Raw genomic sequence first — 72,089 nt, 5'->3', positions numbered from 1 at the left:
TGTGCCCACTCACACACACACACACACACACACGTTTGCAAAGCTATTCTCCTGAGGACACCGCATTCACTTGCATTCATTTGAACCAGCCTATCATCTCTAACCTTAACCGTAACCACAATTTAAATCTTAGCCCCTAAAACGTAACCAGTTCCTCAGAAAAAAGAGGTCCTAAAGAGGCCACACAAACAAACGTGGACTCACAAACACACTGATGCATTCAATGTGCAGAGGCTTTTGATTCTTTCAAGGGCACACCTGAGCATGTGCCCACTCACTCACACACACACAATATATGCTATCTGTTTTAAATACCCCGCACACTGAAACACATCTCTCTCTCTCTCCCTCCCTCCCTCACTGTTCTCTCTCTGTTCTCTCTCTGTTCTCTCTCTCTCTCTCAGGCCAGAGGAGCGGCTCAGCTCTGTCTAGTCTTGGCCTGACAGTGTAGGGAGGGCCACAGAGGTGAGTGGGAGTTGATTGAGTTTGCTCAGCTACAGCCCATGGGACTGCAGACAATATTACAGGACTTACACTCTTGCTCACACACACACACACACACACACACACCGTCGCACCTGAAGAGCAGCCAAGCTACTACACACTCAATTTAATCACGGCTTATGTCTATGGAAGTGAGCATATGTGACCTCCTCTGTTCCTGCACCCTCCTCTCTCTCTCTCTCTCTATCTGTCTGTCTATTTATGTATTATTCTGTCCGTTTCATGGGTTCCTGCTTCACTCGCCGCCCGTCGCCTCGGATACATTTGATATTTCGCCTCCATATCCATCACTCCCGCGTTTGTCTGGCATATTTTTTACGAGTTGACAGTTTCTGCGAGAGAGCGATGATTTTATTAGTTGTTGAGATAAGATTTAAACGTGACGGGGGAATTAGTATAGAGACTGGAACAGGTGTAGGTGTAGGTGTAGGTGAGTGTACGTCAGGGGGGGGGTCACCGCCTCGATTGTAAATACCGATCGAAGCGACGCCACGACCTGCGAAAGCAAAGGTGTCATCGACGATGTAACCTTCAGGGTTTGTGGTTGTAGAAGCTGTAGCACGACTACGTGTTACACCGCCACCCGCTAACCTGAAGCTGCTGCCATCTAATACAGCAGTAACCACGGCAACTGCTGATTTGGGCGACACACAGACCAAACTCCTGCTTCGAGTTTTGTCAACAAACGTTTGCGTTGTCGACATTAAGTTTTCCTTAACCTGCAGTTGTGTGTCTTGAACCACAGAACGCCCTGCAGGTCACCTTTTCCTACAAAGGTGTTTCCTTGCATGTATGATCATGTTATTGGAGGTCAGAGGTCAGATTTAGTGGCCTAAACAACAGACTGCTGGACCTTCAGAGCAACATAGATCGACATGACTCTCTAAGACTTGTCGTCTTTTACAGTTATTCTACACATTCAGTTATATTGTTTATAAATGATGTTACTTTGACAATAACACTGACGTCATATCACTAAATTAAGTGACTTATCATGACATAAAACCAATGAATCATAGACAAAACTAAACAAGTCTAAAAATGTCAGAACCATCTACGCTGAAGAAAGATTGAAAATCGAATGGAATGAAGGATTTGGAGACTGGTGACATGCTCGTGTGGAGGATATGAGCAATAGGGAGGGAAAACACAAACTAAGTAAAATGAATAGATTAAATCACTCAGATTAGACTGAACACTGGAGGAAGGTTAAATGCATCATTCTTTGGCCCGAGATAAAAAGAACTCTTCACATCGTGGTTTTTTTTTTTAAAGTGGGTTCAGTTTGTCGAGAAATCTGCAGCGAAAACTTTCGTCAATCTAAATCGAATTTTGTGAAACTTTGGCTGAAAGGAAGAAAGAAAGGAAAGAAAAAAATACCTTGGCTCAAAGTCTGCCAGCAGTGAATGTGAAAAGACGACCTTCAGTTTTTTTTACAGGGAATTTATGACCAATCCACGCATAACATGTGTCACTAAGATTAAAAAATGTACATGCTGCAACATTAACCTGTGCAGTGTGTGTGTGTGGAACAGGTATTCCTTATGTTGTGGGGACATAAATATGTTATGGGGGACTTGTCTTCCTTATGGGGACAAAAAAGCAAGTCCTGACTCTGTGTGTGTGTGTGTACATGTTTTTCTCTCCCCGTGGGGACCAAAACCTACAAATCTATCTTCATGGGGACATTTTGACATTGTTAAAGGGCTATTTTCAGGTTTAAAACCTGGTTTTAGGGTACGGGTTAGGATTAGGCAGTTATGGCGCTTTTCCACTACACAGTTCCAGCACGGCTCGACTCTACTCTGTTATTATTTTGCTTTTCCATCAGTGGAAGTACCTGGTACCTGGTACTTTTTTAGTACCAGGTACCAGGTATACTAAAATGTGACGTCGGCAGACTGTCGGCCACTGATTGCTCAGAGAGTGTCGTCACTGGAAGAGTCATTAGAATCAAACCGCACAATGGCTAACTGTAGATCAGTTAAAAAGACTTGAAAATCACTGAGAACATTAACGTTAATCTCCAACATAAAGGAGCTGTCTAAAATCTCAGTATGTAACAGAGGAGTCTGGTGTATTTAGCGACAGCACTGCTGAAAGTCAGCGATCGTGAGCCGAATTGAAACCGTGTGAAAAAATCTTTTTAATCGACTGATTCTAATGATTCACTTACACCCAAAACAACGGCTTTACAAGTCACTAGTTTGTGTCGCATGTAAACAACGTCACGGCAGGAGGAACTTCTATAGTGATGGAAAACGATATCAAAACTGAGTCGAGCTGAACCGTGTCAAGTCGTGCTGGAACTGTGTCGTGGAAAAGCGCTATTAGATGTGATGGTTAAGGTACGGAGCTTGGGAATGTCTATGATGTGTCCTCACGGAGATAGACAAGCAAGTTTGTGTGTGTGTGTAAACACATGCATGAAAATGACGTGTGGAAGTATAATTGCAGCATTCAGGTCGTTTTTCTCAAGAGCCTCCACTTAACAGAATCAGAGAGCTGTCCTCTCCTTGTCTCCTTGTCTCCTCCTCTCCTCCTCTCATCGTCCCTGATCACATTTTCCTCACAGCTCTGCCTCTCTTCTCCTCTCCTCTCCTCTCCTCTCTGCTCCTCCTTGTCTCTACACAGCCCACGTCAAGGATCACCGTTAATGACTGAGGCATGAATGCAGCAGCAGCACCAAGGCTTTCAAAGCGGGAGGAAACTATAGAGAAGATCAGAGGGGTTTGCATGTGTCTGTATGTCTCTGTGTGTCCGTAGACTCAGCCCGTGAGTCCTCATCTTATGGCGAGATATAAAATATTGGACAATAACACAAATGGTGATGGTTCCAATTCGTGTTTCACCTCCTCCAACCCTGAATGGAGCCTCTTTCACTCTCACTGTTCACCTGAATCCCAGTTCTTGTGAAAACTAAGTGAGATAGTGGTTCAAACTGCCAGAACCAGGTCCAGCAAGGACATCGAGGACAATTCTTAAAATCAGTGAAGGAAAACACGTAGAAGTCATCATGTTCTTCTACGATATTAAGTGTGCTCAATGTGAAGTCACTCCGTTTTATTTTGGTGCCTTTGTTAACAGTTTACAGCGTTCACACGCCACGCGGGAGACACACGCGCACACACGCACTGCGTCTCAGACGCTCCAGTGTCTCATCACCTATTCTCCACGTGTGACACACGCAGTTCCCTCCGCGAAAAATAGACAGAGAGAAGAAGCGGCTGATAATTACGTTGACATCTATTGTATCTACCTGACTTCAGAAAACTGACACCTCTCACTGTCGTTTGAGCGTCTGCGCTGGATCTGAACTCGTGAAAAATTACATTTCCAGCGACTGATCAACTTCTTCACTGACTTTATTCAAAGCTTTTCTTTTTTTAAACGGTCTGTAGATAAAAAAAAAAAGAGTGTCATAGAGCTGAGAGTCCGCTGATTGGTTTTCACCGAAGTTGAAATTGTTCTACGTGACGCTTAGAGAACTTCTGGTCAGGAAGTTGTCAAGTCCGTTCATTGTTTTTCGTTTTCCGTGATTTACCTGATTGGATTCAGAGCTTTACAGATTTTACAGCGACTGAATAATCACGGCTACTTGTAAAAGGGAAATGGAGAAAAAAGAACACACCTGAAGACATTTGGAGTGCTGGATCAAGATAATATCACAGAAAGATGACCATGTTTTTTATTTGTGTAGCCCTGTGGAAAATCTAGAAGACAAAAGTTCGTAACGTTTATAAAAAAAAGGTTAACAAATAATATAGTACAATCCTACATGGTATAGATGGGAGTTAAAAAAAACAGTACTACTTGAGTATTAAAACTACTCAAATGTTAAATGTAATTTCATGTTGAATTTGTATTGTGTTACTGGATTTAAAATGTATATTTTTTGTTTCTTTTATATGAAGCTTATTATGCTGGAAGTTATTGTGAGAAAGAAATTCACATTTCTATTTGTTTATTTTCTGAGCCAATGAGAAGCGAGTTGTAGGTCATGTGTCAAAGGGAACGACACAGAGGAGGCGGAGTTGACGTGACGTGACACAGCTTACAGGTGCTGCGGTGCTAAAGTGCTACATAATAGAAGTTATCAGTGGAAATACGTAACCCACATATTTCCTGAACTTGGTTCCTGTATTATTGGAGAACACAGAACGTGAACTCTGTATTTTCAGTGGAGCGACTGTTGTGAACAATGTCATCCGACGAGGAGTCTATGTTCGGACAGTTAGCCATCTGCGTTAGCCTAGCTCTACGGTGAGCGAGAAGCTACCACTCTAGGATGCTAAGGGACGTACGTTCGCCGACACGCGGAGCGCGACACACCGGAGTAACTTAGATGAAGCTGGAGCACCATCGAGATCTGCTGTGAGGAGCTTTGTGGACACTTTCTGCTCAGGAAACTGTGAGTTACCATCGGGGTTTTGTCTTCTTCTAACTCGGGAGAGTGACGCAGCTGCATGTTGGGTTAGCTACTACGTACGCAAGCTGCACGTCAGGCCTGCGACAAACTAAAATTGGTATTTATAACTATATTTATAACTATCTTCGTTTTAATTTAATTTAATGAGGTTTAAATGAACCATTATTAGAGTTGGGAATTAAATGTGCACTTGAATTGTTTTTTTTGGTGTTGGTTAATCCAATAAGAGTACTGTTTCCTTTTAATTTGACCATTTGAAACTGAAGAACATTGATTTGATTATTTGAATTGTGTGATTTAAATGTTAATAATAGTAAATTGGTATGTTCTTATGGTAAGTTGGTTTGGGGAAGTGTGTAAAGGTGTGTTGATCATAATCTAAAGTGGTTATACTGTTCTATTGCTATTGATCACAGTGAAAAAGCCTAAACCAGACACATGTTTATAGTTAGATATAACACTTTATTTAAAGAACCCAAGGTAGTCATTTCTACTTATACCCAAAGTGGCAAAGGGGGTGCTACCTTTGTTTTTATCAGGTTCAATCATTTTTCTTATTTCGGTTCTCGTCGTCCGAACAAATGTGCGTTTAAATGTTATTTTTTTTCTTTTAAACCACTAAGATGATGAGGGGTACCTCACGATATGATACTATAATATATGATATGCGATACATGGTCCACAATACCAATAATGTCAATGCTCTTGTGGAAACATCTGCAGAGAAGAACACATAGCGGCGGTTTCTTCTCTGCAGATGTTTTCACGACAGAGAGTGTAGCAATGTTTTGGTTGATGGTGAAAATAAATGCCTGTTACTTCTGTAACACGGCGACACAAGAAAATAAATCACATTAAATAGCATTAACGTAGCTTTCTCCACCATAACCCTCTTCTTCGGCCAGTTAACTTCTACCCAAGTTTCCCCTTCATTCATTTGAGCAGCGATGCCCAGTGAGTGGTATTGCATGAGGAAGGACGACGATATACCACCAAATATATTTTGACCCCACCCCTACAGACGACCGGAAAAATGAACCAAGCTTCCCTTCTCCTCCTCCTTTCACACCAGCACAACTTCTTCCTTTCTGGCACAGCGCTGGCACTCGCCCTCAGCACGAATGCTCTCCATCTCTAAAAGTCCGCAGTAACCGTCACCTTTTCTCTCACCCCCTTTTTTTGCCACACACACACACTCTTTCACACTCTCACTCACTCTGTATGTGTGTCTTTCTCCATCTAAAGGTGAATGTTAGCGGTCAGTGTCGGCAGATTTGCCCAGAAAATTGAATCAGCCAGCAGGTTGGGGGCCAGAAAGGCACGGGTGCCAGCTCTACACTGATTTAATTCTCTGTGTGTGTATACGTGTATGTACTGCATATGCAGCATTGTGTACATGAGTGTGTACAGTATCTATGCAGTGAAATACTGTAGTAAATGTGACTCACTACATCCCACTCTATTTTATTGTATCTAATAAATACAGGTGTGTAATTATCTTCACCGTGGATCTAGCAGTAGTAATATTGTCATTATGATTATTATGCTATGATTAAAGTTGATATCAGTATAATGTTATCTAATCAACGATCTCTGCTGCTGCTTGTATAAATGACATTGTAGTCGTATAAACATGTCATAACTGATTCTAAACTTCTAACAACATACAAGTGTTGTATTTCTGCTCCTGATCTAATCTCTGCTCTGTCCCCCTTATTTCCTTTCACCACAACCTGTCTGGGCAGATGGCCGCACATCTTTGAGCCTGGTTCTGTCAGAGATTACTCTCCACTGTTGCCTTTAGTGTTTGCTCATTGTGTGAACGTTCTCTCTATGATGTTGTAAAGGTTTTTGCCTGACGATGTACAGTGCCTTGAGATAATGTATGTTGTGATTTGGTGCCATACAAATAAAACTGAATTGAATTGAATTTTCTCATCGCTGTGGGTTTATCTGTAGGTTTGCAACTTCCTGTGTACAGATGTTTTTTGGGATTGGTAGGAGGATTTGGTAGGAATCTACCCACTGATGACTTCACAAAAAATATGAAAAAAAAAGTATTTTTTTGTGAAATTCCCATCGATTAAAATCATGGTCAGTGGGGACACACATTTAGTACAAGTCCTTCATAATGTACTTTGACTAAGGGCCTTGCTTTACAGAGGCAACAATGTTTCTACAACAGCCATTGTGTCCATGTGGGGTTCGTACTCAGTTTACTTATTTTAGTATTTTCTTTACTGTACATTTAGTGTTTATATACTATTACTTGACTTACTCAGATGTTTTTTTTATTGTACATCAACTCTTAGTATACTTAGTTTGTTTCTCTCAAGAAGAGACAAACAAAACAGACGTGTGTATATATATTCTCTTTTGTTATGAGGACGATAAAACGAGGCAGCAGTCAGAGAAACGGGGAGGCGACAGAAGCCAAGGAAAAAGAAAAAGTGTCACAAGAGACGTAATGACAGCAGGAAACAGAGAGAGATAAAGAGAGGTGCCTGTGGCTGTCAGGTATAGACCAAAACAAACACTGGGTGCCATGTCGCCAAAGGGCCTGTTTCACTCAGACTGACACTAAATTAAACCCTCTACTGTTAAGATCAAGGCAGCAAAACACTGACACAAGATCAAGTGTGAATCACAGCCTGTGTGTGTTGAGGATATTTCTTCTTTTTTTTGAGCTTTCTTTACCATTCTTCCTTTGTTTGATCGTCTTTCTGTTCCTTTGTTTTGGCCTTTCTTCACCCCGTCGTCTTTGCGCCCTCTCTGCCACCGATAGTGTTGCTGCCTTCACCCCATCCCACCCCATCCTTCTCATTCATAATTGAACAGCATTAACTGCTGCTGAGGCCAAGCAGTCATTTAATTAGCTGACCAGCCTGCAGAGACTTTTTTTTTTTTACTCCACTGCAGAACATACAATGCAGCTCAGTTCAGAAAAGTCACAACACAAAGAAACAGGAGAATGTCACAATGACAGAAGAGCATTAGGATCAATTGTGAGATTTAACCTCATAATCCTGACTTTAAACTCAAGAAATCAGACTTTTTCCCCTGAATTCAGACTTTAACCTCATAATCCTGACTTTTGAACTCATAAGTCTGAGTTTTTTCCACATTCTTGAAAAAAAGGAAGAATTCTGACATTAAAGTCAGATTCCAGTGAAATATTAGAGTTCAGAGGGGAAAAAAGTCATAATTCAGAGAAAAAAAAGTCTGAGTAATGCAATTCTTCCAGGGCCTAATTCTCTACCATAGGTTAACCTTTTTTTTACACATTGTGGAAAATTGAAATAAAGACAGAAATTACAAAATACAAAATACAAAACAACAACCATTTAAATAGACAGAACACCTTACAAACAGTCACATTTAGTACAATAATTTCATAATTTAATTGCATGTAGTACAAATGCAAAGCATCTGCATGATTTCAGTGTAGATCTTCAAAGTTTGTGTTGGTAGTAGATGTTTGAGAGCATTTATCCTCTTTTTCTATTATTAATTTCTGTTTTTCTAATTCTGACGCACATAAGAGGATATTTGAATCTTAAAATGTGTGCGATCACATCTCAGAGCAGCAGTCTCAGAGATGTCAAAGAAACTCGGAATGAAAACAAACATAGAGGCAGCTAAAAGCTAGCAGCTAGCATCTCTCATGTATGTTGTTGTGGACTAAAAAAAGAAAAAGAAAGTAATGGAAGAAAATGTGGAATAAATCTTGACTTAAACATGTTGTGTATCTAACAGGAGGTGAAATGGAGGTCTCAAACAGAGCTGGTGCTAGCTACTGCTAAAAGCTAACCGGCCGCTTGCTGTCATGGATTCTCTCTGGTCAACGCATTTGATACCTATATTTAAAATAATTGTAAATATTATCTTTTAATATCTCCTGTGATTAAAAAAATACAGTTTGTATCATTGTTTATTATACACTTTTTTCTTTTTTAGCATGTTACCGTTATGATACTTGAGAATTAATCAAGAATACACTTTTCTCAAAGACGGTTCATGTTATTTTCGTTTGGTAAATAAGTATAAGTAATTACAAAAACAAATTTACTGGATGAAATATTTGTAATATTTCAGCTTTTCACACTGCACTGAGAGGCTTTAACGATAAAAGCACATTGCACACCAAATATGCCGTTTATTTTAGCATTAGCATTCCTGACGAACAGAACACAAAACAGTTTTGTCCTTGAGAACGAAAACAACTTTGGGTCTCAAAACTCTTTTAAATCAGAGATATGACTAATACAGATAAGACCCGCTAAAGTCAAATAAATTAACCTTTCTGCTCACATTGCCATGAAACCTGATTAAAAACGGGTTTATTTCTGCTCTAAGCCACGTACAATTAGATCACACATTGACTTTTTCTTTTCTTTTTTTCACTGTAGAAGCGAGAGTCCAGATCTCTCTTGATTTCCACACCTGTGCCGAGCTTTGGTTGGACACGGTTCAGGCTTTTATTGAGCTGTTGCTTTAAATACTCAGTTTAATAAGTGAAACGGTGTGAGAACACACACTTGAATGGATGTGTTGTCTTAGGTTTATTGCGCTCGGGGGCGAAAAGGGCAGTTTAGTCAGTTTTGAAATGGACCCTACACTCACTGGTCACTTTATTAGGTACACAGGACAGCCTAAAATAGTGTCAGGAGTGACACCTGGTGTCTGTAAAGATGTTCCCACCAAAGTGAGACGTTAAACAGAGGAGCCACAGGGGGCGCCCTTCCTCTAACTAATTGGTCTTCTGTCATGGGCCAGATTTCTCCTCTACAAGAGGTGCAAAAGTCTCAGATCACTTGAGGAATAGTGTGTTCCATTGACATCAGAAGTCCAATCACTGTTCAGTCGTAAATATCAAACATGTTTAATACGAAGACATTAAAATCACGTTGTTAACCTCTCACACTACAGGATCGTTTTGCCACATAATCTGTTCAAATCAGCCTTAAATCGGAAGAAATGTCGGAAAGGAATATCGGAAGGACCAGATCTGGACCAGAATCTGGCTAATTATCGTCTAGTGTGTGTGTGTGTGTGTGTGGGGGGGGGGGGGGGGTCTGTAGTGGAAACAGTGTGAATGAGAGGTTGTCTCTAAAATGTCATATATATATATAGATCATATATTCATGGTTTTACAGTAGAATACAGTTAAGTTTTAGCCACATCAGAGAGCGAGAGAGTGATTTGTTTTTCAGTGTGGAAGCAGAGCGCTGTATGTGCAGACCACCTGCTGTGAGCACACTGTGCATGTGTGTATAATCACACACAGAGTTTATGGACCTGGTTCATAGGAAAAAATAATTGCACCAGTATGAATAAAAAATTAGACTCAATAACCCGCCCCCCGCCCCCAAAAAACAAAAGCTGTTCACCACTAATCAGTAACCCGCCATATTTACTTTATCTTCACTGCCATTGATTTTATAAGAAGGTCTTAAACCTGCAGTCCATGGGCCACATGCGGTCCCCCACTTAATTTTATACGGCCCCTTGATATCCAGTCATAATGACGACTGACCCACGGCCTGTAGCTAGGTTTTAAATAGAATTAACACTTTTAAATGTATTTAATGTAAAAATTATAGATACATCAGCATGTTTTGTTTTTTTTTTTACAGTTGTTCATATGTTATTATTTTATTTTTGAAATATTAACATATGACAACACTTTTACTTTGAAAATGTGTTAAATATCATCATGAATATTTCCCACATAGTTCAGCCTCCAGGTTGTAAATATCACACATGAGTTCCCAGGATTCACCAGATATCCCCAGAATTCCTGAGTAACAATTAAACGCAGCATGTGTTTGTGGATTTGTGTGGAAGTGGACACAAACCCCCCCCCCACACACACACACACGTTTCATAAATCACACACATTTAACAATCTGTAAATAACACAAAAGACATACAGAGCTTTTTTCGTGACTGAAAATGATCACGCGTGAGGATAAAGTTTAAAAAAATGTGAAAATCCTTTTGTAAAAATTGTTTCACGTGAAATGTGGATCGCGATACACGTGTTTTCAGTTTAATTCCTGTGTGTGTGTGTGAAGAGACTGTCCTTCGTGAGCAGAAGCAGACGGGGACAAAATTGAATCCTTCCCTTTTTTCGTAGCCTCTGAATGTTTGAATGGAGTAATATGCTTCACTCTCTCTCCTCCTCTCCTCCTCTCCTCCTCTTTCACAACAGAACGCCAAACAAAGAACTGCTTTCAGCCTTTAATTGAAATGTTGGGTTGCGTAAAAGGTTACACACACATTTGCACACACACTCGGAGACACACGCAAATGTGTGTTCCTGAATACGTAAAGCAAAGCTGTAGACAACAAGCATTCAACACAGATTCATTTCAAACACCTCCTTGTGCGCCGTATTATACGCGACACTAAATGTTTGCCTATTAGTTGCATTACTTTAACAGCAATTTACTGTTAATCTGCGTATGAGGTAAATGACTGTGCCCCACATGCTGTCATTTCACAGCAGGAGGTCACTGCACTGCACTGCACATGTATTACTGTGATTTTAGCAGTACTTTAACAAATACACACTACATTTCACAGTAATGATGCCATTGATGCAGTGATTTAACAGTATATTCCTCTGCAAATGCCATTTTTACTGTGACATATATAAGGCCATGTTTCCATAATTTAGCACTACGTCCGTTAAATAAATAAATAAATAAATAAATACAGTAGTCATGTTGTGCAGTATGTTTGTGTGATTTAGCAGTGTCTTCTCGGAGTAATAGCATCCTTTAATGTATGACAGGTAGAGTAGATTTGTTGTGTTACAGCAGCACGGTTTCAGGTATTTAACAACTCTTTGATTTAATATAAGAAGTAGAAGATATGAGATAAAAAAATAATAATCACTGAACATGAATTACCTATATTTTCCTCTGTAAATACTGTATTTTTATGACATAAATACTGTGTTATACTGCTACTTTACTACAGGAATCCTATGTCGTATAATACAGTGATTTAGCAGTATTTTCCTCTATAAATGCTGTTTATTCCACTACTTTTTTACAGTGATCCTATGTTGTATATTACAGTGATTTAGCATTTTTGTTCCAGTGTAAATACTGTATTTAACTGTAAAAACAACACTTAAATAATAACCTAAGAGCAGGTTCCTGCCACAGCGTTGGTCATTTACAAAAAAACCACATGGAAAACACAGTATTTGTATTGTATATCAGTATTGTAAGTAAACACATTTTAAAAATGATAGTGATTGTGTCATTTACAGTTTTCTTTGCTTCGTCTTACAAACGTATAGAAATGAGTTTTGAATCGTCACATTTGTCCGTCGTCCTCTGTCTCACAGTTTGTCAAATATTCTCTCTTTCTCCTTCTATTACTTGCGTTTTCATCTTTTCTCCTCATTATCCTCGTCCAGCAGCGTCAGAATAACTCTCCTCCTCCTCCTCCTTCTGCCTTTCTCTCTATTTTTATCCTTTATTTATATGATATGTTAGGTTTTTGTTTTTTTTAAAGGCATCACTTACAGTATAATGTGGCCCTTTGGTTCTGATATGGCATTCACCTGATGCTAACAAGCCTCTCTCTGTTTTTTTTTAGGGGGACTGAAAACTTTATCTCCACACAGTAAATGACAAGTGAGTGGTGAAGAAAAATAACCTGGCAAAATTCAAAATGCCAAGGTGTACCGCTTTAAGACGACAAGGCTAAATTGGCTATTATTTCTGCTTCCTGTCTGTCCTATCCTCTCTGCCTCTCTCCTCTTATTAATGAACGCACACACACACACACACACACACACACTACTGTATATGTGCAGATGTGTGTGTTTGTGTAGATTTAAAGTTTATGTCTTCATCAGTGAATTTACTGACAGTCTTATATAACTGCACACCTTAACGTATTATTTTATACATTAAAAAATCTATGTATAATGTAAATATTTATACTTTTATACTTTTCCCTCGCTCTTTTCTTCAAGTTTCTTCTTCTTTTCCGACGTGTTGCACACGCACTTACAGTGTGCGGCTGTGTGTACATATTTATTTAGTCCGTGTCCGTGTCAGAGGACCACGGCCACATTTTGACCTCTGCACCTTCAGCCACTCAATATCTGGCCTCAGCGGCGCGGCATCAATTTCACAAGTCACAGAGAGCAAACAGAGGGATGCAGGAGGAGGAGAGGAGAGGTTACTTACACTATACAGTAGTTTCAATGGGACAAAGCATCATGTTTGGACTAAATCAGCAAAAAAAAAAGAAGGAAAAATACACAAACCATAAACATTCAACATTAAGAATAAGGTGAAAGAACCAAGACCCAGAGTTCAGACTGTCCACCAGCTTCTCAGTCAAAGACAAAGTCCATGTTGCCAGAGTTCTGTTGCTTTTCCGCTACATAGTCCCGGCACCGCTCGTCTCTACGTGGTTTGGTATGGTTTTCCATGACTTCATAGTTCCTCCTCACCATGGGCGGAGTCATCACATCATGGCTGCACAAAACTGCCATGGTGTTTTATGCACGACACAATCACCCAGCGTGAATTCTGAGATTAAAGTCGGAATTCTGAAATTACAGTTAGAAATCTGAGATTAAAGTCGGAATTCTGAGATTAGATTAAAAATCAGAATTCTGAGATTACAGAAAAAGTCAGAATTCTGAGATTAGATTAAAAATCGGAATTCTGAGATTAGAGAAAAAGTCAGAATTCTGAGATTAAAGTCGGAATTCTGAAATTACAGTCCGAAATCTGAAATTACAGTCGGAAATCTGAGAATAAAGTCGGAATTCTGAGATTAGATTAAAAGTCAGAATTCTGAGATTAGAGAAAAAATTTGAATTCTGAGATTAGATTAAAAGTCAGAATTCTGTGATTAGAGAAAAAGTCAGAATTCTGAGATTAGAGAAAAAGTGAGAAATCTGAGATTAAAGTCAGAATTCTGAAATTACAGTCGGAAATCTGAGAATAAAATCGGAATTCTGAGATTAGATTAAAAATCTGAATTCTGAGATTAGAGAAAAAGTTAGAATTCTGAGATTATATTAAAAGTCAGAATTCTGAGATTAGAGAAAAACTCAGAATTCTGAGATTAGAGGAAAAAGTTTTTAATCTCAGAATTCATGCTGTTTTATTATTTTTTTTCTTTCTTTCAATTTTTATTTTTACATGTGGCGCTAATACTCTTCCTTAGATTTCAGTTTGTCATCTGACCGGTTTATAATCAGATTATGACTCTGCGTCCTCATGCACACGTGCAGTAACCACAGAATTAGGTGAATGGACACGAGTGGACGCTTCACACTCCCTCCACAAACATCACAAATCATTCTTAATTATCATCCCGCGGATCCACAACAAAGAGGAGAAAATATTGTAATGAGGAGCTTCGCCACTTTCCTCTGCGCACTGCAATCCGAGGTGAACACTCATTTTTCAGAACCACATTTGCATAGATTCTCTTCTTCTTTAACTTGCCACTGCCAGAAGTGATAAAGTGCATGCAGCACCAGCAGGGAGGAGAGGAGGAGAAGCTGAGGGGGGGTGGAGAGGAACGGCGTTACAGGAAGACAAATACATTTAAGAAAAAATATAAATGCAAAAACATCTGCATAGACTCGCCCTCTCTCTCTCTCTCTCTCACTCTGCAAAGGCGGGGAAGAGAAAGCGGTTGCGGCATTGGAGAGAGAGAAAACATGGGATCTGATTTTTACCCACATAATGAAGAGAGGGGAGAGTCCAGAGGAGAGGCAGAGATAATGTGAGTAGGACAGATAACAAACAGAAAGACGCTGCAGGCAGGAGCCTGTAATGGACTTTTGAGTGGAGGCAACGAGAGATAGATTTACGAGGAGTGAGCGATGAGTGCGGGGAAACACGGAGATGGCGTGATAGAGTGTTAAGTGGAGGAGGTAAATTGTGGCCCTGTCTGTGTTATGTTTCTACAAAAGAGCCCCGTCATAAAAAAAACTGTGTTTAAATTTAATAAGTGGCTGCGGTAGAATACACACACACACACACATTCTCACTGCAGAGTAATTCTTCAGAAGTGTCCGCGCCATAGTAAAAAATGTGTTGTAAAATAAAGTAACACCAGTCTTTTCTTTCATTACTAGTGCACTTTGCTTTTACCTCAGTGTCATGTAGAGTTTGACTAATGTCATTTAAGTGATGAACTTGTTTTAGTGAGTGAGTGCAGAGGAGACGCTGGAATCTTTAATTATTATTGTGAGTCCACTTCAAAAACCTCCAGCAGGAGGAGGTGGATCTGCACCTGTGATCATCCTGCAGCCCTGAAGTGCAGGACAAAAGTATTCAGACACCTGCACAGGTGGTGTAGTCTCCATCTTTGAGACCTAAGACTATGTCCAAAGAAGTTCTCAAGACCCCCCAGGGGTGAGAACTTGGAGAGCATCAACCTGCTGATGCGAGTTCCTTGAGCAGCGCTGATGAGAGTCCAGAATCTGACGTTTCTGGATTTGAATTTTTAAATGAAAACCATTGAGATGATCCAAAGAGGGGACTTCATGGACTTGATGCTCCTCACGGAAGCAGCATCCCATGACTGTATCACAGTAGCAACTTTTCTCATTTACCCAGGATTTTTGAAAAACCATGGCGCCATGTTTCCACCGAAATTACCCGAAGAAAAAAACTTTCCCTCAATCCCAGACTTTCACTCAAAGAAGAACCTACTCGCAACTCTTCGGATTACCAGGGGGCGGGGCTTTGTGCTGAAGAACACTGATTGGTAGAAGACTTTTCATCACTGTACTTAAGTACAAAATTCACATATCTGTACTTTACTTTGTTATTTGTAGCAACTTTTACTCCACTACATTTCCTCTCTTTGTTACTCGTTACTACCAAATCAAATCAGAAGAAGAAGAGTTGGTATTATGGTCTGTATTTACATAGAGCTTTCCTAGTCTTGATGTGCTGCTTTACACAGTGGTTTTCACCCATTCACACATCTTTCACACGCTGTAACATGGGGTTAAGTGTCTTGCTCAAGGACATATAGACTTAGCAGAGTCAGGAATTTGACCCACAACCTTCCGGTAGGGTGAGTTGAAAGACAACTCACCCTACCACTGAGCCGCCATGGCTCAATCCTTACTCCTCACTTTTTTAATACTTTAACTTCTAAAAAAGTAAAAAATTACATTTTGATACTTGAGTACAATAAATGTCATATACTTTTAGTTAAGTAATATTGTAAAAAAAAAGAAATGACTTCATCTTCTACCAAAGTCATTTTCTGGTAAAGATACTTGTACTTTTTAGGTACCTTACATAAGACTCTTTGGCCTAACATCTTCTTACCGCCATTGGACTGGAGATGTAGTGCAGTTTCTCCCCCATAGGTTGCGTCGTCAGCCTGATGTTAATACATTTTCAGGAACTTTGAGGTGCGGTGGAAACAGACAACCGCACAAATTATCTGGGAATTCTTTTCCCCAGCTACTGTAAATAAGTTCCTGAAAATGTTGGTATTTAGCGACCTTTTTTTTCCCACCTCAAATAAAAATCATACAATGTATTATCAGGCGTTAAACTACAAATCTACATTTACAGCGCCTGCAGATTTTGCTCTGACTTTTACGTAATGTTTGAATTTCTCAATATAAATGGTTAGAAGCACACACACACACACACACACACACTCACTTTACACCATCCATTCTCATAAAGGTTCACATGTGCTGCACGTACACACACACACACACACGCACACATGGAGTGAAAGCTTGGCCTTGTCTGGTGCCGTCATAGCTGGCTGTGGTCTAACAGAGACGTATGGGAGAAGCGAGCTGCGTGAAGAACAACATTTATCTCCAAGCCTCCTTTCTTTCCCTTTAGTATGCAAGGACACCTAACGACAGACGCACTCGGCTTCCCCTCGCTCTCTGCTCGGAGCGCTTTCAGGAGAGCGGCGAATTATTGACTTAATTAAATCCTCATAACTCTGCATTCAGACTCAGGCTGTTGGCTTGCACAGTTTGCGCAGAGATAAGTGTGCGGCCAGCGTCAGGTCTTTCTTTCACTCACATCAGCTGCTCTACACAAACACAAACACAATCACTTCTCCTATCAGCCGAGGAAATAATGTCAACTGGCCTTGAAGTCGGAAAACAAGAGGGAATGAGGATTCTTCTTGATTTCAACACCAACAACCATGATTCTTATAGAAATGAAACGTGTAGGTATGATTGGCCTGAGTTGCCTTAACCATAAGAACTCCTGTTTTGAAGCCTCCAGAATTTCACATTTAGTCGGCGCCATGTTGGAACCAGGCTCCTATTGGATGATACCAGCTGTCAATCACACTGGTGTCCACTGTATCGTCTTTCCTCCTCTAATTGGGAACATCCATCCACCCATCTACCACTTTATCCTCCACATGAGGGTCGCTGGTGCCAATACCATCTGATGTTGAGGGGCAAAGGGCGGGGTCACACCCTGGACAGGTCGCCAGTCCATCACAGGGCCCACATAGAGACAATTAACCTAAATGGGAACAGCAGGTTCACAGATTTTATAGAACATTTGTGGCACTTTTTTTTACTTTTTTTCTTTTCTGTGGGTCACCACCACAGCAGATAATCTGTCTGCATGTTTGATTTTTTTTATGCCGGTGTTTTTCCCACTCTCTCCTCTCTGATTCCTGCAGCGACCCCGAGTGAAATTACCGTATTAACCACATGTTCGCTTTAACGTGCAACTTCTCAGCTTTCAGAAGCCGCGGGAATTTTTCCGATAGCACAAACCATCGTGTAATTACGGTGATGCAATGATGATGATGTGGGCAACCGGTAGCAGTACAGTCACATCTGCTACAGTGTTGAAGTTGAAGTTGTGTTTTCATGGATAATTTTCTTCCCATCTCGGCTGGAGCCAAAGGTTATTTGAGTTATTGTTGCTTTTCTATCACATCAAACCAGTCTGGTCAGACTCCTCTGACCTCTGGCATCAGCAGGCCGTTCCTTTGCCCAGAGAACTGCAGCTTACTGGATGTTTCCTCTCGTTTGGACCATTATCTGTAAACACTGGAGAGGATTTTGTGTGAAAATCCCCACTAAGGTCACTTAAATCACCTTTTTTTACCCCCTCATTCTGATGTTTGAGTTGACTACCTGCCTTAATCTGCTGAGTTGCTGCCGTGTGATTGGCTGATGAGATGAAACACATTTGATTGGTTGTACCTAATAAAGTGGCCGGTAAGTGAACATGAATGAAGTGATTTTCTGAGCAAAAGTAAAAGAGAAACCCACAATTTACACAGCAGGGTGCCTTTCCTCCATGTTGTTATAAAACACTGTGTGTACTTGTATTTATGTCTTTGTGGTCCAAGAAACGCACAAACCTATCTCTGTGAGGACATTTTGTCTGGGCCCACAAGTTTAAAGTGCTTTTTTAGCGGTAAGACCTTGTTTTAGGGTTAGGATCTAATTCTCTATTGGGTTTAGGTTAGGGTTAAGAGATTGTTTTAGGGTTAGAACTGGGTTTAGGCTCTGGTTAAGACCTTGTTGAGGGTTAGGGTTTAGTTCTAGGTAAATACCTTGTTTTAGGTTTAGGATCTAATTCTCTATTGGGTTTAGGTTAGGGTTAAGAGATTGTTTTAGGGTTAGAATTTTTAGGATTAAAAATGGGTTCCGGTTCAGATTAAGATGGTAAGGGTTAGAGTCAGCTGGTTTAGGTCTGGGTAAAGACCTTGTTTTAGGGTTAGGATTAAGGTTCAGGCACTTAGTTGTGATCTTTAAGGGGCTATGGAATGCATTTTATGTCTATGATGTGTCCTCACTAAGATATAAAAACACATTTGTGTGTGTGTGTGTGTACATTAGAGGGTTTGACAAAGACACCTCAACTTCCTTTTAGTTCCCCACTGTTACACTGTCACTCACTCTCTCTCACACACACACACACTCACTCGCTCACACTCTCTCTCACACACACACACACACAGCGGTTGGCTGACAGTGTGTGAGTGACCCAGACATTTGGCATCTTTCACGTCAGGGTGTCTTTCTTTCCTCTTTTTTGTCCTCATCAAACACAGGGAAGAGGAGGATGGAGGGAGGAGAGGAGGGCTGCAGAAGGTCAGTGGAAGAGCGCGAGAGAGAGCGAGGAGGAGGGAGGGAGAGAGAGAGAGGAGGGAGGGAGGGAGAGAGATAAGGGCATAATGATGTTACAAAAAAAAAACATAGACACAGATCTTGCGAGGGAGACTGATGTTAGAAGTGGTGAAAGATGGGAAGAGGAAGAAGAATAAAGGTCTGGGCCAAGAGAAATGTGGTGATCTCGGCGTGACAAAATACATTAGAAAAGAGCAGAAATTTAAGAGAACACAGGCAAAGTGAGAGCATCTGTTCCTCTTCTCTCAGTCGGGAGTAGAAAAACAAAGGTTTTCTCCTCGAGTGAATCTTCAGAGCAGCTCGTTTGTGCCGTGGTGTTAAATCCCACAGTCATGCCTCCCTCTACTTTCTCCCATTCAGTCTGTTTTTATGAATTATATGAGCGATACGGCAACAATACATCTTGGAAGTTTGCAGTCACCTTTTAGTGAATTTAATTATATAAGAAACCCATCTATGTTTCCAAGAAAGTGCAGAATGTGCACTTTGTTTTACCAAATTATTAAGAACGAACCAACCAAAAAGATTAATTATCTTTTATTTTATTCAATTATAACTATATTAACTCAATTATTGTGCTATTGGAAAAATTCCAACACGTTGCGTCTTGATGACGATGCGCGTTGGATCCGCCAGCGCCTTAAAGCTAAAAGAGAGGAAGCAAGAAATATGGGTCCCAAACAGGTTTGTCCGTGGTTTCCATGGTGGTCTCACCCGTCCCCATGTGGGGCCCATGTTACTGAAACAATATGGGACCTGCATAATTTGCCCATTTAGTCACCACTTAGTACTCGGGTAGTTTTAAAAAGGGTATAAAGTGGGCATGGGTTTGAAACACAGATGACAAACTCACTCAAACCCCATATTCTTAGCCCAAATAGAACCCTTGTGGAGCCCACATGGACACACTTGCTTGGGTGGCTCCATAGAGAGCATAATGACCTACTGCATCCGTGTGTGGTTCTCCAGCTGATGGGTTAACCCATAGAAAAGCTCTCCAGAGGGTCGTCACTACGGCCCAGAAGATAATCACCTGCCCTCTCCTCTCCCCCGGAGGATCGGTGCAGCTCCCGCTGTGTCAGGAAGCCAAAAATATATATATATATATATATATATATATATATATTATTATATTCTGCAGGATTCCTCTCTCTCTCTCTCACTGCGTACAATCTGTTTCTGATCTGCTGCCCTCGGAGCTGACGATTCAGGACACGGAGAGCAAGAACAAACGGACGAGAGAACAGAGCAAACCTGGGAACAACACAGCTGACATCTTCTGATATATCAGGATTATTGTGTGTGTGTGTGAGACAGTGTGAGTACAGGAGTAGGTGTGTGTGTGAGTGAGTGAGTTAAAAATACACCTTATCCATTAAATGTGCTTTAGCGTGACAATATGTGACAGATGTAAGGCAGATATGTCATGGATGTTGGCGCGAACCCTATTGGGAAGTGAGAAAATGGTAATTATGAGTCAGTGTCAGCTGTCAATCATGACATCTTACCACATTTTTCATGCCATTAAATAACTAATTCAAAGCTATAAGAAAACCACTGGAACATGTGCTGCATGCTGAAAATGATAGGAACCATATTTTGGAAATCATTTATTTGACACCTGTACCTTTCGGCTAATAAGGCTGCTGGGGTTTATGTCCTATTCTGCAACCAGCCACCAGGGGGACGAATAATGACCGTCATGTCGTCCATATTTATAACCAGTTTGTGCATTTATTCTAAAATACTGGGTGAGCTTAGAAAAGTCTGTCACAAAGGAAAGCGATGCCTCCACATTTGAAGTACAATCACCACCTAATAAAAATAAAACATTTATTTTCGTGCCTGTGTGGATGTGAAAGTTTCACACACACACACACACACACACACCTACAGTATCCGCTTTTGAAGAAAATGTTTCACAGCTTCCTGAAGGCACAGCGTGTTCATTTGTGCTTCTCATGTGTTGGGGAAAGAATGTTGACGATCATTAGAGCTGCTTCAAAGACGCCACAGTCGCTCGCTGCTTTGCGGTCCCCATTCATTTGAATGTGATTATGGCACCAAATGCCTGCAAACTGCCCACTGTGCAATACTCAAGTCAACAGTGACACTCATACCGTCTTGATAGCAGACAGATAGACAGGTAGTTATAAGTAAAAGGAGGTAGTTGGGTAGGCACTTTAGGTAGTAGTGCAACAACCTAGAAGTGCAAAAGACCATTTAAAGTATTTACCACATGGTCCAGCAGAGGGCACAGTGAGCACAGCTTTGGCCTTAGATCAATCCTGAAAGCCTGATTGGCCCAGCATAAAAACAAGACACGTATGTCACGTTACTTTACCATGAAAATGGAAAAAGCTTCTGACGAGCAGTGAGAGTAATTGTTGTTGTTGTTGAGGAACAAATATGTGCACTCACCGGTTAGCTAGTGCTGGCAGCACAACCAAGGCGTCAACCTCGCAAGAATGCAGTGGTTAATCTGAACTTGTTTGAAGGATGGTCGGACCAGATTAGGTAGTAGGTAGGTAGGTAGGTAGAAATGGGTAAGTAGAGGTATGTAAGTATTGGTAGAGGTAAGTATAGGCAGAGATTGGTAGGTAGGTGGGTAGGTAGGTAGGTAGGTAGTTATAGGTAGAAGTAGTTAAGTATAGGTAGGTAGGTGGGAATCGGTGGAGGTTTGTAGGTAGGTAGGTCAGTCAGTAGGTAGATAGAAATGGGTAAATAGAGGTAGTTAAGTATAGGTGTTGGTGGGTAGGTGGGAATAGGTTGAGGTTTGTAGGTAGGTAGGTAGGTCAGTCAGTAGATAGATAGACATGGGTAAGTAGAGGTAGTTAAGTATAGGTGTTGGTGGGTAGGTGGGAATAGGTTGCGGTTTGTAGGTAGGTAGGTAGGTCAGTCAGTAGGTAGATAGACATGGGTAAGTAGAGGTAGTTAAGTATAGGTGTAGGTGGGAATAGGTTGAGGTTTGTAGGTAGGTAGGTCAGTCAGTAGGTAGATAGACATGGGTAAGTAGAGGTAGTTAAGTATAGGTATAGGTAGGTATGTGGGAATAGGTTGAGGTTTGTAGGTAGGTAGGTCAGTCAGTAGGTAGATAGAAATGGGTAAATAGAGGTAGTTAAGTGTAGGTGGGTAGGTGGGAATAGGTTAAGGTTTGTAGGTAGGTAGGTCAGTCAGTAGGTAGATAGACATGGGTAAGTAGAGGTAGTTAAGTATAGGTGTAGGTGGGAATAGGTTGAGGTTTGTAGGTAGGTAGATATGTAGGCTGACCTGACTGACCTACTGAGGTAGGTCAGTCAGTAGGTAGATAGAAATGGGTAAATAGAGGTAGTTAAGTGTAGGTGGGTAGGTGGGAATCGGTGGAGGTTTGTAGGTAGGTAGGTCAGTCAGTAGGTAGATAACTATAGGTTGAGGTACATGTGTAGGTAGGAGCACACATGCAGACACACTCACTGCGTTTTCCTGTCGAACGCTGGCAGCCGTTCAAACACATTTACCCTGACACAGCTTCAGGTGACAGAGATTAATAGCTTCACTGACTGACAGAGTAACTCCTACTTCCTCTGTGTCACTGCCAGCCTTGTGTGTGTGTGTATGTGTGCCTGTGTATGTGTTAAGCCATTATTAGACATATAATTGCAGAGACATTTAAAGTGTTTCCCCTCAAGGACTCTGCCGGCATCCAATAAAGTTTTCATGCCACAGGAGGAACAGAGTGACAGAGTGGACAGGAGCTAGAAACTGAGAGTGGAAAAACAAAAACACAAAGAGGGGAGGCTCGGGTTTGATGATGAGTGACACGTGGAAAAAACAAAGGATATTGTGTGCTGATGAACTTATGTAGCAAAGGCGAAAAAGAGTAATTATTCAAGTAAATGATCATATTTTGCAAGAACTCGCAAAGGTGCAGGAGCTTGTTTATTCTCTGGTATTTTATTTTACTTCATTTTATTGCATCCACTCTTATAGCTGCAAAAGTGCGTCCATCTCCATATTAAAGACATGTAGATGTATTTGAATATGTCATTACATCCATGTCGTGCATGTGAAGAGGACAAACTCTGCGTTGCACACACTTTAAACTCACACTCGTGTCAAAGCTGAGAGGTGGAGAGAAGGGAGTGATGAGGGAGGAAACGAGGAAAGGTGATTACTCTGGTGAATCTCTGAGGATGAAGGATTTTTTTATTAAAAACAGATGAGAAGAAACGCACGACAACTCTATATTTACTCCCATTCTCTCTCTCTCTCTTTTCTCTCCTCCCTCTGTCTCTCAGTCTGTCACCCACCTGTGGGATTTACATGTCATATTGAGAGTGGATAGACTGTACCTGAGAAGTTCACCGATGTAAACGACTCCAAGTACAGCTCGTCCGTTTCAGATTTAGATTGGGCGAGACACATCGCCTCCCTCTGTGTGTCCGACTCTGTTTCTCTATTTCTCAGTGTAAAAAAATCATCTAAAATGCCCCCTCTATAGTCCCCAAAATCCCAAATTCTGTCATTTAGACACACTTTCCTGTTTTCTATAGCAGGAAATGTGAAGTCATCCATATTTCTTGGGGAAATTGTGTAACCCAAACAGCTCAAATTTAAGAAACGTTAATAAATTATACATGGTTTTGGGACAAGTGCTTCCTTTTTTTAATTTAAGTCCCAATATATTTAAAAAATATTATTATTAGATAATATATATTCCATGTCTTTGAAGTCCCACATTGCAAGTTTAGGTGCTGCATACATTTAATACATCTAATAAGTAGCTTTATCTATTAATAATATATACAGTATATAAAAAAATAGGTCATTGTAACCTATACCTTGTAACCTGTAATTTTGACCAACTAAGTTTTGGCCATTAAGAGAATAAATGTTACACTGTAAAAAAAAAAAAAAAAGTAAAATGACAAAAATAAAATACCATAAAACCTAAAGTAAGTTAAATACAGTGGTATATACTGTATATATGAAATGAGTAAACAGTAAGTCAAAATATGTAAAAAGTATTTTGTAAAATTAAGACATTAAATTACTCTAAAATTAACAGTATTATTTAACTTATTTAACTATTTAACTTATATATCTTTTTGGATTATTGTACATTAACTCAGAAATAGTAAATAACTTTAATTCTTACTGTTATTACATTACATTACATGTCATTTAGCAGACGCTTTTATCAAAAGCGACTTACAATAAGTGCATTTAAACATTTGGGTACAAATAAGAGCTAGAAGAGCTTCAAGTAAGCCAAACTATGAAGTGCTAGCGGTGTAGTATGGGAGGACTTTGGTAAGTTTAAGACCAGTCAAGCTGCTGCATTCTGGATGAGCTGCAGAGGTCGTATGGCACATGCAGGGAGACCAGCCAGGACGGAGTTGCAGTAGTCCAAGCATGAGATGACAAGAGCCTGGACCAGAACCTGTGCCGCCTTCTGGGTTAGAAGAGGCCGTATCCTTCTGATGTTGTGCAACATGTATCTGCAAGATCGAGCTGTTGCAGCAAAGTTGGCAGTGAGGGAGAGATGGTCGTCCAGTGTCACACCCAGGTTCCTTGCGGTATGAGAAGGAGCTACCACAGAGTTGTCGAGGGTGATGGTCAGGTCTGTGGTGGGAGAGCCTTTTCCTGGGAGAAAAAGAAACTCAGTCTTGTCGAGATTGAGTTTCAGGTGATGGTCAGACATCCACTGAGAGATGTCGGTCAGACAAGCAGAGATCCGTTCTGCTACGTGTGTCGGAGCTGGGAAAAGAGAGAATGAGTTGGGTGTCATCGGCATAGCTGTGATAGGAAAAACCATGAGAGTGAATAACAGAACCAGGAGAGTTGGTGTATAGAGAGAAGAAGAGAGGGCCCAAGATAGAACCCTGAGGGACCCCAGTAGCTAGAGGACAGAGTTTCGACACAGATCCTCTCCAGGTTACTCTGTATGTTCGGTTTTGAAGATAGGATGAGAGTAGGGTAAGTGCAGAGCCTGAGACACCTAGTTCTTGAAGGGAGGAAGTAAGGATCTGGTGGTTAACTGTGTCAAACGCTGCAGAAAGGTCCAAGAGGATGAGCACAGAGGAGGGAGAGGCAGCCCTGGCAGTGTGGAGTTGCTCAGTGACAGCAAGAAGTGCAGTTTCGGTCGAGTGACCTGCTTTAAAACCAGACTGAAGAGGATCAAGAAGGTTGTTCCGGTGAAGGTAGGAGGAGAGTTGATTAAAGATAGCATGCTCCAGAGTTTTGGAGAGAAAAGGAAGGAATTATGTTATACGTATAACATAATATATGTTATAATGTGTATAATAAATGTGCAAAAATTGATGTAAAAATATGTGTTATAAAAATGTAATGGTGAAAATATCATGATTTTAAAAATGTGCAATTTCTCTAAAGTTAACAATATTATTATGTTTAAACTTATGTGTTCTGGTAACCACAGCTGACAAATTTTATAGTAAATTATAATCTTTCTTTCTATATTTTTCATATTTTCATTTAAATTCTAACCCATGTGAGCACTGAGAACTTGTTTCCTTGAGAATACACATGCAGGTAAGAGAGGGACTCCATGTTCTTGCCTGAAGATCACGTTTCAATCTAATCTATTTTCCTTTTTTTTTTTCTCCCCCACAAATGTGTCGTCTAATCAAATCTAATCGGCCTCTTCTCTCTGCAGTCACTCGCTCTCTCTCAGGGACTCTGGCACAGGAGCACAAACATCAGCTCTCTGCTGCTGCTGCTGCTGCCACTGATCACAGCTGTGCCGCGTCACTTCCAACAGCAGCGAAATAACACATTTATCTGGCTCAATGACATGCAAACATAATACAATTCAAAGGACACCGAGTCAAGAGAAGGAAATAAAATAACATAATGCTTTGAAAATTCAAGGTTCTGCCACTTTCTGTGACAAACTCCCACAAACCTGTTGAGCAGCAGAATTTAATCATCAGATAAAGTTCAGGATGAAGTCGCTTTTAACCAGTTTAATGTACTAATACAGTTTTCAATTAGTTTAACACTATTTCATTGCATTGATTCCCACTGATATACTGTATATAATACGGACTGTGTGGAAATGGGACCACGGTGCAGCGCTGCATGTGGAAGTGGATTAAAACGAGGTTAAATGTGGCGCGTCGAGGTCTGCGAGGCAACACGTTCTGACAGGAACAGTCCAGACCTGCATAAATGACATAATTGAGTCTTTTCTATTCTTTTGGAGTTGACTTTTTTTTGCTTTAAAATTAACAATTTATTAACTTTAAAATAGATCCACAGAAGCGATTTGTTATTATATCAAAGAGGAGTGTCACTTATAATATGTATATTATAAGCTAGCTCTTTTATTTCTGGTCAGTTTTCCTTTAGTAACTTTTTAACGTGGAACTTTGCAAGTCTGGTCGGTGTTTTCTCTACGGAGCTCCCCCTACAGTTTCGGAGTACATATATTACCGTAAACATCCATCCATCGTCTGCCTTTTTATCCGAACACAAGCCCTTTTTCTTGCTTCTCTGTTTTTCAATTCTCGACATCCAAAGAAAGCCAGACCATTTACTCACGTGTGGCCCCTGTGTGGCCCCTGTGTGGCCCCTCGCTTGGTCAGACAGTTGTTTCCTCTTCCTCCAACAATGGTTTTCCATGCTTCTTTTTCGCCAGCTCGTCTAAAATAACGCTATCACTGCCGTGATCTTATCGCTGGTACCGGTGTATGTGTGACTTTGCAAAACCTCCTGATTCTGTGGATTCTGGTTCAGCAGCCGTGAGATTCTTGCAAGGCTGGTTTTCAGCTAACAGACAGTAGGGGGCAGTAGACACAGCAGACATGGAAGTGGTCAGTCTCTTGACACAACTGTATCTGCTCCTGGTCTCTCTCTTCTGTCTCGACCACACCTCCCTCTAGTCCTTTCTCTCCCCCTTCCTCCATTTTTTATTTCACCCCAACCTGTCTAGGCAGATGGCCGCACATCTTTGAGTCTGGTTCTGGTCAGAGATTTCTTCTTCTGTTTTTTTCTCTCCACTGATGCCTAGTGCTTGCTGATTGTGTATAATGCTCTTGTGTATAGTGCTGCCTGAGATAATGTATGTTGTGATTTGTATTAATTAGAAGTATGAGACCAAGTGAGTAGAAGTTTTCTGCTTCTACTTCTGGAGAATTAGACAAACCTGCACAAAAGTCCATTGTGTCCATTGTGACTGAATGTTTGATGTGTGAAAGCACACCACAATCTGATCATTTGATTTAACATCGATGTAAACAATGGAATTGTAAAATCCAACCTTTTAAGAATCTTATTGGAATGAAGACATTTCATTTCTCACATGTAAACATACTGTAGATATATCGTCTTTTAGCAGTTTAAGTCTTTAGTTCTGAGGGATTCAAAATGGGAGTGCTTAAATTCTGGACTCTCTTCGTAGCTTCTAGAGACACAGACTGTAGAGCATCTCTGCATTGTTGGCTGACAGCTTTCCTGAAATAGGCGGCCTGGCTTATTGAAATTCCAGGAACATACAGTACATATACTGTCATTAGTTAGTTCTACCTAAAAAAAAACAAAACCTGTACATTTAGCAATTTGACAGGATAAAGGTGTCTTGTTCCGGCAACCCGGCTCTGAGCAGATCAGGTCTGATAGTTTTGCTTGACAGAGCCTGTTTTCGGTCTTTTCTGTTTCTCTTCACTAAGACAAAACAAGCTTTCAAGGCAAACATTTTTCTTTATCTTACTTCCCTCGTCCATTGTTGTTTTGTAATCTGTCTATATTTGTCAACCGTCCTTTATCCGGTCGCCGGGTGATGAATTGGTTGACACCAGACATTTAAGCCGGCGATGAAAATATCACACCCAAATATCACGCCGACCCCCAGCGACCTCCTCATCAACCCAGCGGAGAGTGTCCCCCTTTGTTCTTCACACACAGAGACGCCAGGACATGGATCCAGGACAGAGGAGAGAAGAAAGGAAGATCTAAAAGGAAAGAGACATGGAGACACGTAACACAAAGGGGGGAGGGGGGTAGCGGGACAGATGAAGACAAAAGAGGCAGACATCAGTGAAATCAGGTGTGGACTTTTGAACATTCATCTCCGTCTTGCACTCCGAGGAGTCCACAGCCTCATTAAACGCTCATTTGTACTTTCCTCAAACTCCTCCTCCCCCCCCTCGCTATTGATCAGATGTCTCGCTGCCGCTGAGGTGATTAAGATGGTGGTTGTCATTCGCTGTCTCGCTGACCTAACCAATCTATGCACGAGTCGTGGTCAGTAAACTTCACGTGGAAGTCGTGATCCTGTGTCACCTTCGTAACACGTCCACATTTAACACATCATCATGGTTTTTTTGTCCTCTGAGGTTGAGGAAAATTAGGCTTAGCAATTAGGCTTCATGAACTTCTGAGCAGCAGTTGTTGTTGTGTGTCTGTGGCCTTTGGTCCATCAACATGAATAAATACAGGAGACGTTAGATAACGATGATAATGTGCAATTAATTGACATTAAATGGCATTTCTCATTTATAGTAAAGGTGTTGATGAGGAAACATCGAGAGGGAAGTGTTGACTATTTATACGTTCTCTTCCTGTGTTTAATTAAATAGGTGTCTGCAAAAGTTACGAGTAAGAGTATCTACTAAAAGACAATTTTCGATCGATATTGGAAGTTTTTCCCCTCTGCAACAACTGTGCAGAGGTTTTTGACAGGAAAAAAGAAAAGAGGCCACATCACACCTGTGTTGCTTCTCCGTCCACTGGCCTCCTATTTGTTTAAGGATTGATTTTTAAAATGTTATTGTTGGTTTTTTAAGCTCTTAATGGTTTGGCACCATCTAACCTCTCTGAATTTCTTCTTCTTCACACCCCATCCCAAGCTGGAAAATCGAAAAGTAACCTGGTATAAGACCTCAAGAGACCTGGGAGAGACAAGGTCTCTCCCAGTGAGTCCTGGGTCTTCCCTGGGGGCCTCCTCCTCCCAGTGGGACGTGCCTGGAACATCTCACCAGGGAGGCATCCAGGAAGGAGGCCTCCTAACCAGGTGCCTGAGCCACCTCACCTGGCTCCTCTCGATACAGAGGAGCAGCGGCTCTACTCTGAGCCTCTCTTGCACGAACCAGCTTCTCACCGTATCGCTAACACCGATGCAAATGACTATGGACATATCCCAGAAATTTTGATCTGCATGAGCTGTATCGGATCATGGTTTTAGGATTGGCATATTTTTATTTCAGTCAGGCTTTTATTCCGATTACTCGTGTCCATGTAAACACAGATATTGTCATCATCATCATCCAGATTTGGAGAGATGTTGTCCCTGTGGAGACACCCAAACCTCCAGACAATACCCTCTCTACAGCAAACGACACTGGTTGACGAATTACCCAAAGGAAATTGTGCTGATTGTGATGTAACAGACGGCAACGGTGATTTCATAGGAGCAAATTATTTTTCTCGTTCTCGTTCGCTTTTTGTTGTCGCTGCGTTTGATCTGTTTTGATTGGCTGACAGTGGGATTGGATGCGATGACAGCTCTGGGTCCTGGTGATGCTCTCCGTGTGTCCTCTGTAATTGGTAAAGCTTGATTTTTCTCGTATTTGAAGACGGGAAAAACCAGAGCGGCAATCTGTCAGCACGCAGCCAAACAGTCAAACTATAAAGACGAGGTTTTGTAAGAAGTGAGAGGTATAAGAAGAGGGAATATTGCTGCTGATAGATCAAACCTGAAATCAATGCAGTCAGTGCGAGACAAGAATACCCTCCCTCTCTCTCTCTCTCTCTCTCTCTCTTCTCTTACACATACCCACACAGTACAGTGTCTAATTAAAGGAAAAGCCAGAGTGAGTGGAGAATCAGATAGGCAGGTACTGTATATGCCGATGGGATGAAGGAGACTTTAGACTTCATAAAGGAAAGCGAAGCAAATTGACGTCCTCCTGAACGAGGAAACTGTTTCATTACACGTCCCTCGGGTGCACAGGGTAATAAGGTTAAAGCTCGGGCCACACACTAAAGGATTAAAAGAAGCAACGGCAGGATATAGTGAAGGCGATGGAGCCACTGTGGCTCCATCGTAATGACTGTGTTGTAAAACAAGCACATTATATATATGCACACATTATATATATCACAAACAGAGGTGGAAAGTATTGAATGACAAGGATAGGTGAATGATGAGGACAGCTGAATCACGTGGACAAGTGAATGGCAAGGACAGGTGAAAGATGATGAGGACAGGTGAATGATGAGGACAGCTGAATCACGTGGACAGGTGAAAGATGTGGACAGGTGAATGATGATGAGGACAGCTGAATCACGTGGACAAGTGAATGGCGAGGACAGGTGAAAGATGTGGACAGGTGAATGATGATGAGGACAGGTGAATGATGAGGACAGCTGAATCACGTGGACAAGTGAAAGATGTGGACAGGTGAATGATGATGAGGACAGGTGAATGATGAGGACAGCTGAATCACGTGGACAAGTGAATGGCGAGGACAGGTGAAAGATGTGGACAGGTGAATGATGATGAGGACAGGTGAATGATGAGGACAGCTGAATCACGTGGACAAGTGAATGGCGAGGACAGGTGAATGATGATGAGGACAGGTGAAAGCTGAGGACAGCTGAATCACGTGGACAAGTGAATGGCGAGGACAGGTGAAAGCTGAGGACAGGTGAATGATGATGAGGACAGGTGAATTATGATGAGGACAGGTAAATGACGAGGACAGATTAAAGATGTGGACAGGTGAATGACGAGGACAGGTGAATGACGAGGACAGGTGAAAGCTGAGGATAGGTGAATGATGATGAGGACAGGTGAAATCTGAGGACAGGTGAATTGTGAGGACAGCTGAATGATGATGAGGACAGGTGAATTGTGAGGACAGATGAATGATGATGAGGACAGGTGAATGATGATGAGGACAGGCGAAAGCTGAGGACAAGTGAATGATGATGAGGACAGATGAATGATGATGAGGACAGGTGAATTGTGAGGACAGGTGAATGACGAGGACAGGTGAATTGTGAGGACAGGTGAATGATGATGAGGACAGGTGAATGATGTGGACGTCTCAGTTTACCAGCGAACAAAAAACTGTTGCTGAAGCTGACTGAGGGTTTCGTGTCATCAGAAGACTGGACGACTACATAAAACATAACATAACTCATATTTACAGATTTACAGAAACTGCACGTCTCTGTTGACAATGCGACAAATGTTTTTGTGGCGGCCTGGAGTTTTCTTCCTCGCAGTGAAGACACAGTGAAAGAGAATTTTTGATATTTTCTTTGTCAAAGCAAAAGGTTAAAGAAAAAAATAAGTAAATAAATAAATAATTCTCCCAAAGAAGACAAAGTGTGAGCTGAGGTCATCAGTCAGTCCTGAATCTTTTATAGCTGAATGACCTACTGATCTCACAATCACACACACACACACACACACACACGCCTGGTTTCCATGCCTTCAGAGGACATTGCATTGACTTACATTCATTTCCTGGAGACTTACTTTGACCTTAACCAAAATTACAACCAAGGTTATAATAGTTAACAAAAACTAACGGAATAATGAAAACTATGATTGAAGTATATTCTTATAATATTACGACTTTTTTTAATATTACGATTAATTTATTCTTGTAATATTTAATATTCCGACTTTATTCTCGTAAGATTACGACTCTTTTAATATTCCGACTTAATTCTCGTAATGTTATGACTTTATTCGTATAATATTACGACTTTATTCATATAATATTAAGACTTTTTTAATATTAAGACTTTATTCTCGTTATGTGACAACTTTATTATCGTAATATTACGACTTTAATTTAAAAAGTTGTAATATTAGAGAATAAAGTAATATGTTCAGAATAAAGTTGTAATATTACGACTATTTTAATATTCCGATTTTATTCTCAAAAGATTAAATATTTTCCTTCTCAGTTTGGCCCTAATACTCTATTCTAAAAACTATTCTAATCTTAGCACAAATCTTAGCCTAAACTTCTAAGCCACTTCTTTAGGGAAATCAGGATCTGCCTCATAAGGAAGGACCAGGTTTGGTCTCCATGAGGATTACTGGTCCTGACCGTACACACACACACACACACACACACACACACACACGTGCAGCACTGTTTTGAAGGGCAGAGGCGCAGGGTTGAGGGGTGACCAGCGTCCAGGTGTGCCTCTCCAATTATGTGCTGCTGCCTCTCCAAAACACACACACACACACACACATAAAAAAACACCTTCCTCCCACTTCTGATTCCCTCCTCATCATCTCCACCCTCCACACAATTAAAGCACCTCCCGGCTCCAGCACCTGTGGTCTCCCGCTACAGAGCAGAGAGAGGGAGCGACGGCAGGTACAGGAGGAGAAAGATCAGATTGAAAAATCCTGTTTCTATTGTCTCCGCCTCCTCTCCTCCTCTCTTTGTCGTCCGCGGCTCAGGTTGTGACTTTTATGCTTCCCTTTTTCTTTTTCTTTTTTCTTTTTTGATTTGAAATGAGACAGGAAGACAGCGGATGCTGCCACACACGTGTCTCTGGTGCTATTTGGTTACGCCGGCGATAGCTATTTGACTTTGGAAATATGTGATGGAGGAGGAGGAGGAGGAGGAGGAGGAGGAGAAGAAGAGATTGAGGCAGAAGCGTTTGATCACAGTACGTTTACACAAGAGTGGAAAACAATGAATTATTGTGTTAGTCTGACTAAAACCTACATTTTAATACATATACACACGTTAGTCTGACTATTATTTAAGATATTTAAGATTTTGAGAATAAAATCACAATTTTATGAGAAAATAGTCCAAATATTATGAGAATAGAGTCGTAATGTTGTTTTGTTAAGTAACATTTCAGATGATTTGACTTTGGTTTGGGCTTCACAAATAAGGAAATTCTTGTGCTCACAGTGGTGGGAATAATACTAAACTCCTTATATGGACGTCCTGGGGGTGTCTGTGTTTATAGGTCACATATTCAGGCTTTACCAAATGCTTCTTATGTGTTTAGTTGAGTCAAAGCATTTTTTTACTAGTGATGTAAAGCAGCAATAATTGTGCAGAAATCACAAAATTTGATTTAAATTAAAATTTTATTCTTGAAAAATTACGACTTTATCTCATATTACGAATTTATTGTCATATTACTACTTTATTCCTGAAAGATCATGACTTTATTGTCGTATTACGACTTTATACCTGAAAGATTATGAATGTATTCTTATAACATTAGGACTTTATTCTCTTATTATTAAAAAAAAAAGTAATACTCTGTCGTTGTTTCCTGGGAAAAACAATAGAATAGAACAATATTCCACAGTGACAGTGACAGTGGAGAAAATGGTGTGTGTGTGTGTGTGTGTGTGTGTAATGTTCCACAAACATAGACTAATAACAGGACGTGAACGTGGGACACATTGTGGTGGACGGATGGAAAAAGAAAGAAAGACACAGGTGAACGGGAGCAGATCAAAGCAGAGGCGTGCACAGGGCGGCGTGGTGAGATGAAACAGGAAGCTGAGAAAAGATTGAGAGCGAGCGTAACAAAGGAGGTGAAGAGGCAGCGAGGATGAGGCTGCTCTCCACAGGGGTCAGAGGTTAACACACACACACACACACACACACATTGTTACTGTAAGACTGTACCATGTGCTCCTCACGTGGCAGAGTCAACAAAAAATACAGCTTATCACTGTCATGGAACCCTCTTACTTCTTTGTACTCTTGTAACTTATAGAAACCATTGTTGTATCTTAGAGTACAAATCCCATAAATGAAGGTACATATATGTGTACTCTTAATAATAAGGTACATGTTTGTACTTTTAGGCTCAGTGCTGAGTATTTAAGCTCCAGTCTTTTGCTCCAGGCGCCACATCATTGGTTATCCATATGTGTTACAACTGTTGGCCAGTTACTGAGTCAAGTACTAGAAGTGTTTTTGTTTTTTTTGCCAGTATTAAGTCTGTGGCCCTTTCTCAATACTCACGTATGCAAGTATGTACTTGCATTCTGGGATACATGGCTTTCCCAAGTACGCTCAAGTCACCACCCGATGCATACTTGGTAAAATGGGCAGAGCGAGAACACTTCTGTGTATTTACTGTACACTTACTGTAGTCGCTGCTCGCGTACTTGAGAATTGGAACAGAACTTGGACTGAGGCTGATGACGGACAAGTGTGGATATTGAGAAAGGGTCTGTGTGTTTGCTTCCTGAGTCGCCTTTTGGACTTCAGCGGGTTAAAATGACATCGCTGGGTCCAACCTGTTAATACTATACTGTGAATCCAAACACCATTAACATGATTCGTAGTTTGTTAGTTTTTAGACAAATATACCAACATGATCGTTTGATTTTTTAACTCACGATAGCTATAATCTCTACGTGCAGAATGTCAGATACTACAGAATTAGTAGTACTATGGCAGGCAGGAGTTGTACTGTGTGTTTTTGTATTGTCCCTATTTAATAAACTATATACTGTAGATAAGGAAAAAAGAAAGAAGCCTTAAAATGGCACAGAGATTAGATTTTCTGGTTCCCTGACCATCAGTTTTACACATTTGACCTTTAAATTAGACAAGCTGACATGATCAGTGGTGGTTTACGCAGCAGGCCTCTGACAATGAACACATGAAAATGTCCTTCAACACATGAATTCTGCACTTGGACACCTGAAAGCACCGTGCAGTGAACTCACCTTTGTCCCAGTAGATTGTTCTTGTACCACCATGCCAACACGGGAGCATATGGAGGGTTTTCAACTACACTTTACCCTGTTCCCCCCCCCCCCCTCCCTCCCTCCTTCATATATACAGCAGCAGCAGCAGCAGCAGCAGGGAGCTGCAGGTATTGTGATGTGTGTGTGTGTGTGTGTGTCATGGTAATGTGGGTGTGATTACAGTGTAAATCAGCCTGTGAAGTAGTGGAGCGGTCCTTGTCGCTTCAAGTTATTAATAACACATCTTAATGTTGGAGCCATATGTGTGCGCACATATTTATGATGCGTCTTTATTTGTGTGCCATCTGCAGTGTGTGTGTGTGTGTGTGTGTGTGTGTGTGTGTGTGTGTGTGTGTGAGTGTGTGTGTGTGTGTGTGTGACTGGCCCCCCGGATGTGTCTAACATCATTAACAACGCAAGCGTCATCTCAGGTAAGTGAAGTGGTCCATCTCTGTCAGCTTAGCTTCTCACCTGCCCACCCCTCCCTCCATACCCCCTAACTCCCACTGCCACGGACACACACACACACACACACACACACACACACAGTACCACGGACACACTCCTACATTCACCGCATATGAAAATGAGAGAAGGATTAATGTAACGAGATGACGCCCTGCAAATGGATAGATGTTGCAGAGCCTGGATCTGCATTTTATCCTCTGCTTTTTATTTTAGCTGCAGACAGCTGTGACACAAGATTCATGTGTTCATCCATATATATGTGAATAAACAGAATCCAGAGTGTTGAAGATGTATACATTACTCGATCTCACTCTCAGATCTCAGTTTTGCTCTCACTCACTCACTTGGGGCACATTAAAAGTCCAATTTTAGTCAGACTAAGACTATAATTCGGTGTTCTTAATGTCATGTAAACACGTTAGTCTGACTAAAATCGAATAAGTCTTAGTCAGACTAAGACTACAATTTGGTGTTCTTAATGTCATGTAAACACGTTAGTCTGACTAAAATCGAATAAGTCTTAGTCAGACTAAGACTATAATTCGGTGTTCTTAATGTCATGTAAACACGTTAGTCTGACTAAAATCGAATAAGTCTTAGTCAGACTAAGACTACAATTTGGTGTTCTTAATGTCATGTAAACACGTTAGTCTGACTAAAATCGAATAAGTCTTAGTCAGACTAAGACTATAATTTAGTGTTCTTAGTGTCATGTAAACACGTTAGTCTGACTGAAATCGAGCTAGTCTTAGGCCGACTAAGACTATAATTTGGTGTTCTTAGTGTCATGTAAACACGTTAGTCGGACTAAAATCGAGCTAGTCTTAGTCCGACTAAGACTATAATTTGGTGTTCTTAGTGTCATGTAAACACGTTAGTCTGACTAAAATCCAGCTAGTCTTAGTCCGACTAAGACTATAATTTGATGTTCTTAGTGTCATGTAAACACGTTAGTCTGACTAAAATCGAATAAGTCTTAGTCAGACTAAGACTACAATTTGGTGTTCTTGATGTCATGTAAACACGTTAGTCTGACTAAAATCCAGCTAGTCTTAGTCCGACTAAGACTATAATTTGGTGTTCTTAATGTCATGTAAACACGTTAGTCTGACTATAATCCAGCTAGTCTTAGTCCGACTAAGACTATAATTTGGTGTTCTTAATGTCATGTAAACACGTTAGTCTGACTATAATCCAGCTAGTCTTAGTCCGACTAAGACTATAATTTGGTATTCTTAGTGTCATGTAAACACGTTAGTCTGACTAAAATCCAGCTAGTTTTATTCGGCTAAGAAGATTTTAGAAAATTACTTCATGTACTAGGGTCACTGAACATAAAAATTAGGCAACATTTATAAGTGCTTATAAACCCTTAATTAACCATTTATTAATGTAAAATAGAAATACCAAAAAAAATTGTTCCTGTGTAAATGTACTTTTACTTGCGAGTCACTAAAGAATGACTTGTGTTGTTACAAAGTGATTTTCCCCCCATTTTTGGCTGAAGTAAACAACATAATATGACGAGAAAATGTAAATTAATTAGACTAAAGAGGTAAAACAAACACTTAAAAACTGAGGGGGGAGGGGCAGTTTCAACGACATGAATTATGCATGAGTTGTTTTTTTATTTTTATTAATTCCAATCATTAATCAGTGAGTGACTATTGTCAAATGTCAGCAACATTAACTCGATGGAATGTTTGTTTTTGTCTGTCTGTCTGTCTGTCTGTCCGTCTGTCTGTCCGTCCTGCCGCAGACACGTCCACTATATTAGTTACATGTCACAGCTTCTTAATGCCTAAGGAGAAATGAGACACACACACACACACACACACACACAGCACCATGCTCTGTAGGTCTTTACTTAATGAGCTTCAATTGCAGCAACTCCCCTACTGCGCTGAAGAGGGAGAGAAAGATGGACGCATTAGAGAGGAAATGAGGGAGGAGGAGGAGAGCGAGGGAACAAGGGCGTGAGGGAGGAGTCGAGGATGAGAGTGAGTGAGTGAGTGGGGAGAAGAGGGACTTGTGTGTGTGTGTGTTATGAGTTACCACTGTATTTATGTGTGTTAGATTCTTCCACTTCTTACAAATGAAATAAATGTATGTTTAAATACAATGACTGCAGCTCTTTAAATGTTCACCTCTAAAAACACTCTTACGTGTGGTTTATCTCTCGTCTGCCGTCTTCATTCTGTTTGACACTTAAAATACAAAACATCTCTTCATCACTTTCCACTGCGACAACGTCACTGCGTCAGTGCGGCAACTCTCTTTTTATTGAAAGTATCACAAACCTGTTTAATACTGACATTATTATAATGTACGTTGACATGAACGACACACTGGTCATTTTATTAGGTACAGGAGGACAGGAGTGTGTGTGTGTGTGTGTGTGGCAGCTCTTGAGTTATTTATCAATAAAACTCTCATTTTTCAGCTTCTTAAATGTGAATATTTTCTGGTTTCTTTGCTTCATATCGCAAAGAAATCATTAAAATTAATTCATTTTTGGCTTGTGGACAAACATTTTTTTAAGTTTTATGCACCAGGCGATTATTGGATTAATCGTGAAAATATTATTTCGTTATTCTCTCTTTATTGAAAGTATCACAAACCTGTTTAATATTACATTACATTATAATGAACTTTGACACTGGATATGAATGATACTCTGGTCATTTTATTAGGTACAGAGGACAGGAGTGTATTTTTTGCTGCTCTAGCTCTTGATCTATCTATAAATCTAGTTATTTATTGATTACCAAATTAATCTGCAGCTATTTTAATCATCAAATAATATATTTTTTTCAATAATTTGAACAAGCTTTCAGATTTTTCAGCTTCTTTTTTTTTTTTGCTCCATATACTGATTTTGGTTTGTGAACAAAATTTGAGAACATCATCATTTTGAGGTTTGTTTGTTTTTTGGGGTTTTATGCACCAATCGATTATTCGATTAATGGACTGATTCATCGATTATGAAAATAAAACTCTTTGAGCAAACGAATATGCAGATTGGCCATTTTTAGTCATTATTTTGTATTTAAAAGTATTTTCTTGTCAATTTTCCTTTAGGAAACATAACTTTAGGGCTGCAACTAACGATTATGTCCATGATCAATTTATCAGTCCATTATTTTCCTCAATTCATCGAGTCATCACTTGGTCCATAAAATGCCAGAAAACGTTAAAAAAATGTTAATCGGTGTTTGTCAAACCTGGCAATGATGATGTTCTCAAATGTCTTGTTTTTGTCCACAAACCAAAAGTATTTCTTTGTTATGTGGAGCAAAGAAACCAGAAAATATTCACATTTAAGAAGCTGAAACTATCAGAAATCTTGTTTTGATCATGAAAAAAGCTTCAAACCGATGAGTCGACCATCAAAATAGTTGACGAATCGATTCATTGTTTCAGTTCTACTTAACTTTTTTTTTTTTTACGTTTTTATATATTTTCTTGCTCCTTATGTGTTTTTGAATTCCTTCTCTTGAATGCTGCAGTTGCTATGAAAAGTCCTCACTGCAGCAGCAGCAGCAGCAGCAGCAGCAGCAGCAGCATCCTTGACACGCTGAAACACACGTGCGTGCCTCTACCTTTGTCTCTTTTCAATCTCTTCTCCGCTCTTACTCTCTCTCTCCTTCTGTTTTCTCTTTCTTCCTTTGACACACACACACACACACACACACTTGTAACCCCCCCCCCACACACCCCCACCCCCCCGGCCTGTGTTCTCTGTGCTGGTCCTGGCTCCAGCTCCAATTACCTGGTGGCTACGGCAGCAGGACCCTAAATGGGTTGTAGCACCGAACAGGCATGTCTGCAATGGTTCTCACAGTGGGAGAGGAGGGAGAAGAGGATGATGATGATGAAGAAGAAGAAGAAGAGGGGATGAAGGCAACAACAACAACAACAGGACGGTGAGAAGTGGAGGAAGAGGAGGAGGAGGAGGTTCAGAAACAGGACAAAGGAAAAATCCCTAGAAAAGAGGAGAAATAAAGAGGATTTATAAACGCACTTGACAGTTTACACAATCAAAAAGCCAGGGACACGTCTGAAAATCGTCCTCTAACGTGTCCAACAGCTTTTACATCATCCTCGTCCCACAGACTCACACACGATTAATCTCTCTCTCTCTGTGTGTATTTTCATATCGTGTCATATCTTTGCTTTTCTCATGCCGTCGTTCCTCTCTAATACCTGCTTTCTTTTCTTGTCTCTTTTCACTCTTGTCTGTTTCCAGCGTGTGAGGAGAAGGGAAGGATAAGAGGAGGAGGAGGAGGAGGAGGAGGAGGAGGAGACAGAGAGGAAGGAAGGAAGGAGAGAAGGCAGAATAAAGGCCAGGAGTGGGTGAAAATGAAAGAAGCTGTCATTTCCCACACGGCTTAAGAGAAAATATTATCTGACTGAGCCTAATGCGAGATATCGTTTGGGCCATTTCAGGGGAAAATCTATTTTTGTGTCCAAATAAAATAAAATAAAATAAGAACCTGCTCCTGGATATTCAACAATGGTATTATTATTAACTGTAATTCTTCAATTAAAAAGGATTCTGTCTGTAAAAATAAAAGAAAAGAAAATAGAAAATAAAAGTTCAAACATAGAGAAATTTTGCATCACAACTAATTTTCTGGTTTGTTTTTTTATTTATTGATATATACTGTATGTTTATAAAGTTTGTCAAATTGTTGTTTTTCCACTAAATAATAATTCTTTATCTTTTGGTTAAATAATCTCTCTCTGTTAGTGTGTAGCTGACAAGTATGTGAGATTAAAGTGATCATTTTGTGTTTTTATCAATTTCAGAGCATTTCATCGCTCAACGGAGCCCAAGGAACTTTTCCAAAAAAAACAAAAACAAAAAAAAAAACATCTTAAGTAAAGAGGAATAAAGAAAAACACACTTACATTAAAAGTCTGCCCCACTAAAACTTAACTGTCAGAGTGAAAACACACTCAAATATTCACTGGTTCAAAGAGACAGGAAGTCGTTCTTTACTGTTTATATGAATTGATGCGGCGGCGGCGGCGGCGAGTGCATCTGTGACTACTTTATATTTAATCCTGACAATCAATATTTCAGTATTTGCTCTGTGTCGCCTCGTCTCATAAACAGATGCTCGCTAAGTGTTGTGGTGATTTGTCGAGTGTTTATAGTATTTATCGTGTTTTCATCCTCTGAACGGTGTGTTTACGATATCACAATCCTGTCTGCGAACTACACAATAAAACTAATAACTGTGATGCTCGCAGTAAAAACGCTCCTTGAAAGGTTTCCGAATTGATGTTGATTTGACCTTTAAAGGTCAAAATCATTCCATGATATTTACTTCTTTACGATTATTTTTGTCATTTTTATGTGCTATAAGTTCACTTTAATTTATCACACGATTATGTTTTTATTTGTCCTTTTTTGTAAAGAAGCTTGTGCTTTGAAAAGTGTAGTATTTTGAGAGTGAATATATTATTATTCACTCGTATTGTGTGTTACTCTGCGTGCAACTTCTATCATCTAAACACAAACAGCAAAACGCAACAAGGTTGACATTAAAGAACCTCAAATTCAGATTGCTATAAGAAATATAAGTTAATATTTATAGTTTGCTAACTTTTTTGTGTTAACTTGGATGCTAGATGCATAAGTCTATGTTAATTAGTTAGTTTGGTTATGGTGTATTAAAAATAAATTGTCAGGGACAGTGAGCAAAATACATTAAAAGAAAAAGATGTTTTGTATGAGATTTAGCTGCTAGCTAATGTACTCTCGGTTAACTTGCTCCTACTTGACTTGAATGTACGACACTGCTTCAAGAAATATAAATTACTATTTAAGAGTTTAGTTTAGTAACTTTATTTGTGTCAATTGTACAAAGATTTAGCTACTAGCTAATTTCCATCTCAGTTAGCTTGCACCTACTTGACTAAACTGCGTTGTAGCTAATTGTAGTCTCGGTTAACTTGCTCCTGCCTGACTTGAAATATAAGTTATAATGTTTATAAGTTTAGTTTAATTTTATTTGTGTCAAGAAAAATGTACATTTGTGAAAGATGTAACGCATTTAGCTACTAGCTAATTTCCATCTCAGTTAGCTTACTCGACTTGACTCAACTGTACTGTAGTCTATGCTAACAAGTTTAGTTTATTTATTTATTATTATTTATTATTATTTATTAAATTTGTACCAAGGACAGAGAGCATAATACATTAATTCTATTCTCGGTTAACTTGCTCCTACTTGACTGGACTCAAATATAGTACACTGCTACAGGAAATACAACTCAATGTTCATGAGTTTAATTTAGTTTATTAAATGTATTTTTATCAGGAACTGCAAAGAAAATACATTAATCACAGCAAAAAATGGGTGCTTTGAACCAGATTTAGCTACGAGCTAATTTCCATCTGTAGTCCCAGTTAACCTGCTCCTACTGGCCTTGACTCAAGTGTTTTGTGCTATTAAAAGAGTGCGAGTTTATTTAAGTTAATTAAATGCATTTGTATCAGGGAGAAAGAACAATCTCAGTAAGATAACAAATGTTTTGTGCCAAATCTAAGCCACTAGCTCATTTCCATCTGTAGTCACAGTTTGTTCGCTCCCACTCAACTTGACTCACTGCAACAAGAAACAGAAGACTTAAGACTTATTAAGAGAAGCTGGTGGCGTCATATTTAGCATCTAAACACAGTGTGAGTTGTGAGAAATGATTTACGCTTTGTTTTAGTTCACAGGTCCAAGTTTTGTTGACCCTTTTTTTTTATTACGTAGCATCAAATAGTAGATGGTTCTCGTCATGATGACCACTCAGAGCTGCTTTACACTTCACGCGTCATCTTTCATACCCATAACCACACGCTGCTCAAAGACACATCTGCATGTAGACAAGTGGAGCCGGGAATCTAACCCATAACCATCGAGTTGAAAGATGACTCACTCTACCTCTGAGCTTGGTTTTTTTAACGTCTTCCTTCTCTTTGTCCTTCTCTTTGTGTGTGTGTGTGTAAAAGTGTCCAACACCAGTCCCACATTCTACATCACCATTCATCTCAATTTACTCGCGCTCACTGTGTTTCCGCGGCCGTCAGACATAAGTCATCGGTTCGAGATTTCGGCTTTTTTAATTATTCATGATGAAGGCCTTTTATTGCCAGCGATATTTATCTCTCGACTGTCTCCCATGACCTGCAAGGGAAAGAGGGATGAGAGGGAGGAAAGGAGGAATGGAAAAAGAAAGGGAGGGAGGGAGGGAGAAGTCAGTGTTCCTGTGTTTGGAGGTTTGGAGGGGGTGGGAGGCTTTAGCTGAGCTGTACATAAATAAATTTGTTAAGTGGGCGGGTGTGGTTGAGTATTTGTGTGAGCATCTGTGTGTGTGTGTGTGTGTTCACACATACTTCTCATCTCTTTTGGTCCCTCTGTCTCTGCAGTATTGTCAGGCCTGATAATCTCTCTTATCATTGAAAAATGTCCTCCATATATTTTACAAGAAATGGAAGACGTAAACCTTCTCCTGCATCCTCTTCATAATGTTCCTTTTCCTGTTTCTCTAAAGTCAAAAGCACTTAAACAAATAGACCGTCCACACTGTTCATCGCAAGCTCTAATAGCGAGGGGTGTGTCAACACAACGTTAGGACTGAGATTTAAACGTCGTTAAAGCTTAGGTTTGTCACTTGTTTCCGAAACACTTTTAATCGTATTCGTCAAATTCGCCTTCTCATTCTGACTGTCAATGATGAATAAAGTTGTCTTAAATAACAATAATTTCACGTTGGCCATATATATATATATATATATATATATATACATATATATATATATATATATATATATATATTGGAGTTTTAGTGCAACCTAAATATGACATCAGTAGATATTTGTTGCTGTTGTAGGTTGATTCATACATAAACAGTTTTTTAAAAAGAAAAGTCAGCCTCTTCTGGGCCCCTTGTAAATGTTCTCATCTGGTCTATTTCTGCTTTTGATAAATTTTTTAAGTGCAACCAGGATTTAAGTAATTATTAACAAAGATCTGAGACCCAATTTCAGCCTGCCAGGCATTTACTCGGATATTCAAACCACGACTTTAAAAATGCAGCCCCGGATGGATTCTACTGGGTTTTAATTTCATGTGGCGAGGCCATTTTAACTAAGTGGTCCCTGAAATATTGCCTCCTATCTGACTCTCTCCATCCCTCACACACACACACACACACACAGAGACATGTTGGAAATAAAGAGGAGCATGTGTCGCAGGTCAGTCTCCCTTTCACCTCACAGGTGGCAGACACATCTGTTAGGCTCACATGTGCAAACACACTCATACACACATAGTCCGGTTTCCATAGCTTCAGAGGACATGACACTGACTTACATTCATTCCTGGACACTTCCTCTCACATTAACCATAACTATGACACTAACCCTGACCATACAACATGCCCTCACCTTAAAATGTAGTCATTTAAGAGTATGGGGACTTGCTTTTTGTCCCTTATCCTAACCTTAACCGTCACAACTAGGTGTCTACCCCTAAAACCAGGTCTTAACCCGCCCCGTCCCCCAAAGAAAAGTGAGGACCAGCCAAAATGTCCTCACTCCATGTGGTTTATACAATTTCTCACAAAGCTACAAATACAACAACACACAGACACACACATTTGCAGAGGACACTTATACATATGATGCATTCCATAGACTTTTACCATAACCTTAATGCCTAATCTTTAAACCCTAAAACCAAGTCTTAACCCTAAAAAGTCCTTTTAAGTCATGAAAGAACATGAGGAACATCCAAAATGTCCTCATTATCCCAAAATGTCCTCACTCCCTATGGTTTATATGTACAGTCCTCACAGACATACCCATACAAGAAGACACACACACAACGCTACCCTTTTAAGGACTTTCATTGACTTACATTCATTTCACAGCCTAAACAAAGGGTCACCCCTAACCTTAACTTAAGCACAATCCAAAATCTTAGCCCTAAACGTTAAGTTTAGGGCTAAGATTTTGGATTCCTCAGAAATTAGGTTCTGCCTCATTAGGAGCAGGTTTCGGTCTCCACTTACTGGTCCTGAAAAGGTCCTACAGAGGTAATAAATACAAGTACAGGCACACACATATTTATGTCTATATCCAGATGCCGACTTTCATATTTTGACTTTTTTAATATTTTTTTGCTTACATGTATTTGACAACCTAACCTGAATTTGACATTTATTTATTTGTCTACGCCTCTCTGTCTTCTGAATGATCGTGATGGCATATATTCACACACTCTTGTCATTTTTAGTCGACAACGTGTCCATAAAAGTGTGTGTGATGCAGTGTGATGTTCTCTGCACAAAAACACACAGGCAGGTTTTTAGACTGACAGCACAGCAGCACATCAGCAGTGTCAGGATGACAGTACAGTACTGACTGAGGTGCAAGACTGTGGATGATGTTGTCACTTCACTCTCTCTTTCTCTCGCTCTCTCGCTCTCCCAATCTCTCCCACTTTCTCCCATTGATGCAACACAATGAACTTTAATAAAGACAATATTCCTTTGATGCATTCGTCTGGACTTCAAATAATGAAAAATATTGATTTGAAACACCTTTAAGTCGATATTACTCTCTGTCATCAGGGAGCAGCACAGACAGAGAGAGAGGAGCTGTCTTCAGTACTGCCATTATGAGGCTAACAGCACCATCTAGTGGGCAGATAGAGCAACACAAGCTGTTTGGCAAAATTACATTTGCTTACTTAGCAACAGGTTTCTGGCCTTCTGGACAATGTAATATATTCACAGTAATTAAACTGTGGTATGTGTGCGGGAGCTTACGTGAAAGGTCGATTTTGAGGAAGTATCATATATATATATATATATATATATACATATAGGTATATATATATGTACACATATAGACATATATGTATATGATGTGTTTTTAATATTTTAAACATTTTTATTCTGCCTCATTATTATTATTATTATTATTATTATCATCATCATTATTATTATTATTATTATTATTATTATTATTATTAATGTGGCACTTTTCAAAGTACTTTACACCACCAAAGCATTTTGTTTGTGTTGAAAATGGGCTTTTATGTCCTTTTATCAGTGATACCTTTAAGGTCTCAGCATTCCAAGGGCGTCATGTATGTATGTATGTATGTATGTTTATTTATTTCGATCATGTCAGTTAGATCACTCATTATCACACGTCATCTTAGTGTAGTAGTCCACACAATACACATAACTGAAAGGGAAAGCAGGAGAAGCAAAAGCTTATCTAGTCCCGCCCCCATTACCCACAGAATACATATATTCATCGTACAATACATAATTTCATCATACTAAATTTTTTCTTTTTTTTTTCTTTTCTTTTTCGTATGACATTTTGACAAAAACATGTTTCAGCATAGATGTGGACAGTTGACTTTAATGTAACATACAAATAGACTTACATGAAATAATGTGTAATTCAAGCAATAAATTGATTCATTAATTCTCTTTTTTGTTATTAAACATTTAGGAAAAAAGGCATTTAAATATGCGGCTCCTTCAAACAAAATAAATTAAAAATTAAATTAAATTAAAGTAAAATACTACTTAGGAGCCACACATTTTGTCCTAAATGTTTTATATCATTAAGAGAAGACATTAATCTGTTTTTGCATTAATTACATATACATTATTTAGTGCAAGTGTACTGTATATCTTGTTAAAATCAGCTTTCCATACACATGGTGGTTTATAGAAATAAAGATTTTTAAAGAGTTTAGATTCAAAGCAAACACACATAAATAAATGTGTACTTGTTCATGTGTACTTTGTGCTACACTTGATATTTGTATGAATAGTTTTACATAAATAAAGTCTGTTTCATTGATTGATTGAAAGAATAATAAAGATATAAATTTAGACCAAAGGCAGGCAGTTTAAAATATGAGGATTGTTCCTCTAAATCAACCTTTCATTTATGCAAAGCAAACATCTTTGTTTAATAACTGCAGCCAGGGAGAGCACACAATAATAGAAGTGATGGACTGAAAAAGTCTTAAACCTTTATTTTCCATGAGCCTTTAAGTCATCTGTGTGGTGACAGACTGAGATTAGCTGTGATACTCGGGGTAACCACTGCTTTTCTGTCTAATCTGTGATGTCAGAAGTTACTGAAGAATAACACGATGATGTCATTGGGCAGGTGGGTATTTCAACACATCCTTTGGAACTGAACCTCACACTCGATGTTTTTCCTGCCACTGAACTTCATTCAGTGAAAAAGGTTACGCTGTGCTTACTGACCTTCACCCTGTGTTTTACATCCCACGATGTTTGTGTCAACTGATTCAAAATGTTTTCCCCCGGCGCACCCTCTGACACATCATCACCTTTCACTCACAACAGCTGTGAATTTACATATCCAGCTGTTAAATAGCAACAGGTTTCTAGCCTCCTGGACAATGGAATACTCTATATTCACAATAACTCATTTAAAACTGGAGCTTTTGAATGTTTAGATAGATAGACAGAATTTTAGCTAACTTTTAGTTAACTTTAACCTATCTTTACACTAGATCAACAAATAGCTATCTAGTTAGCTGGCTAATTGGCTAGAATTTTAGCTAATACCTTTCTTTTTGCTTTTCTGTAGACAGACAGGTAGATAGAATTTGAGCTCACTTTTAGCTAACTTTAACCTAGATTCACACTAAACAAACAAACAGCCATCTAGCTAGCTAGCATTTTAGTTAACTTTAACCTATCTTTACGATAGGTAGGTAGAAGGATGAGCCTATACAATACTCAGTATCTCTGGAACGGATATCAAAAGGATTAAAATGCAAAATGAAATTCCCTCCAAACATTATATCCCATGCTTCACTATGTACAGACTGTAATAATGTTAATAAAATGTTAAATAAAAACAGCATTTTAGCTGAGTCATGTTGTGGGCTGTTTGTTTCTTCTTCATGGGAGAAGAATATGTATGTCTTTAATGAAAACTTCAAAGCCATTCTTCCTCTCTGTACCTGTTGAAAAACATATTTTTTTCTATTTTTTTACATCTTTTTGAACGGAGTCATGCTTGGACATTTGCTTTAGCGCCGTACTCAATCTGTTCTATGACTTAATACTGAGATATAAAAGGTTTTATTCTAATGTTGTACGCACACAAAGATGTTTTAAATCCATGTTATGAGAGATTCCTCTGGTGGTACTTGGAGGAAAATCAGAAATTCTATGGAGGATAAAACGCTAAAACATGGATGGATTGATGTTCTACTGTATACGTATATCAGGGTGTATGATCGGAGTAGAGCTGAGCAATTATTGGGAATAAATCTGCCTCCTGTGGAAAGTCCATAGCTGACTTTGATAATGGTGTTACTTCAAGAGCTGAATCTTTTCTCAGGTGGTACTTGGTACAGAAAGTTTCAGAACCACTCTTTTAAATTTAATAGGGACGGCACAATGGCACTTTTTCAGTCTTTTGTGCCATGTCAAGCTATTTCATTATTGATTTATTTTACACATTTGTTTTTTAGACCTATGTATGTGTGAATTGATGTATTTCTTTCTCTTTATTGTGTGGGTTTGTATATTAGAAGCAATTTGTGATCACATATTAAATAGTGGAGAAGGGGTCCGTAAAATGTCCTTTTCAGACATTTCTTTTTTTCTTCATTTCCCTTTTTGTGTGTTTATCAACCATTTTCTGTGTATTTTGCTTTCTTTTTAAAGTTTATTATATTCACGTGTTCGAAATAAACCCGTCACTTATTCATTAATTTGATTTATTCCGCTGATTTTTAGCACCTCCCTGTTTTATGTGTTGATTTGAAGCCCTTTGTAATGTAATTTTCTTTTATAGATTTATATAACATTTTTATTTATTTTTCTAAAACGCTCTATAAAGTTTTATTATTATGTACATCATATTGTTCGTATGTCTGTTCGAAAAGCTTCCTAAAACTTGAATCTACGCTTCGGCGTCGTAATACCATGGGAACTCCGCGGGTTTGTTTACACACAGTTTGTTTACATGTAACTGATAAACATGAAGAGCCGCACTCGAGCTGTCGTGCTTTGATGACGTCATTACTGGGACTTTCCGGATACGTCACTTCGGGGCTTCCGAGTTTATTAAGCTAGCTTCTGCCTGCATCTGTGTACATGTCGTTAAGACGCTGAAAACGTCGCCGCGTCGCTCCGGAGCTCACAACAAAAGACAGCATGAAAACGCCGAGGGCTCCCACCGTCGCCGACGCGTGTGAACATTGAGCCGTTGTCGTCAGGAGCGCTGCCCGGGCGGAGAGGCGGAATGTCAACAACGCGGCCCCTCCTCGGGATGAGGCGAGTCACCGAGCTAACGTGCCCGGAGCAGCCGAGCGCCAGGCTCGCCGCGTCCGCCGGCAGGCAGCAGCAGGAGGCCCCCGCCACCGTGGACGAGTTCGCGGTGCTGGAGGACAAGGAAGAGGAGCTGAAATGTGCCAAGCCGCGAGTGGAGCAGGTTTTTAAGGTGACGTTCACCATCATTGGTCTGTTGGACCACACCGGACAACCGCACGGCAGCAAAACATTACGGCAGATATGGCTGCAGCTCATAGGGAACAGAGACGACGTGTCAAAAGCAAAAGTGAGTTTATTTTTTGTTGATTTTCACTTGGTTTCCTCTTTATGAACATACACCACACTGATAGCTATGGTTGTTTTTGTTTTAAAGGTCCAGTATGTAACATTAAAGAGGGTTCAATGGCAGAAATGTAATATTCTACCCTCAAGTATGTTTGGATATAAGTTTTTGTAACCTCAGAAAAGTAAGACTAGAAATGAACTGGCAAAGTTTCTTTGCTTTTGTTTCTGTGGAAACTCACCTTAAATACTTTGTAATTCAGATTTATATCAGTAGAGGGCACACGTCAACCAAAACAGTTAAATAATCATAAAAATAATATCCGCAGCCGGATAATAATTGATGCATCCACTATTTGAATCTAGTAGCTCAACACTTTACAGTCAAATTGGTGGCGCTCTGTTGTTTTGGTCACAAAAGACAACAAAGGCGATGGGTATTACTTGAGATGATGTGAGCATGTGGCACCCACACATATACAACCCAGCAACAGGGCTACTGTTTTTTTTCATGAAATCCTCTTTCATATGAGGATTTCATGATCTGTTATTCCTTCAAAGTTATTTACATTTCACCGCAAAACGAATACTGTCAGTTGTGCTTCTAGGCTGTATATTTGTAACTAGAACCCTCTTATAAAAGTTTGAATTTTGTATTAAAAGTGATAGCACTCACAGCTTAGTGCTCACAGAACACAAGACACTCAAAGGAGCGAACTCCTGGTGAGAAATTAACACTACTCGATGGAATGTAAGATGGAGTATGTGTGTTAAAAAGTACATTGATGCAGACCCTTGAATGCAGGGTCTCTAAATCCTGGTCATGGGGACCCACTGTCAAGGAAACATGTTTGGGTGGGTGCCCAGGAGTTAGTAGATACAGAGTACAGATTTATTTGAAATTGATGGCTAATAATCTTTTGGCCCATATATTTTGCTCACTGTCTCCCCCCCCCCCCCCATCTGATAAAGGGGGTGGAGTGGCTCAGTGGTTAAGACTGATACCCTGTGTGCGAAAGACATCATGGTCGCAAGTTCGACTCCACCCCTGGCTGATTGTACTAAATTCCATTGTAAGTCGCTTTGGATAAAAGCGTCTGCTAAATGACATGTAATGTAATAAAGTATTTCAGTATTTTCAGTAAAAATATTGTATAAACAAAATGTTAAATACACAAAACAGGGCATCAGAAAAGATGGAAAAAAAACTAAAGTGGCTGATAAATAAATAATAATCTGACTTCACAACAGGCCAACACAAGTGGCGTTTTCTGAGGACAACCACAGACTGTACAGTGTGACTGAATCACATCATTATCTGATTCGAAAGATGATGTGAAACACGGCTGTCGGTCACAGTCATCTGAGAGATTATAATCCTGTTTTTACACACTCACACGAAGCAGCTGTCGGTAGTTTTGATTTTTCACTCGCGAGTCAACTGAGAATATGAGAATGTGACAGGAGTCATAAATGGTTTCCTGTTTGACCACACCACGTTTTTGCTGGTACTTCTGCTAGCGGGAAATCACTGCCCTGATCCGTGCCAGGATCCCCGTGACTGCTCTTCTTGTAACATAGTCTCATCAGTTTGCAGCTGACTAACCATGACAAAAAACGCTGCAGATGATTGAAAATAGTCATCATCGTAATTTTCTCTTTCAACAATCGGGCCACAGATTACTGCTGCTGTGTTCCATGGCATCAGCACGTTAAGCCGTTTGACTCCAGGTTTAAAGGAGTAGTTGATTTGTTTTGAATAAGATTATTATGACTCTCATATCTAATATCTGTACAGTAAATACGTAGCTCCAGTATTTAAGCTCTCTTAGCTTAAATACTGAAAAGCGTGAGTCAGTTTGGAGAGTAACAAAAGTAGCTCACTCTGTTGTGTTGTTCAAACAAACGATTACATTTTTGTAATAGATTAATCTGTTGAACGTTGAGAAATGTTGATTGAAATGGTGATGTTCTAAAATGTCTTGTTTTGTAAACAAACCCCCCAAAAAATGTGTGTTCTTACAAAGCAAAGAATTCACAGAAAAAGTCACTTTAAAGAAGCTGTAAAATCAGAGAACTTTGTTTTAATTATTAAAAGCACCACTAAAATAATAAATAATCTATAGTTGCAGCCCTGCTGAGGTGCAGGCCTTCTGTCTGCATCAAAACTGTAAAAACTAGATTGTATTTGTTCAGGTTTTGAAATGCCCCATCGCTGCGATTTAACCCATTAAAGAGAGAAGAGATTTGTTTTTATTGTGCTTACAAAATAGAAAACTTTCCTATCCTTGGTTCCCTGTGCTGGATAAACCACAGACTATACTGTCAGCTGTTTTCACACGGACTCTGTCTTTGGTAGAAAATAGTGATGGCAATCGTTTGGTTTTTTTGCTCCTTCTTTTTTTAAATTCTGTCTGTCAATCAACAGAATAGCTCTCAGTTTAGTATAGTAAGTTTGTAATAATGACCTGTAAACACCACAAATGTCACTGTATAGAGCCAGTTACAGAGAGTATTATGGTATTAAAGAGTATTCAGTGAACACCGTGTCTTTCCACCAAAGCCAGAGGGTTGCTTGCTTTCAGCAGAGCGTCTCTCTCATCTACTGTAGGCTTGCACCTACGAGATGTTGTCTCTGCTGCGGCTGAAGCTGTCATATGATATGCACGTGCATCCTCCGCTGTGTATCCTACTTAAATGTATAACTTAAAAATGGGCACTTATGAGATGGCAGCGAACATAACGTTGCATTTAGTCATTCAAGCATTTCATTCCAGTAGTGGCTGTGAGTTTCTCTGATTTTTCTGCTTCTTAAATGTGAATATTTTCTGGTTTCTTTGCTCCATAGAACAGAAAAAAATATTAAACTGAATCATTTTGGTTTGTGAGCAAAATGAGACATTCCAGAACATCACCAACATTTTTCAAGTACTTTATTAATCGAGAAAATAATCTTTCTTGTAAGAGAAAAACTTCTTTAAATTAGCAACTTGCATTCCTAAGCACAAACCTAACAACTCAGTATAGACCATCTGAAACTCACAATTCACAAAGGCCTCGGTGTAACCCTGGCACCCATAATTTATCTACAGAGTGGGCTTCATTATATTTTTGTTGAACCTAACCTTAGATTACAGATTACTCGACTACGTACACAGTCCTCCCCAAGGTCGACTCTAAGCCAGACATCTTGAACTCTCTCTCTCCTCTCCCACTTTTCCTCCAAAACCTTAGACATACCATAACTCTGAGATTCACTGGCAGAATGGCAGAGGATGCCCCAACTGTTAACATCTCCTTGTTCCATGTTTGGCATTGTCTAAGTTCTCCTTGGATCTGAGCTGAACATGAACATACAAAATCTATATAAAATTCTATTTAATTAAAGGGAACAAGGTCTTCTCCGGTCATGTTGAGCAGCCGGAAATTTCCAATCATTTTATTAGTTGCTTCATTTTAAAAGCCACACCCAAATGTTTGTGATCTGGATCTCTATCAAGTCTGATTTTTTTTTTTACTCCAACTGCATCATTGTTTAGTCATTTTACATTCCTCTCCTCATACTCTATTCTTTTTTTTCTTCTCTCACTACACACCCAAAAGATATGCGTCACACTGTCTCCACACCCACCTGCCGCTGATTAATCCACATATTTCCCATCGCGAAGAGATTCCCTGAATCAACAGTGAGTGTTTAGTTTCGGCACGTGTCGGCTTTTCCTCGAGTTGAGAGACCACACACAGCATCTGTCAACTGGTTGTTTGGTAGGGCTCAACATTGGTGTGTGTGTACGTTTACTTTTACTGACTGTGCGTTATTCTGAATTTTGTAATGAATTACCCTTTTTGCAGCATAAAACATCTTTTAAGATGATTGACTATGATAATTCTTACCTAAAATGTAATGGCCCACTTAAAACAACGTTTACACATTAAAAGTAAAAAGGAGACAAAAGTAATCTAATCATGATTTTCTGTAGTAATAATAATAATAGAATAATAGAACTAACAGCCAATTTGTTAGAAAAAAATCAGATTTATTTATTTTTGTTTCCAGTAATAATGGAATCGTTTTATAGTTTGCCAAAAAAAAATGTTCACAATATCCTAATTTCTTGACACACACCATGTACCTAATCTGAAAATACTGAACCACAAATAGGATTGCTTTGGCATCTACAGTTCAGGGCTTCAGCGATTATTTGATAAATCAATTTTTAATCAGTTTGGGAATTTTTTTCCATGATTACAACAAGCTTTCAGATTTTTCAGCTTCTTAAATGTGAATATTTTCTGGTTTCTTTGCTCCATTTCACAAAGAAATCATTAAAAAATCTTTTGGACAAACCAAGACATTTGAGTATTATTATACTTTCCGGTTTGTGAATTATGCTCAAATAAAGTGTGCTTAAAAGCAATTCAGTGTAACAACAATAGGCTTACAATGAACCCACTCTGACCAGCTAAATAACAACGTAAGATAACGTGCTACATTAACCCAACAGCAGTGATTACCCCACCTGTGAATAATCTTCATACATGGTGTGTGGGTGAAGATAAAAAAGTAAAAAAAACAACAACTGCTTTCTCCTGCAGTTTATATAAAACCTGCAGATATTTATCAAAAAACACCCCCACACTTTAAAAGATTGTGGGCAAGTTTTGTAGCCTGGATCAGGTCACAGCCATCTTACCAAAACCTGGTCCTAATGAGGCAGAACCTCCTTTAGTTTAGGTTACCCTAACCCTAACCCTTTAGGTTAAGATTAGGGTTAGGCATTAACTGGTTGAGTTGTCCTGAGAAGAATGCAGCTATCACGACTTTCTCTGTGTCCTGCAGGAGTACGTGCGAGGACTCTGTGACCCAGAACTCCACGAAGAAGAGCGCTACCCGGTGGACATGCACTGTATCTTTGCCGGCGCCCGTGGCCTCTTCCTGGACAGACTTATACGGGACACAAGTGCAGAGGTCCAGGTGCCGGAACCCGGCCGCCTGCGGCTGCTGGGTCAGGCCGAGCCTGTCGTGATGGCCCAGAGCCGAGTTCAGCAGTTTGTAGCACTTTTCCAGGTAATAATGTCAATATTTGCTGCTTTTCATCACCATGTCTCCAAGATTATTTTGACGATACATGAACTTAAAACCCCTTTCACAGCCTGAGCAGGCCTGCATCGCCTGCATTGGCACTATGGAACTATAACATTTTCCATTTTGTGGCAGTTTTTCGTCTAAAATATCTTGAAACAAAAAGACTTCACCACTATCGCTGGCTTGTTTACCAGCTCTAGGGGGGACCCCGAGAGCAAACCCTACATTATGTTCATGTAAATTATTCATCGATTTAATGAAACATTTTGTTCTGTCCAGGAAAAGCGAAGTCTTCCGAGTGACAGGGAGCCAGTGGTGAAGCGGGCGTTCAAGTCCTTTGTGGAGGAGAGGGATGATAAATACACCATGGAGCTTCTCCTCCTGCCCAGTGCCCTGAAAGAAGAGCTGCTGGGACTGGCTCACAGCCCCACCAGCACCAACGCAACTTCCCTGGTGAGTGTAGACTTCTCACACCATAGCATAACATAAAAGTTATTCAAGTTATTATTCAAGACGTGATTTTTTTTCCTACCACTTTTTAACAGAATAAGAGCTCTTCTTCCACGGCTGTACATTAAATATGATTTTTAACCATTACAAAAAAGAAATTGAGGAAAAAAAGCTGAGGAGTGTGGCCACGTATCGCAAATGCGGTTTTTGTGACCAGATTTTTTAATGGAACTGGTGAACTGTTTGTAAAAACTTCACGAGAGTTGCTGCCAGTGTCACGTGTGGGCATTTACCAGCAGTTTTGATCAAGAGGAAGTTTTGAAACGGCAGTTAAATAGAAGAACAAGGATATTTTTGGCAACAGGAAGCAGGAAGTAAAAGAGAAATTTCCATGCCTCTTTAAATTAACTCTTCTCTCAGTTTGGAAAATCAAGTAGAGGAGGTTAAGGTAACTATTATTCCCCGTAGGGTAATTTGTCCAGAACTAGGAGCAGCAAGCTCCAGATTGAATTTCAGTGCCTTGGTCAGGGGTTTCTGAGGAGGATGAAACTGGAGAAAAACCACACAAACATAAGAGAACATGCAAACAATAAAGAAAAGACCTCGTTCCACTGTGCCATCCAGTATGAAATATGACCATGGAAAGAGTTGGTGTTTAGCGTTTTGCTTTCATTTTCCAGGCCCAGCACAACCAGACACTGCATCTCAGCATGGCAGAGGTCGATCAGGACCGTTCGCAGAGCAGCACCCCGGTGACGGAGCTCTCCAACCGCATCCTGGACACCAGCTTTGAGGAGAAAGGGGCCGCGGCGGGATCTGTCAACGGAGGCGGTAAAGTGTCAGGCTTGGGCCACGAGGCCGTCCTGCTCAATGGCACGCGGCCCTCGCACAAGCGGCGCTCATCCGAGAGCGAGACTCGGGACACAAAGAGACAGTACTCTCTGGAGAGGAGGGACGAGTCGCCGGAGAGAGCGAGAGAGCGGGAGCGGCAGAGGGACAGAGAGGGTCGGGGTAGTGGTGGTGGTGGTAGCAGCTGTAGATCCAAAACGCCCTCCGCTTCATCGTCGCTCTCCTCCTCCGCTGCTAAAGCGAACACAGTCAGTCCACTCCTGCTGGACTCCAGTGAAGTCATCTCGGATGAAGGAGAAGCAGTCAGCCCAGAGACCAACCTACGCTGCTTGGTCAATTTCTTCAGGTAACTGTAACTAAGTTATTTTCATTGTCAATTCATCTGTTGATGATTTTCTCAATTAGTTGAGAAGATGTTTAAAGTAAAACTTTGCAAATCTGGTCGGTTTTCCACCTTTTTCTCTACAGAGTACATATTTTAAATTTTTTTTAATACTACAAATCAAACCTTTTCCTCCAGGACCATGGGTTACCAGCAGGAAGTGGTGGAGCGTGTTGTCAAGGAGACAGGACAGACCGAAGACACGTTCCTCGTCCTGGAGAAGATTGTCGAGGAAACCAAGCGCTGTGAAGAGGGGACAAAGGGAGGAGGAGGCAAAAAAGAGCGGTGGCTCAATTCTGTACGCTCCGCGGACACGCCCTCCTCCTCTACCTCCTCCTCCTCTTCGTCGTCATCATTGTCATCCTCCTCCACTACAGTCTCTCGTCTCAGAGAGAAGGAGCGCGAGCTCAGCAGGGTTTTGGTCGACCCGGGCAGGTCCAAAGAGAACATTAAGCCCAACCAACGTGGAGGCAGCAGTAACGGGTTGGGCCACCGGAGGCAGTGCAGCGGCAGCGAGACGAGCACTCAGCAGGTATTTCGCAAATTTCTATCAACTATCTTTTTCTTTCTTTTCTTTTGCTATAACAAAAGTTGGACTGTTAAATCTCAGAGGTTAAAGTTCTTGATGACCTTTTAAAGGCTTTAAATCGTAGAGTATAATACTATGAGAATAATACACACGAGAATAAGTTGAGGAGAATGTGCAAAATTGTATCATATCAGCTTTTTATCCACATAGAACCAGTGTTTTGGGAGTTCTAAAAACTCTACTTTTGAGGAAACACAACCTTGGGACATCGACGATGTCCTAACTCGTCGTCATCTAGTCTTCTTGTTGTGTTTGAAGTTCGTACACAGCGTGCAAGCTTTATGCACATGCTCCAGGTCGTCTTCTCCGTTTTTAGTGTGTTTCAGTGGCAGTGTTACAGCGCCACATACAGGCCTGATACATGTACTACAGCAGCTACAACTTTACATGACTTCCCATGATCTTTATCTACATTCTAACTGTCGCCTCATGTCACATTTTACATAGGTCAAAGATTTTCTTAAAAGAAAAATCGCAAAAACCACGAAATTACTGGCGATAAATGTGACAGATATATCACAAAATGAGCCGCCTCCACATGCCTGAAGACAGTGATATGCGAGTTATTTGAAGCCTGAGATGCAGGTACTGCGGCGCTGGTTGAATGAATCCTAAGGAAAAGGCTTGGTTATTTAATCTCACCAAATTTAATTTCAGGCAATCACCATCAAGAGGAGCTCCAGTGCTCAAGGAGGAGCGGGGAACTACGAGGTCATCACGATTGATGACGAAGACGATAACATCCTCACGGAAACCAAAACGGCAGATGGTAGCGGCATGTCCCGGATGATGGCGGCACACGTCGTCGACTCCCACTCGGGCTCCAGAACGGACTACCTCGCGAGAGGAGGAGGCGGAGCCTCACAGAGGGACTACCTGTCGAGGGGCGGGACGCAGACGCTGGGCGGATCGGTTAAAGTTGAGACTGTGACGGCGCTGCGGAGCACGCCGCAGTGGCTGGCGGCCACCACCACCTCGCTGGCTTCCGCTCCCACTGTAGGTATTTAACCTGATGTCGCCCCTAGTGAGAAATTGATTTTCTGTTAAATTTAATATTATTAAAGATATTTAATTTTGTGATAGTTTGAATGATTTATCATTCACAACAACAATAGAATGATTTGTTTATGTGGAGCAAAGAAGCCACAAAATACTATACTAATATTTGTAAAATGTCATTTATATTAAGTAGAGAAATCTAAATGTAAAGTTGCTGTTCATTCTTGACTCCGTCTCTGGACAAATGCTCCTTAAAAATTACTTTAAAAATCTACCAATTCTCTTAATCTGTGTGTGAATCAGAGACGCAAAGGCAGAGAAATGCTGAACAGGAAGTCAGCTCAAGGTCATTTAGTGGTAGGCAGAAAATAAAGCAGTGCATTCTGACGTACACTTGCGATTCTGAATGTTTAAAACTGTCACCTGCACTTTTAAATGCTGATATTTAATTATACGTAAAGTTTTGTGACGGAACCATATAATACACAGCTGTTATTTCACTATACTGAATCTAAAAGAATATTAAATGAAGGAAACTGGCATCGCACATCTTAATATAATACGTATTTTTTGGCCCACACACACACACCACTATCCAGTTTCAAATGTGGCCCTTCAGGGAAAGCATTTTGGGCTTTCCTGATTTTAGATGAAAAGTTCCAGTAATGTAGGTTACATTCCTGAATCCACTTGAGTTTATTTACACTGTGGGAAACTGAGCCGTCTTGGCAGCGGTTTTCGTTCTGTTGCATTTCATTCAGTTAATTTGGAACTTTCCCTCCTCAGTCTGCTCAATCCATCAGCCGGCCCTCGGCCTCTCCCTATCAGACCATCGGACACACGGGGTTCCACGGCGGCGTAGCCAGAACGCCTCCCGTGAGTGACCCGCCGGCACCGCCAGTTACTGGCTTGTCTCGCTTCCACCAGTCGCTGAAGACGCCCTACACCCTGAAGCTGCCGAACGAGCCCGGACGCCCGGAGCTCAGACACATTATCATCGACGGCAGCAACGTGGCCATGGCGTGAGTCCACACCCACTCACACACGGATAAGCCCAGAAACCGTCATTCGTGTCATTTAATATCGTTCACAATAATAGACACGGTTGTTGTTGTTTTTTTTCACATGATTTAAAAAGAGATAACAAGAGAGCGTGGTTTCAATCGCCTCTGATGACTCAGTTGTAACTGACAAGATCACAAAGAAGAGATTTTGAGAAATGTTTTTTTTGGGTGAATCAGCCGTGATTTCCTCTGAACATTTAAAAAAAAAAAAAAAAAAAAAAGTAGGCAATAAACACCAGGTAAAGAGGGAAACATAAGTGTGCTGGTCAACGCGGCGGCACTTTCCTCTTGAGTCAGACCTGCTTGTATGAGCGATAAGAACGAGGCCTGGATGTTTTTCAACGCTGTCATTTCCCACACCTGCGGGGCACACACATCACGTTTGAAGCAATCACGCTTCCCATCAATATCATCAACACTGAAGGTCACGCCGTGTGACTCTCAAACTAAACAAAGTTCTCTTAGAGTGTGTGGTTTTACAACCTCTGGGTTGTGTAGGTGTACCAAAACTTAGTTCACACATTCTCGTATTTGCTGTTACTCATTACATTTGTGTGTGTGTGTGTGTGTGTGTGTGTGTGTGTGCGTGAGTGATCTCGGCAAAGTGAAAAGCACAATGAAATTAGAGCGTGGGCTTGAACTGTGGGGGTGTTTTTCAGAAAAAGAACCTTTTCTAGTAATATATCAGTTTGCAGCTGTTGTTTAATCCAGAGATTGTGTAACAACGGAGGATGTTTCTGTTTGGGACCGTGTGTGTGCCAAGAAGGACGACCACACAAGACAAAAGAGAGGCAGATGATCTGCTGTGGTGACCCTAAATAAAGAAGAAGAAGGAGGCTATTTTTAGAAGGGATAAATTGCACAGTGTTCCCACCAATTTGCCAAGGCCCTTGAATGTTTTTGAAAGTCACCCTAAATAGACATGAGACATTGAAAGTGCTTGAATTTTTAAGTTGATATTTAGGTAAATGTCTCCCTTGTTTTGTTTTACGACGCCACCTACTGCTTCGTGCCCTGGTTTGCTTGATGTACGTAGACTATTTTGAGTCGTAATTACTGGTAGTGTTGAGAAAAGGCACTCTGCCATCAGTCTCTGTTCTGAATGACTTACCCGTGACCTCTAACTTTTGCAACCACTTCCTTTCACACTCTGAGGGGGCCACCCCCTCCCATATCCACCCCCACTCCCCCACACCCCCACACACTGCTGCCTCACCTCCGTCTTTACCAGAAGTTTAGCGAAACAGAAAATCACAGGTCACTTCTGGCTCAGCTTGTGTCATACTGGTCCCTACCGCCGTTTTATGAGAAGCTTTCGTCATTGTTATTTTATGATGCAACGTGAAGTGACAGGATCAGTTTCCTCTTCTGAGTAAGAGCAAACCTTACATCCCTGTTTTACATATTTGGTGATATCATAAATCAAATGTATTTCTATTTCAAAATGCTTTAAATAAACAGTGATGTTCCCTGCGGGTTTGAGGATGAGGATGTGTATAAACAGGATATATATATAGAGGAAATCTGATAAGCTCTTTTTTGATACCTTTTCATTGTCAGGGTATATCCAGGTTTCTGTGGTGATTTAAAGAGAAGAAGAAATTTCCTGGTAATGCGTAATCTATTCCTGCTGTGGTCTCATTCATCACTTTCTCTTTCAACAGTCAGTGGAACTTCCCCCCCGAGTTTGCATCGCAGCTCTGACCTACTAACCAAAAAATTAGCTGTTTTACATTATGTTTGCGTATGTGTGTGTTTGGCTGTCGGCCTGTGTGTTTGTGTGTGTGTGATTGCAGGTCACAGAAAATGCTCTATTTTTGTCTTTTCATTAATCCATCGATTATTATTCTACAGCTAGGAGTGGGACAACATGATACGATATTATGATGATGCGAAATCGTATATTGTGATACACTCACAGCTCTGGTTAGAGTGTGCACTTGGCACCATCTAGTGGACTGAAATGTCAATAGATTTTTATTGTTGTTTTTTTTATGGTAATCCACAAAAAGTGTAAGGTTTATTCAACATCAGTTAAAAAAAAAAAGTCCATATCATGATATTTCACTGTACTCACAGCCCAACATGCTGGCGTAAACATCAAATGGAAATAAAACAGCATAAAACATATTTGTGATAAATAAAATGCTAATTAAAATAACATATTCACAGTATATACAGATATGATCAGAATAGAAACTACAGTTCGATTCAGTTTTATTTGTTTAGTGCCAAATCACAACATACATTATCTGAAGGCACTGTATAAACAATATTTATAATATTATAGAGAGAAGAGAAACTCAACAGTTCACAAAAATGAGCAAACACTAGGCATCAGTGGAGTCGAAAAACTCCCCTTTTCACAGGAAGAAATCTCTGACACATCCAGACTCAAAGATGCACGGCCATCTGCCTAGACAGGTTGTGGAGAAAGGAAAAATGGGGAATAATATCACAATACGATTATAACGATTCTGTGACAATCAATATATTGCAAGACAATCATATAGCGATACATCACGATCTCTGTCTAACTGAAGAAAACAAAAACATTAATGTGAAAAGTTAAAAGTGCTGGATTTCTCTATTTATTCACAACAAAGAGAACAAAGGTCATTTAATCTATGTATTGAACGTGGGTGGAGCATCTCTTAACGTAGCTTTCTCCGCTATTCTCCCGCTGTAAACTCCCTCTTCTTCAGCCAGGTAACTTCCACAAGTTTCCCTTCATTCATTTGAGCAACTGGCAGAGACGGTTTACTTTAGAGTGTCTTAATGTCTTAATTATCGGTTATCGTATTGCACAAGGAAGGACGGCGATATATCACCAATTTGATATTTTCACACACCCCTAACTCTGCTTATAACACGCAGATCATGTCAGGCCAGCTTGTTGAACAGGATGGTGACACACAGGGAAGCACCGGGCTGAAATGTTAACTGACAGAAAGTCACATGACGAGGAAGATATTCAATATAAAGTATTCCAGTTACAACTTGCTATAGTCTTAAAAGAAGAAAACAGGAAATGATGACAGCCATGTTTTCTTGTTGCTAAAATGCCCAAAAAATAGGTAAAACGAGAACAATTTCTGACATAATGTGACGCTGTTTACTTTGTATGGTTATTAACCTTCGACACGTGCAGCCGAGGCCGTCGGATGCTTGGATAAACATCAAAAACACAAAACAGCGTGGGCGCGTGGTGTTTTTGTGGCTGGTGCTTCTTGACATCAGCAGCTTCCTGCTGATCTTGTCTCTGCTGGAGTTTTGTTGTCGGGTGTTGTTCTGCGGTTCTCTGGCCTCGCTGCACATTTGTCATATTATGGCCGTCTGACGTGCAAACAATCTGGGTCAGATGATGGTGTGATTTGCAGCTTGTTTGTTTTGTTGTGAAGCCCAGAGAAGGAAACCTCTCTGTATCCCTGTTGCCAAGGCGACCATTGAAGTGAATTTAGGTGGTGCCCTGATAACATTTTAGCTTGTACCAACTTGAGGGGGATATTCCAGTTGAAACCTCCAACTAGGAGCTTGGAAATACTGACTTGTGACTAGACTGTTGTGTCATTTTTTGTATTTTAACAGTTCAAGACACCCAGGGTGGGCTCTAATCACGATTGATGTTGAATGGACTTTTACTTTGACACTACACAGTTCCAAGCGCCATCTGTACTATCCTCCTCGTTTTTTTGAGTGAATAAAAACATTTACATTCTTTACATTGTCGTTTTTCACTTCTTGATTCTCATTGCTCATTAAATGTTCCCGCTTTCCTCGTCTCACCGCGCCGTTTTCTCTCCCGCAGTCACGGCCTTCACCGCTTCTTCTCCTGTCGAGGCATCGCGCTGGCCGTGGAGACGTTTTGGAGGCGGGGCCACAGGGAGATCACAGTGTTTGTCCCCCAGTGGCGTCAGAAGAGAGACCGACTCACAACAGGTAAACACACAGGAACACTGTGTCTCCAGATAAAATGTCTGACCCTCATATTGTTTGTTTAATTCAAATGTTGTCATTTTATTGCAGAGCAACATTTTCTGAACCAGCTGGAAGACCTGCGACTTCTGTCCTTCACTCCCTCCAGAGAAGTGTGTGGCCAGAGGATCTCGTCACATGATGACAGGTACACACACACACACACACACACACACACACACACACACACACACACACACGTTGGCAAAGACTTCATCAGCCCAGATACTGTATATTTCTCAGGAGATGCATAGGATTCCATGATACACCAGCAGCAGCAGCTGAGTCCCAGGTTGTTATTTCTGTATAATTTGGTTCCATAATCATCTTTATTCCCCGTATGTCGTCGTCTTCTTCTCTAGCTCGCTCTTCTCTGTGTTTTCTTATGAAGTTACTGTGTAATGAAAATGCACAACCAGGGGGAAAAGACTGATGTTTTTCAGGTTTATTTATAGAACACATTTCAAAAACAACCCCCTGTAGCCCAATAAAAACAACCCAAGACCGTGTTTAATGCACTGTAATTAAAATAAGAATGAACACATGTCCAGCTCAACTAGGGCTGAAAGTCATAGCTCGATATACTCGATATATATCTCAATATTTTTTCTGTGATGTAATTGGGGTTTCCCCCAAAGCATTATAGTATATTAGATCAAATGTTTTCCAGAGGCAAACCCTTTAAAAACAGTCTGTTATAAGTTTAAGCCACATGCCAAATGTCAGAGGTCACTGAAATAAAAATGCTCCTTGAAAAAAAATAAACAAATCTCTTTCCTGCATGACAATAATATACAGTAATTAATTCAAAAATACAATACTGTTACAATTTTATCAGAAATAAAAACAGACTTAATAAAATTAGAACTAATAAAATAAAAATTGTTGCTTGTTGATATGATAATTAAATAATGTCTTCTATTTTATTATCAATATTGACAACTTCGGGCTTCCATATGTCCAAAAGTGACTGACAGTAATGGAAAATAAGTCAGAACTCTACAGAGTGTGAACTATGAACCAGCTAGTTCCCGCCCCCTCAGCACAATAAATGTAACACACCAAGAGAGGCGGGACTTAAGGCAGAAGAGCCAATCATCAGCCGGCAACGGCTGTCGTTTTAGGCAACGACAGGAGAGGGAGGGAGAGAGGAGGGGGAGGGGAGGGGGAGAGGAGGCAGCCGCAGCGAGTGCAGAAACAGAGCGACTGCAGTGAGGCATTTGTGCAGAACTGAGGAAAAACTGCAGAAAAAGTGTGGGTTTTGAACCCTCTCACCATGAATAGTGTGGGTGTTAAAATACCCACATCGCCCACGGGTGTGACGCCCCGGTGTGTGTGTGTGTGTGTGTGTGTGTGTGTACTTGCAGCCCGTGTATTGTCATTTTAACTCAAAATGAACTATATCAATACAAGCGTTATTGTCCCGTGTTATATCTCGATTAAAAACATATCGATATATATTCAAATATCGAGATGTCACCCAGCCCTAAGCTCAACTGGAATAGAGTGAAAAGTATGTGACGTGAGGATATAATAGCCATTTACATGTATGTTTGTTTTTAAAGAAACAGGCAGGTATTGTTTGATTGTTAGAAACAAAAAAACAAAGCAAGTGGACCAAATGAAAGGTCCAGTGTGTAACATTTGGGAGGGTTTATTGCAATATATTAGCCTTAAGTAAGATCGTATAAGTGTTGGACGTTTACAAAGAAGAATATTTGGCAAGTCGTCTGTTTGTTAGAATCTGCAGTCTCACCAGTAGATGTCACTAATTCTTAAACACTGGCCTTTAAAAAAAAAGAAAGAAAAAAAACTGGTCCTGACTCAGCACAAGTGCAGGCTCCGTGGATTCCCCTCCAGCCCTGTGTGGACTTTGGCAAATGATCTGGGAGAAAATGACTGACCTTTGAACACAGAAAAGTCCTGAGTGACTAAACCACACACACTCCTTTTGTCTCCCTCCGTGTGTGTGTGTGTGTGTGTGTGTGTGTGTGTGTGTGTGTGTGTTAGGTTTCTGCTCCACCTCGCAGAAAAAACAGACGGGATCATCGTAACCAACGACAACCTGAGGGATTTCGTCAACACCTCGGACACGTGGCGAAGGATCATCCAGGAGAGGTGATTGACTGATGTGGTGTTGACAAAAACTTTATACACACGTGTAACAACCATCTCACATGACTATAAAAAAATCTATATTTATTTGGTTATTTTTATGGTAAGGATCTTAATATCATAAAAAAAAAAAAACACACACAATTGAGTACAAAGGTTCACTTGTGTTAGTTTGTTTCAGGTGTGTTTTTCAGTGTCTTAAATGTTAAATATTTCCTGGTTTCTTTGCTCCAAATAACAAGGAAATCTGATTTGAAAATGAGAAAAATCAGAAAGCGCGTGTCTCAATAATGAAAAAGACCCTCAAACCAATTAATCGATAATCAAATTAGTTGGCGATTAATTTAGTAATGAATTAATAATCGATTAATCGAGTAATTGTTTCAGCTGTTGTAGCACTGGTGGTTTTCGGTTTTAGAACCATGGTCTTCTTAACCTAAAGTTTTGCAAACTCAACCGTTCCTCTGAGTGGAACGTCGCGATTTTGGGTTCTTCACTGTCGACGAGAAAGTCGGGGGAACACATCTGCTGACTCTGCGTTTTATACGGCCAGGGGAATATCTGGAAAAATACATTTGAGGGAGTCACATGTCGCTTAATATTAAACACAGACTCCTGTGTTAGTTTTTCTTCCTGTGGGACTCCGACGCCCTCTGCTGGTCGTTACGCAGCTCACACACAGTTCCAGATGAGCATGTGTGAACACACAAATTGCCGTAAACAGGAAACCAGCGTGTGTGACCTGTGTTTCCCCCGTCACTGTTCCGTCATGTGCTTGTTGTTTCCAGATTCTTCTGTACTTTTCCTCCACGTCGTTTACCTCACAGTTGTTTATTCCTTTGTTTGTTTGTTTGGTTCCTGTTTGATATTCATATTGTTTTTAAACCACTGGTTATTATTAGGTTATATTTACATCGTGTGTCTGTGCTTGTGGTGGACAGGTTGCTCCAGTTCACGTTTGTGGAGGATCACTTCATGATCCCTGATGATCCTCTGGGGAAAAACGGACCTCACCTGGACCACTTCCTGCGCAAGGACATCAGGTGTGTGTGTGTGTGTGTGTGTGTGTGTGTACCTAAATCTGTCCTTTTCATCATTTAAGTTACATTTTAATGCTTTTCCTTTAAACTCTCTCTAATGTAACTTAAAGTCACTGAAAGCCTTTTTAGTTCAAGGTCACTAAATTGAATTAGAGATTATTTTATTTGCACACACACTCTGTGATGGTAAATCTGACCTTTTGGTCGTTATTCCTGGAAAATGAATACTTTTTTTATGTTAGATTTAGTTCTTGTAAAGTTTTTATATTATTGTAAGTTTCAGTTGTTATTCTTGTCAAGTTTTTATATTACTGTAAGTTTTAGTAGTAACTATTGTTAAGTTGTGGGAGTTATTCTTGTAAAATACTTTTTTATGTTATCTCTAGTTTTAATAGTTATTCTTGGAAGAAAATACACTTTCTATATCATCTTTAGTTTTATTTGTTATTCTTGTAAAGTGTTTGTGGTATCTTTTGTACAGGAAGTAGCCTCACTTTGTCACATGTATAAAATAAAATAGACAGCGACAGACATCTAATATTATTTTGTAAAAGTTCTACGTCCCTCTTTTCTTCCCGTCAGGAGAATGGCAGTGACTCCTCCCCCTCGGAGACCACCTGAATTCCGGCCGCCCTCCCAGCAGCAGCATCAGCAGCATCAGCAGCAGCAGCATCAGCATCAGCAGCAGCAGCAGCATCAGCATCAGCAGCAGCATCAGCAGCAGCATCAGCAGCAGCAGCAGCATCAGCAGCAGCCAGTTTACGTGCAGGCGCTCCACTCCACTCCGCGCGCCCCGGCGTCCACGCCCAGGCCGCCTCCTTCCCTGACGCCACACCCCACGACGCACTGGCCACACTCGGGTCCCCCCGAGTGGCACCAGCCGCGGCGCTCGCCCTCCCCGTCGCCCTCGCCTCCGCCGCAACGGTCGGCGGGCGAGACATCGGAGCTGAAGAGGAAGCTGTACGACATCTTCCCCGACCAGAAGCAGCGCATCGACCGCATCCTCAGCGACAACCCGTACATGAGAGACCTGAACGCCCTGTCAGGGCTGCTGCTGGGTTAAACAACTGACACACACACACACACACACGTTAGCATATAATTTATTTTGCCACTTCTTCCAGCCCTGGAGGACAATTTAAAGTTGTTGTTTTTATTCTTATTTTTTATGTACATTAAGATCATCAAACTAGCTGCTATTGGCAAATTTTCTTTCATAGCGATGAACGTGAACAACACTGGCAGCAGCAGCAAATCTTTCAAATTAGATCGTCGACAAAGAGCCCAGACGTTCCGTGAATGTGCAGGGGGGGGGAAATGAAAAGCGTTGTGGACCAAAAAGAACTGGCTTTCATGAGAATGTGGCTCCAGTTTTTTCTCCTAAAACCCGTCAGACTGACTTCTAACACCATCACACACTTTTTTCATGATCGGATTAATGAAACATGCAGGTTTTATTTTGTTTTCCAGTTAAACATCAGTTAAACATCTGCAAGAACAAGTTTAAACTTAGAGCCTAGGGTTAGACCTGGTATTAACTTGTTTACTTCATTTCTAATCAGGTTTAGTTTCTAATCTTTTTTTGTGAGTAGTTAATATTTTCTGGTTTCTTTGCTCCCCGTGTTACAAAGAAATCATTAAAACTGACATTTGAGAACAGCTTCATTTTTGAAGTTCGGGAACCGGCAATCAACATTTTTTGGAGAAAGTAATGAAAAGATTAATCCATTTAGTCGAATCCATCCTGAGCGATCTGGTCACACATGGACCTTTCAAGTTCAGGTTTGAAAGCGTCCGGGTCTGAACCGGACCAAAAACTAAATGATCCACGTCTTGTGCGGCGTCGCGAAGGAGCAGTTCTCAGCAGTTCTCAGCTCAAGTTTAAAGGTTTTTACCTTCATTTTCTTGCCTGTGAACTTGGATCAGTTTCATGAAAACAGATGTTACACTGTATCCCCTCCCTCATAATGTTTGGCCCTTTTTGTGTTGAAATTATTAATACATATAATTTAATACACACACACACAAAAAACTATTTTTTTAAAGGTATAATCTTTATATACCCCCCCCCCCCCGAACAAATCCAAAGAAAAAGCTGTCTTATGTGGTTTTTGTTGTTTTTTTCCTCCGTCCTGTTAAGAGAAGAAGTTTGTTCCGGTTCATATACGCCATGAAACGCCCTTGTTACGTTGTGACACAGGAGTGAAAACAAAACACTAAATTTAAAGTTTCCCCTTCCTCCCCCCCCCCCCCCCTTAAAAAAATAAATATGATCATATATTTTTACTGAAAGAACATTTGTAATTAGTGTCAAATAGTTGAATTTATTGCACTGAAGGTGAGTTATGATGTAAAAGGGTAAAAACAAGGTTTCACTGACAAATCTTCAGAAAGCTTGTTGTTTTTTGTTTTTACTCTCACACACACACACTCACACTCACACACACACACACAAAGAGACTGTGGGCTGCAGCTTGTTTATTTAAAGAGTGTCTGATTTTTGTAAAATACAAACAAACAAAAATGTTATCTCCTTGTAAGAAGAAGAATCTGCACAAAGTCTTTACAAGGCAACAACACAATTTTGTTCGTACTGGCCCGTGTTGTCGTCGTGACGATTACTGAAGGACTTTTCTGCTCTTTTTTTGGTTGTAATTATAATTCTGGTTGGTGTATATTGGTTTATTTTTTGTAAATACAAGCATTTTTTTTGGCTACAGTGCACATATATGGTTATATGTATGTGAGAAAGTAAAAACTAAATAAAACAGCAGTTCCCCCCATTAACGCTCATGTGTACATGGTCGGACAGTGGTTGCTGTTTTTCCTCTTCTCTCACCTACAGTGATTCAACTGAGATTTATTTACATACTGCGGAAGGCCATGCATTTTGTATTGAAAAGAACAACAAATGTTTTTGGATATGTGCGATAAGTGTGTATTTTTCTCAAATTTTTTGGGGCCAAAACGCGTTTTTCCTCACAGAATTTGCCTACTTTGGAAGGTTTTTTTGCCACGGCAGGTGGCATTTGTAAATATCGGCAGTGCTCTAAAAGATGAAAAAGGTGGCTTTAATTATTTAATTCAGCATACTCTATATCATCAATTTGCACTACACCGAGTTTGCAAGAGTGTATTTCAGCCTTGTGATCGTTAATGAGAGGGAAGGGCATAAAGTTTAGATTTATTTTTTCATGGGTTAATGTGACTATTTGTGGTTTTATTAAAAAGAACAAAGAAAAATGTTTTGTCAATGTTTGCATTGAAAAATCTTTCTTTTAACCTAATTTGCCTAATTTGTGGAGCCTCTATCACCACCACAAGGTGGCAGCAGGAGGAAGCGTTTAGTTAGTGGACTGAATGTGCAGAAATTATGACATTTACAAGGTTGCTTGAATGCATCTTGTGTGCTGCTCCTACGGCAAGTCCTTTTAATGTTTAATCGCCAAGTTTGACAATCACTGATATCATGTCATTCTTTAGTCATTTTGACCAGTAAAACCTGAATTAGTGATATCTGTGACGTAGTTTTCACCGGTCAACTGTGAATTACCTATACTGTATCTGTAACTGTAGTTTCGACTTGTAAGAATGACTGGATATTGGTTGTTTGTTTTTGTTGCCTAAACACCTCCAGACTTTTCCGGCTCTTGCTGGAGGATCTGGATTCTGACCTGGCTTCTCCTCCCTGTATCTGTTTACCACTGAGGTCAGGAAACTTCCTGTGGAAAAGACCCAGGAGGCCCAGGATGCATCCAATCCAAACCAAGCCGAACCAGACCAGATGCCCAAACCACCTCATCTGGTGGTGAAGGACTTGCAGCTGTTCTCGGTCGATCTTGTTTATACATATTTATAATGGGATCTGAGCTGTTATGCAATAACCAGTATATGGTTCCTTTACATTTTTCTTTGTGGCCATTTTAATGTTAGTTTTCATTACATTTATATATGTTTTAACTGTTTCATAAGCCATATATTCATTTCCCATAGCATCGAGGACGTATCAGTTTGCTTCTGTAGGTTAACCACTAGAGGTCAGTGCATGTTTGAGCTATGGCTGGTGGGTTAAAGGTGTTCACCAATGCACTTCATGTCTGTGTATTTATGCCCATACACACACATTTAAAAGGCCAAAGCACAAATACAAAACCAAAACAAACAAAAAGAATAGATGGAGATGAACACATTTTTTATTTATTTATTTGGCATAACTGTAATGTGAATATAATTTATAATATTGTAACAGAACTTAACAGGAATTGTTTTTTACAGTATTAGTGAAGACATTCATGCAACACCTACCTATGACCTGTTTTTAGTCATTTTTCCTCATTGGAGCAGAACTGTGTAGGCAGGTACAGACCGACGGTGACTGAATGACATGTTGCTGACTCACCTGCAAACATTGTTGCTTCTGTTTGTTTAAGCATAACTCTGACCTTTATCTTTTCTTTGTTGGTCTCGTCTTTATGTCTATTCTGTGGTTATCTATCTATCTATCTATCTATCTATCTATCTATCGTAAAGTTAGGTTAAAGTTAACTAAAATCCATCTAGCCAGCTAGATGGCTGTTTGTTTGTTTGTTTGTTCAGCGTAAATTTAAAGTGAGTTAAAAGTGAGCTAAAATTCTATCTACCTGTCTATCTACAGAATAGCAAAAAGATAAGCCAATTAGCCAGCTAACTAGATAGCTATTTGTTTATCTAGCGTAAAGATAGGTTAAAGTTAACTAAAATTCTAGCTAGATAGATAGCTGTTTGTTTGTTAAGCGTGAATTTAGGTTAAAGTGATCTTAAAGTTAGCTAAAATTCGGTCTGTCTGTTTGTCTACAGAATAGGAAAACAATTCTAGCCAATTGACCAGCGAACTAGATAGCTATTTGTTTATCTAGTGTAAAGATAAGTTAAAGTTAACTAAAATTCTAGCTGTTTGTTTGTTTACTGTGAATTTAGGTAAAAGTGAGCTAAAATTCTATCTACCTATCTGTCTGTCTGTCTACAGAATAGCAAAAACAAATGTATTAGCTAAAATTCTAGCCAATTAGCCAGCTAACTAGATAGCTATTTGTTTATATTGTTTATTTCTAGTATAAAGATGGGTTAAAGTTAACTAAAAGTTAGCTAAAATTCTGTGTGTGTGTGTGTGTGTTTGGAGAGCTCAAAAGTCCTCTTTGTGTCTAATTCACCCGTTCAACCACTCGTTACCGCAAATATCAAATCGGCCAATCACGTGGCAGTTACTCAGCGTATGCAGGATGTGAAAAATACTCTCAATGCAAGTGAATGGGGAAGTGTTACCAGATGTTTGGATACCGCTGTAAATATTTACCACCTGGTTGGCATGTCCCGCATCACTGGAGCTACAGTCGTAGAGAAAGTGTATGTAGACATGTAAACATGGTCAAGACGAGCGGCTGAAGTTCAAAAACAAGCACCAGAGTGAGGAACAAAGGGGATGTCATGGTTGTTCACAACAACATGTAATGCCGCCCTCCTCAGTTCAAAGCTCTTTGTCCCAGTTTGTGAGTTCTAATTTGCCGTTTTCCCAGTTTTATTTGTAATTATAAATTTGTATTGTTGTTGAATATCAAGGTCATTTAAAAACACAGTTCAGGGTCATTGGTTGTTGTCTGCTTCCATATCGTCCTGTCCCTTGTGTCCTCTTCTGTCCCACCAACTGTCGTTACGTCCTCCACATCCACAAACCTTCTCTGTGGTCTTCCTCTTTTCCTCCTGCAACATCCTTTGTCCAATATAATCACTATCCCTCTAATGTACGTGACCAAACCATCTCCAACCTTGACTATCTTACTTTATCTCCAAACCTGAACATGTCCATCCTGGTCACTCCCAACAGACGTATCAGCACTTTCAGCTCCGTCACCTCCAGCTTCAGTGCCAGACAGAGAAGGGTCCTCAAAAGAGGAAAATATCATGAGCAGCAGTTCTCTAGATTGAAATGCCTTGTTGATGTCAGAGGTCATAGGAAAAGGACAAGACTGTTTGAAATGACAGAAAGGCAACGGTGACTAAAATAACCCCTAGTTACAACCAAGATGTGAAGAAGATCATTCAACATCAACTTTGAAGCAGATGGTCTACAGCAGCAGAAGACCACCATATAACAATAATAAATAAAGGTCTACATAGTTTTGTACAACAGTAAGTCAAATAAGTCTCTGGGCTAAAGGTTGTGTCCACACAAGCTGGACTCGGGCCAAAGAGAAAGGTCAGTGTCGCCACAGTGAAACTCAATATTCTTCTTCTTGATACTGGATAGGGAGGAATTTTAAAGAGGAGGTCCCTCGGGTCCAGAGGATCTCACACACGTATGTGGTTACATAAGGACTCCTCTCAGTCACTTTGCCTTCATGTAAATGTGTGTGGTTACACCACATCACCACACATTGTGATCTTACGTGGTCTTTAAGTCATTTACATTTCACCAAACACACACTCACACATACTGCACATTCGTCTTATCTTTGGCTCCAGATAAACGTCCAGATGTGCCTCAGAAGGAAATATACTGTACATCCTGTTGCTCCTGAAATTCATATTTTCCTTCCATCCTGTTCTGCGTTGCATCTGTTTCAGGCAAGACCCCGGAGACACAAGCACTCACTCA

General features: G+C 40.2%; 1 protein-coding gene across 1 annotated transcript; it reads left to right on the top strand.

Annotated features, from left to right (window-relative positions):
* The first annotated feature begins 48,400 nt into the window (after positions 1-48,400).
* n4bp1 (nedd4 binding protein 1) lies at positions 48,401-67,303 on the top strand. Its single transcript, XM_058645968.1, has 12 exons — positions 48,401-48,913; positions 53,750-53,977; positions 54,275-54,448; positions 55,126-55,640; positions 55,815-56,208; positions 56,923-57,261; positions 58,051-58,286; positions 62,137-62,267; positions 62,355-62,451; positions 64,314-64,421; positions 65,360-65,461; positions 66,041-67,303. The coding sequence occupies exons 1-12, from the start codon at positions 48,599-48,601 to the stop codon at positions 66,519-66,521; spliced, it is 3,120 nt and encodes a 1,039-aa protein (XP_058501951.1). The 5' UTR covers positions 48,401-48,598; the 3' UTR covers positions 66,522-67,303.
* Positions 67,304-72,089: the final 4,786 nt, after the last annotated feature.

Source organism: Solea solea, chromosome 12 (assembly GCF_958295425.1).
Source record: "Solea solea chromosome 12, fSolSol10.1, whole genome shotgun sequence".
NCBI lineage: Eukaryota > Metazoa > Chordata > Actinopteri > Pleuronectiformes > Soleidae > Solea > Solea solea.
The sequence above is the reverse complement of the archived record's forward strand: the minus strand, read 5'-3'. Positions and strand labels throughout refer to the sequence as shown.

Coding starts and splice junctions, on each gene's coding strand:
- n4bp1 (XM_058645968.1), top strand. CDS start 48,599: ATGTCAACAACGCGGCCCCTCCTCGGGATGAGGCGAGTCACCGAGCTA. Junction 62,452..64,313: donor ATCTCGTCACATGATGACAG/GTACACACACAC, acceptor TGTGTGTGTTAG/GTTTCTGCTCCACCTCGCAG. Junction 64,422..65,359: donor CGAAGGATCATCCAGGAGAG/GTGATTGACTGA, acceptor TGTGGTGGACAG/GTTGCTCCAGTTCACGTTTG.